Here is a 72,089-nt window from a genome sequence, read left to right on the forward strand (position 1 = left end):
CAACCTGGCACCCGCCTTACCAACAATTAACTTTATATGATCATTCCACTTCAAATCGTTCCGCACGCATACTCCGAGATATTTTACAGAAGTAACTGCTACCACTGTTTGTTCCGCTGTCATATAATCCTACAATAAAGGATCCTTCTTTCTATGTATTCGCAATACATTACATTTGTCTGTGTTAAGGGTCAGTTGCCACTCCCAGCACCAAGTGCCTATCCGCTGCAGATCTTCCTGCATTTCGCTACAATTTTCTAATGCTACAACTTCTCTGTATACTACAGCATCATCCGCGAAAAGCCGCATGGAACTTCCTACACTATCTACTAGGTCATTTATATATATTGTGAAAAGCAATGGTCCCATAACACTCCCCTGTGGCACGCCAGAGGTTACTTGAACGTCTGTAGACGTCTCTCCATTGATAACAACATGCTGTGTTCTGTTTGCTAAAAACTCTTCAATCCAGCGACACAGCTGGTCTGATTTTCCGTAGGCTCTTACTTCGTTTATCAGGCGACAGTGCGGAACTGTATCGAACGCCTTCCGGAAGTCAAGGAAAACAGCATCTACCTGGGAGCCTGTATCTAATATTTTCTGGATCTCACGAACAAATAAAGCGAGTTGGGTCTAACACGATCGCTGTTTCCGGAATCCATGTTGATTCCTACAGATTACATTCTGGGTTTCCAAAAACGACATGACACGCGAGCAAAAAACATGTTCTAAAATTCTACAACAGATCGACGTCAGAGATATAGGTCTACAGTTTTGCGCATCTGCTCGACGACCCTTCGTGAAAACAGGGACTACCTGTGCTCTTTTCCAATCATTTGGAACCTTCCGTTCCTCTAGAGACTTGCGGTACACGGCTGTCAGGGGGGGCAAGTTCTTTCGTGTACTGTGTGTAGAAACGAACTGGTATCCCGTCAGGTCCAGTGGACTTTCCTCTGTTGAGTGATTCCAGTTGCTTTTCTATTCCTTGGACACTTATTTCGATGCCAGCCATTTTTTCGTTTGTGCGAGGATTTAGAGAACGAACTGCAATGCGGTCTTCCTCTGTGAAACAGCTTTGGAAAAAGGTGTTTAGTATTTCAGCTTTACGCGTGTCATCCTCTGTTTCAATGCCATCATCACCCCGGAGTGTCTGGATATGCTGTTTCGAGCCACTTACTGATTTAACGTAAGACCAGAACTTCCTAGGATTTTCTGTCAAGTCGGTACATAGAATTTTACTTTCGAATTCACTGAACGCTTCACGCATAGCCCTCCTTACGCTGAGTTTGACATCGTTTAGGTTCTGTTTGTCTGAGAGGTTTTCGCTGCGTTTAACCTTGGAGTGAAGCTCTCTTTGTAGATGACCTCACAAATAACAGTGGGATTGATATACTTTGTCTGAACACCATGTAACTGTGGTGATGGATAGTGTCAGTATAAATTAGTATAATTTAGCCTCTTACACTTCCAGATATAGCATGGATAAAGGAGGGGTTGCCGTTTACAAAACAAAAAAAAAAAAGGATATAAGTACAAAACTGTAGAAGTACGCAAATTCTGCATTGATCAGCACTTTAAAGTTTGTGCATATAAACTACAGCTAGATAATGTAGTGTTGATGCTAGCAACAGTGACAGGTCCCCATTAGGAGATTGGGAGCTAGTAAAAATGTTTGACTACCTATTACGCTGTCTGTCAGCCAAAAACAGGAAGTTGTTAATCTGTGATGACTTCTAAGTAAACTTTCTAACCAGTTCAGATCGGAAAAGTGTAAGTGTTATTAATTGCATATAACATAGAATCAGCTATCAATTTCCCTACACGTATAGCTCAAGGCAGTAGCGCTCTAATAGATAATGTATTTGTACAGCAAGAGGGTGTAAAACTAACACATGCTTTCCCATTGATAAATGGATTATCAGCCCATGATGTACAATTGATTAAATTAGAAAACACAGCAAGGTGTACAGTTCAGAATCCATGAAATAAAACTGTAAGGTTGCTCAGCCCAGTGTTTATTGAGCACTTCAGAGAAAATTTAAGAAATGTGAGATGTGTATAACGAGCCAAATGCACTTGTGCCCGGGCATGGCCCGTGAGCTGATGTCTTGGCCACCCCATTTCTACACTCCTCGTTTCTTTTGTAATTCCAGCAAACACTAACACCTGTATTCGTACTGATAACTAATTTAAATACAACCTACTGGTGAATTTTGCTTAATAGGTATTCGGCCACTGTCCATGGCATATTTGTGTGCCTAAGACTTCGTCTCCTAAATGTGGAGGCACCACAAGAGTCAATAAACAATGACACAACACTTAACTTGTGGAGAGAGACCTATCCGAGATTTCAATTCTGATGTATTCTAGAGCTTCCAGCAGATAAGGACAACGCTACAATGCTCATGAAATAATGAACCTACTGCAGAAAAACTTGTGTTGTATTACAACCACGAAGGTACAGTGAGATTAAAAGCAATCTCTCAAGATCAGTACTTAGGCTAACGCATCAGCTAGTAAAAGCTTCTTCGATTTCTCTCACCAACTAGAAATGTCTTACTACATCAGAACTGGTCCCATCAAGATTGTGTGGTATACCAAAAATTCACAAACCTGTCATTCCATTAAGACCAGTTGTTAGCGCTATGGACTGCTCGACAAGCGTGACTGCCAAATACCTGGCCAGTCTTCAACAGACCTCTGTAGCAAAAAAAGACGTATAAAAGGTTCAGTTCATTAAACAAAAAATAGAATCCTTCATGTCCATCAGATATTAGCCCATTTAGACGTTCTATTACTGCTTACTATAGTAGCTCTTGATAAAACGATGTCACATATGGAATTTACACTCTTAGACAAAAAAAGGAACACTCCGTGAAGGAAATATCCGGAAGATACAGCAAGTAGTAGTTGTGCTGTACATGAGCAGACAAACAAGTGGATGACTTCTTCAAGAGGGAAGCTTAACAAGTTAAGTAAGTCAATAATGCGTCCTTATGTAAGCAATTTTTCATCTTGACATTGATTGACAGAGTTGTTGGATGTCTCCCTGAGGAACATCATGCCATATTTTGTCCAAATGCTGCGGTAGATCGTCAAAATCCCGAGCTGGTAGGACGTCCCTGCCTATATCGCTCCAATTATTCTCAATTGGGAAGAAGTCTGACAACCTTGCTGGCCAAGGTAGGGTTTGGCAAGTCTAAAAACAAATAGTAAAAACTCTCCCCATATGCAAGAGGGCATGCTGTGAAAAAAATGACACCCCACACCATCACTCGAGGTTGTCATACCATATGGCGGACGATAGTAAGATTGGTATACCACAACCATCTGGGGCATCTCCAGATGCGACTTCGGCCAGGAATCTCATTGACTGGAACAGTCTTCTACGATGAGCCTCGCTTCTAATTGAGCCCCAATGTCCAGCAAAGATGTGTCTGGAAACGCCTTGGAGACTTGGGGGGGGGGGGGGGGGTTCCAACTGTCGCCCGCCATGAAGCCCAACAACCGAGAGTGATGGTCTGGGGTGCCGTTCACTTTCATAGCAGGACCACTTTAGTAGTCACCCACACAGCAGAGCGGTACGTCGACGATATTCGATGTTCCACGTCCAGTTTTGTTGTCCTTCATGGCAAGCCATACTGACATTACATATCAGCAAGGTAATGCCCACCCACACACACAACGAGTGTTTCTATTGCTCGCCAGACATACCTTGACTAGGAAGGGCGCCAAACCTCTCCCCAGCTGACAACGTTTGGGACATACCGGGCAGGGCACTCGAACCATCTCGGGGTTTTCATGACTTAAGCTGCCAGCTGGACATGATTTCGGACGATGTCCCTCAGGAGGACATTCAACAGCTCTGCCAGTAAATGCGAAGCCGAATAACTGAGGCGGACCAAAGTGTTACTGACTTCGCTCAGTTTGTGAGGCTCTGGAATAAATCATCCAGTTTTCTGAAACTGTATCCATTACAGGAAACACACTCAGCACAGTTACAACGGAGTTCTATATGTAAAACTGGAAGGAACAGCTCATCAGCCCAGCAAGAAAAATTACTATCGTTGGTTTTGTTATATTGATGACACTCATACTTCGTTATATAGCCTCATGGACAAAAAGAACTCAGACTTTCTAAACTTTCCGAATGATATTAGTTATAATATAAAATCCAGTATAGAAAAAGAGAAAGAAGTTGAAATATTTTAAAATGTACGGCTACTTAGAAAATCCACAGATGTTAGGCACAGAAGGTCTGCAAAAAACTCACTCACACATGTGGATACATTCACAAAAATTCCAGTCATTGTCACAAACTGAAAAGAGCGGTAATGAGAACATTGGTGGGCTTGGCTTAAATAATGTGCACCAGAGGAGTTGGAGGAACGCTCCGACCATTTAAACACTACATTCAGAAGAAATGATTAATCTGAGAAAGAGTTTAATAGGGCAATAAGTCCATAAAGGTATGGAGCTTCTCATGAAGAAGAAACAAAGATTTACTCCCATTCGTAAAAGCAGTCATGGTTCACATGATCAGAGTACGAGGAATACATAGTATTGATGCAGTGTTTATACCAATTATGAAGGAGCGTGAATGTTTCGAACACTGTAAAGAATGTACGGCCAGCACTTGCCACAGGAGGAATATATAAATTGTCTTGCACACACAGTGAAGCACACATGTGTAGTACTCATTTCTTGCTTAAGGAACAGAAGAGCAGTTGTCATTTGCGAAATAGCAATAAATCGGCAGTTGCAGAACATCCACTGGGACCAGGGAAACTAAAAATTCGTCTCTGCAATACGGAACCAATATTACTGTGCTTGAATTTATAGAGAGGGCATTCAAATTCCAAAGCACGAAAGCAACTTTAACGGAAAGAAGAATGAGAGAAATTAGACTAGTTGCTGACCTCAGTGCTGAATACTGAAACCAGCGCCAAGTGTTCCCCGGCAGAAGCTCGACAACACACGCACTCGTGACTCTGCACTCTTACGCAGCCGTCTGATGACATCATAGGGATCCGAACAAACAGTTCAGCTTGTACAGTTTATAGAAGTTTCAAACTGCTGCCTGAGCCTTTTTAGCCTCTGAAGATGTCTCCAGCATTTGGAGACGAAACGGTAGAGACCTTTCCATGTGTTTCTTTTTTTTTTTTTGAGTCATCTGTCTTCTCATTCGTTTGATGTGGTCCACTACAAATTCCTCTCCTATGCCAACCTCTTCACCTCAGAGCAGCACTTGCGACCTACGTCCTCAATTATTTGCTGGATGTATTCTCCAATTTCGTACCATGGAAGTCATTCCCTGATGTCTTAGCAGATGTCCTATCATCGTGTCCCTTCCACATATTCCTTTCCTCTTCCATTCTGCGCAGAACCTCCTCATTCCTTACTTTGTAAGTTGACCTAATTTTCAGCATTCGTCTGTAGTACATCATCTCAAATGCGTTGATTCTCTCCTTTTCCGGTTTTCCCACAATCCATGTTTCACTACCATTCTAGGTTCTGCTCCAAACGTACATTCTCAGAACATTCTTCCTAAAATTAAGGCCTATCTTTGATACTAATGGACTTCTCTTGGTCAGGAATGCCTTTTTTGCCGGTGCAAATCTGCTTTCGATGTCCTCCTTGCTCCATCTGTCATTGGTTATTTTGATGCCTAGGCAGTAGAATTCCTTAATTTGATATACTTCGTGACAATTAATCCTGATGTTATGTTTATCTCTGTTCTCATTTCTCCTACTTCCAATTCCTTTCGTCTTTCTTCGATTTATTCTCAACCCATATTTTGTACTCATTAGACTGTCCATTCCATTCAGCCCATCATGTAATTCTTCTTCACTTTCACTTTCAGGATAGCAATGTCATCAGCGAATCGCATCATTCATGCCCTTTCACCTTCAATTGTAATCCCACTCCTGAACCTTTCTTGTATTTCCATCATTGCTTCATCGATGTACATACTGAAAATACGGGCGAAACACTACATCCCTGCCCACATCCGTTTTAATCCGAGCACTTCATTCTTGGTCATCCACTCTTATTGTTTCCCTCTTGGCTTTTGTACATATTGTGTATTACCTGTCTCTTTCTACAGCTTACCCCTGTTTGTCTCAGAATTTCTAACACTTTGCGCCATTTTACATTGCTCAACATCTTGTCCAGGTCGACAAATCCTATAAACGGAACTTTATTGTTCTTTAGTCTTGCTTCTATCACGGACAGCAACGTCAGAATTGCCTCTCTGTTGCATCTACCTTTCCTAAGGCCAAATTGATAGTCATCTAACTCATCCTCAATTTTCTTTTCCATTCTCCAATATGTTATTCTTGTCAGCAATTTGGATGCATGAGATGTTAAGCAGACTGTTCGATAATTGTCGCACTTGTCAGTTCTTGCAGTCTTAGGAATTGTGTGGATGATATTTTTTCGAAAGCTAGATGGTATGTCGGCGGACTCATATATTTTACACACCAACATGAATAGTCGCTTTGTCGCCAGTTCCCCCCAATGGTTTTAGACATCCTGATGGAAAGTTATCTACCCCTTCTGCCTTATTTGATCTTAAGTCCTCCAAAGCTCTTTTAAATTCTATTACTGGATCTCCTATCTCTTCCAAATCGACTTTTCTTTCTTCTTCTATCACATCAGACAAATCTTCCCTCCTCATGGAGGCCTTCAATGTACTCATTCCATATATCCACTTCCTCCTCCTTTTTTGACGGTGAAATTCCCACTGCACTCTTAATACTACCACCCTTTGCTAACAATTTCACTCTAGGTTGCTTTGACTTTCTTATGCGTTGACTCAGTCCTTTCAACAATAATTTCTTTTTCGATTTCTTCACATTTTTCAGGCAGCTATTTCGTCTTAGCTTTCCTACACATCCTGTCTACTTCATCCCTCAGTGACTAGCATTTCTGTATTCCTGAATTTCCCTGAACATTTTTGAACTTCTTTCTTTCATCATGGGTAATAAAAGAAATACTTCAGTTATTTATTTTAATTCCCATGGTTTCTTTGCAGTTACTTTCTTTGTATCTATATTTTTCTTTCCAACTTCTATTATTGTCCGTTTCAGAGATATCCATTCCTCTTGAAGTGGACTGCCTACTGGATTATTCCTTGTTGCTGTATCCATGGCCTTGCAGATCTTCAAGAGTATCTCGTCATTCCTTAGTACTTCTGTATCTGACACATTAGCGTATCGATTCTTTCTGACTTATCTCTTAACCTTCAACGTACTGTTTATCATTACTACATTGTGATATGAGTCTATATCTGCTCCTGCGTATGCCTTACAATCCACTATATCATTTCAGAATCTCCTTCGGACCATGATGTAATCTAACTGTTGTTCCCCATATCACCCAGCCTTTTCCAATTGTACATCCTCCTCTTGTGATTAAGAGTATTCGCTATTACTTGCCGAAATTTATTACAGGACTGAGTTAGTCTTTCTTCTCTCTCATTCCCTATCCCAACCCCATATTCTCCAGTAACCATTTCTTCCACGTTTTCTCCTACAACTGCATTCCAGTCTCCCACGAGTAATGGAGTTTCATCTCCCTTTACGTACTGTATTACCCTTTCAATACCTTCATATACTTTTTCGGTCATCTTAAGCTTCAGACGTCGGCATGTACTATCTGAACTATCGTTGTGGGTATTGGTTTGCTGTCGATTGTGATAAGCTTAACTGTATCACTGAACTGCTCACTGTAACACACTCTCTGCTCTACCTTCCTAAAGAATCCGACTCCCGTTATACTGTTTCCTGCTACTGTTGATATAACCATAATGGCAACCCAAAATACGACAGTCCCGCCCCGCAGCAGAACCCATGGATAGAGACCTGCACCGGTGCCTGGTCACCTACACAGCCTTGTACGACGATCCCCAGTCGACGTTCGAAACCTGTACTCGCCGGTGAACACAAGCCCACTCCACTGATCCAGGTTCCGTTTCACGTGTCCCCTTAGGCAATTTCTTCGCACTCCAAGGTCCCTGGTAGTTTTTTATTGTTGTTCGTAGTGGTCGCCTAGTGACCACATTCATCTAGTGGAACTGGCTACTTACTGACTGTGTTGACGAGCCTCCGAGTTGACACCAAACAGATGGAGTACTTTTAAAAATAGAGACTCGAGCAAAACACAAGCGGAACTGATCCCACAGAGTTCTACCTCCATGATACAGAGGCACACAGGAAGTCATATGTGCCCCCGGATAGGACCAAAATTTCCTGCAGCTACTTCCTTAATTACCTTGGCGTCTCCCTCTTCCTGTCACTGTTATTTATGCAGCACTGCGCGGACCTGTGAAAGTCGTTTGGTTCTATTCTAATTCCTGCAAAAAAGCTGGGGAGCAAATGTAGACATACAAAACAACGCTGCAATTTCTGTTGGTTATTGAGCTGTCGCATATTGTGCTAAAGCGTGGGAGAATGGCACTCACACAGTTAAGACGTAAGGAGCCATGTTGACTATTATTGACATTGCTACAACAGCTCCCACTTAGGGGTTGCATGTTCTGTCCAATTTTGTCCCTGCTAATCTCACAATCAAGGATGCCAAGGTGCTAATTCCTAAGACAGAGTGCTATAATAATTCAGTCCAACTGAGTAAGGTAGCGCAGTATGGTCTTTCTTGTCACGAAAGACCAAGATTCAACCTCATCCAAATGGCACAAGAGATACATGGCAACGTCTTGAAAACGTGGTATTATAGTGGAAGTGCTGCTCGTGATTATGGCGCCAAGGAGCAGACGGTGAGCCATGTTGTGGGGGAGCGCCCACTCCATGCCTTTGAAGGCGGTCTGCCGTGCTTGTCCAATCATAGTTCTAGCTGCATGTTTGTATGCGAATTCTTGTATTTCATCAGAAATGATCAGTTCGCCAGAATATGTTAGCAGACTCGCATACCAGCCGTAATTTACGCCAGAATTCCTGTCTGACACCTCGATTCGTCTCTAAGGGGCTGGCGACCTCTATCAATGGGAAACGTAAAACCTGGAGAAGGGCAAGTTCAGTTTAGTTTTCACTATTCTAGTCTACAAAATACAGTCAAGTTTCAGAGTATCATCTGTCACATAAGCTGACTCCATTTTATTTTGAAAGGTTGAACAACATGGAATGGAACGTGACAGCGCTGCAAGCGGCTGATCTCAGGCATCATATCCTGTCCCAGTCAGTGCGTGCTGTTCGGCGCATCACAAGAGCCACGGTCAGCAGGATGAATTGTGAGGGGCGGCGTCGTGTTCAGTTAGTGTGGTTGGATAAACCTGGTGAGTATATTATTTGGAAGTTCGTTATTGTTAAATAAAGCGTAATGTGCTCATTTAGGTTTTCTATAAAAACTCTCGTCGGAGTTAATCAACGCATGGTGATGGAGCTGCACCACATTTGAAAATTCTGTCCTAATTAAAGTGCACAGAAATAAAAACATCAGAACTAAATAATAATCACACTGAAGAAAAGAAACAGTTATCTAATCACAACCGATTGCATCTAACAAGAGAAGATCACCAACCTGGTCTGATATACAAAACGGACACTTGCCAGGTGTGAGCCCCAGCTGTCTATGTCGCGCGGAGATTTGCGCCACGATTATGACTGTACGCAGTTAAAACCTTCTGAACACATAGCTTTTCAACGCTCGTGTACCACTTGTTTCTGGCACGCTCCACTGCGTTCGCCCATTGTCGGAGCTCGAACTGCTGTACGGTACGGTGAGTAAGAGGTTCGCGTTTATAGTGCCGGTGAACCGACAAGCGACAGTGTGGCAGCTCCAGGAGCAGTATACAGTGACGGTCAAATTGCCACGTTTAAACGTCAAAGCTCGCGACAGTTGTGACCGGTAAGCGTCTTTATATGTGGCTATTCGACTAACTCTTACACGAGGCAAAAGAAACTCTATGAGCGTTTCTTCGTGCTACTATTTGTACCTTGCGATTTAGTTGCGGCAGTCATACAGAAGACCCGTTAAATGGAGAGAATAGTTGATTGACGTTAGACTATTCTTTATGAGAGGATGGTGGTGACAATGATGACGATACCCTTTCACCACGATCATTTTCGTCAAACAACTTCATTGGCACAACGCGACGGAGACGTAAAATCCCCAACTGACTGTTTAGGAAGCTTGCTTTGAAGAAGTAAGCCCACATCCCGTGGTCGTGCGGTAGCGTTCTCGCTTCCCACGCCCGGGTTCCCGGGTTCGATTCCCGGCGGGGTCAGGGATTTTCTCTGCCTCGTGATGGCTGGGTGTTGTGTGCTGTCCTTAGGTTAGTTAGGTTTAAGTAGTTCTAAGTTCTAGGGGACTGATGACCATAGATGTTAAGTCCCATAGTGCTCAGAGCCATTTGAACCATTTTTTTTTGAAGAAGTAATATTGTCAGATTTCACCTTGCCTTTGTAACAGAGATCTGTGTGTGTGTGTGTGTGTGTGTGTGTGTGTGTGTGTGTGTGTGTGTGTGTGTGCTCGTGTGTTTTATAAAAAACTGCTGCAGAATATGTCCTAAAATATTGCTAAACAGTGTTGACCATATATGCGCATGGCATTGAAATACTATCTGCTCATATTGCTTACCCGTTTTTCAAGTTAAATAACATGTGTTCTAGTTGAAGAACAAAGTTTCGAAGCACATGGGGCAGACGTAACCGGCTCCACGCACGTCTTCCCACACTTGCGACATGAAGCGGGTCTGAGGGCTCTGGACGTCACCCCGCTGCACAGTAGGCCTACTCTGCTCAGATAGGGTTGATAGAAGAGACAGAGAAGATCCAACGGAGGGCAGCGCGCTTCGTTACAGGATCATTTGGTAATCGCGAAAGGGTTACGGAGATGATAGATAAACTCCAGTGGAAGACTCTGCAGGAGAGACGCTCAGTAGCTCGGTACGGGCTTTTGTCGAAGTTTCGAGAACATACCTTCACTGAAGAGTCGAGCAGTATATTGCTCCCTCCTATGTATATCTCGCGAAGAGATCGTGAGGATAAAATCAGAGAGATTACAGCCCACACAGACGCATACCGACAATCCTTCTTTCCACGAACAATACGAGACTGGAATAGAAGGGAGAACCGATAGAGGTACTCACGGTACCCTCCGCCACACACCGTCAGGTGGATTGCGGAGTATGAATGTAGATGTAGATGTAGATCAGGCAGCTGCAGTGGGGCGGAGCCAGTGGCAGGCAACCTGCACCTACAGAACTTTAAAAACTCTGCATTGAAAACGTCTAAAATTATCATCATAAGCATGGCCATTTATTTTAAGACAGGGCGGGTGTTTGGTATGTAAGGTTGAGATCTCGCAAGTGTACGTTTTTCTCCTTACGAAAGAAGGTCGAGTTAGTTATGTTTATGTGGAAGGTTACAAGTAATAAACATGAAGGCTGAGGACAGATTTCATTCGATGTCAGATAAAGAGAGATCATGCTGACACAGTAGTAGAGCACACCGCCTCTAGCCTCGACAAGGGCCTGAGTTGGCCGACAAAGAGAGTCCACGAGTCTCTCCAGTTGTGTCGTGTTCAGCTGACGTCAGTCAACAGGTCCCGTAGAGCCGCCAGATCGCAGCGATGTTGAGACCGCCGCCGCCCACACGCTGGTGCCAGACATTTGCTGTGAGGCTGAGACCGGATGGCTTAGCGGGCATGTCGGGATGCGGCAGGACGGCTGAGTGTTCGGCCGTCCAGCCAGGAGCGTGTCCACGCAGTCTGTGAACACAGCTGCTGTCTTGGGAGCGTCCCCTGGGCACTCAGCATGAAGGTAGCGCACAGGTCCGGATTAAAAAATCACTATGCGATGTGATGCGATATAGACTGCTCGCTCACTAAACTTAAGCACAGATCTCTGACACGTGACGTTTTAAGACTCTCGTTCATTGTCGTTGCGATAAAAGTGACAATGCAGGAAGGTACAGTAACTTTTCCGAAATTTTTAGACCTTTAATGCCATACGCTACAGAGCGTACGGGGATCCACTACACGATGCCAACCCCAGCAGAACAGACACTAAGAGTCGCAAGAAACGACAAAGCCCGTGTCCTTAGAAATAATGTAATGTGCGTTATAAGAAGTAGCGGAATTTGGCACATTGTGTACATTTATTTACTTCTTAATGCGTCTATTCCACCTGATAAAATTAAGGCATTAGTGCACTCTCTTATATATAACCTGACATCTCAATGGGTCAACATTACGACATGCGAAGTACACGAGCAGCTTACGGTAGTGATAATTATACTACTTCTGCTAATAACAACAACAACAACAACAATGGAGACACATAAGAACACACGTTTCTCTTGATGGGACATGCACAACTGTTGATACACATCCCAGTGATAAAATCAACTGCTGATGTACAATTTTGCAACTGTAGCATGTTATGCTTTATATCAGAATACACATACTACAAAAATTGTAGCTCTACATCTTTAAGTTGACTTAGATGTAAAACAGTGTAACTGTTTCAAAATGTGGATGCATTACTTTTACATGTTTGTTCGCCTTTCTTTTAACAAATTACATAATGATAAAAATATCAAAACTTCACGTACTGCAATTACACAACATTATGGCTTCAGTACAAACAGTCATGATTGCACACGAGGTTTGGCCTTGGAGCGGAGTGGAAGAGAGGGGAGTCGCTTTCTCTCTCCCTCTGTCGCTCTTTGTTTTAACTCGCAACCGTCGGTAGCTACAGAAAACTCTCGCTTCCCCACGGGAGGTATGCTTCGAAAAGGATGGAGGAACAGGAAAGTTCCATCTGAGGTTACGTCCTGGCGAGACTCTTCTTAATACTCGTACATCTGTATTTATGGGAAGAATTGTCCGATTATTTATGTCTAGAAGTCGAAATCTATCGTTTTCTAAATCCTGCTCTTCGATTGTGTGGCACACCTAGGGCCAGACATAAGCTCAGATGTCAGTTGAATTGCGATGAAGAGTGGATTGAAGTTTAAGAGAATGGTCTGGAAGAACAAAATGCGGAAAGGAGTGGAACACTAAAGTGCAAAGCAATCACGAAATTCATTTGAATTTCTCTTGGGCTGTAGATATTACGTTGATGAATACCACACCGGCAGTTCATTTGAACAGAAATGGACACCTGTGAAAAGGGCATCGTAGAAATTGGACAAACAAAGATAGATATAAGGAGCTAACGGAAAAGAAACCTTGGGAAACAGAAAAAAACACAGCAATTGATCAGCAAATCATTGGCGAAAGTGTCAACCAAGAATTATTGAAGTTGGCGTCTAGAATATACGAGAATGGCGCTATAGCATTAGATACAACCCTGAAGATATAAGCAGATACTTGCGAGGCCTACCGCACAATGAGCGTAACACCTCATGTATGGAATTTGTCGACAGGAATAATATATACAGAGGAATGGAAAAGATAATAGAGGATATGATAGATGACGATCATTTTGACTGTCAGAAGGCTAATAGCACAAGAGGGCGGCACGTCTGACATTGTAACTGATGCGGGAAGCAAAACTTGGAAAATAAAATGGACACATTCATAGGCCCTGAAAGGAAAAGCATCCGGAAATGTAAAATTCTGCAAAATGTTCGGAATATTGAGAAAAATAAGAGTAAGTTGCAAAGAAAGACGGGTAATACGTACAAGAACCAAGAGGAAACAATAAGGTTGCATGACCAAGAACAAAATACTGTCCCATCTTCCTACCAAAGCATTTGGTATGTTCCATTCTTCACCGATTCTGCTGAGAACCTCATCATTTTTTCTTTTATGAGTCCATCTAATTTTCGACATTCTTCTCTAGCACCACATCTCAAACGCTTCGATTCTCTTCCGTCCCGGTTTTCCCACTGTCCATGTTTCACTTTCACAGAATACTGTGCTCAAAACTTGAGGGGTAGATTTTGGGAAAGTCACCCAGAACTGTGGGTCAGGGGAAACTTACTGTACGAGATGAGAAGGGAAGACTAATTGTTGAGGACTGCATCGGACGAGATTTGAAAACCTAAGGGCTTAAGACAAGGTGATATGCACGACAGAGGTTACTGCTAAAACATTGATCACAAGTTATTAAGAGTGAGAAGGTAAACACATTGTACATAACAGAGGTGGGATGGGGCGGTGAAAATTAGATGGGAATGACATTGAAAGATGCAGGAAACTGAAACGGAGTGAAGCAAAGAGTAGTTACAGTGATAAAAACCTGGATGGCGAGAACCAAGGACACGTTGTAGAGTTAGTTCTCACCTACGGAGTCCTGAGATACTGGTGCCTGGGGGAGGAATCCAGGTGGTGAAACAGGCGCTGGTGTCACGAATGTCACGTCGTAGACCATGCTCTGCAACAGGATATTGTGAGTTACCAGTATACACCCTCAGCCTATGCCCATTCATCCTAATTGATAATGTGATGGTAGTCATGCCTATGTAGAAGGCTAAACAGTGTTTACGCAGTAGCTGGAATATGACTTGTATCTTTTCGCAGCTGGCTCTCCCTTTGATAGAATATGTTTTGCCAGTTACAGGGCTATTATAGGAGGACACACTCTTGTTAACTCGAGATCAATGTTTTAGCAGTAACCTCTGTCTTGTATATTAACCTATCTTCCACCTTTAAGCTCCCTGGATGCGGTCCCCAACATTCCTTCTCATCTTGTACGGTAAGTCTCCTCATACCCGCGGTTCTGGGTGACTTTCCCAAAATCTACCCCTTTTCCCCCTTTTCCTAGACCTGGCCAGTCCTTTTCCTTAACCCTTCTTCCTTCCGTTTCAACCCTTTTACCTGCAGAAGGAGCCACTGGCTCCGAAAGCTTGCCAATCACAACAGTTTCTATGTGTGTTCTGCCGCTGCTTCGTGAGTCGATTCTTTTATCTATCCTATTAAATAATTTTATCAATGATTGATTGATTTCGTTGTGACAAAACTGACAGTTGATGTTAGTTGACTTCGTTTGGCCGTGAACATCCTCTTTGAATGTTCTTCTCTACTCTTCATGTTCTCTTTCATTTTTCCATTATGAGTTGGTTTGTCCTTGGTTAAAATGGCTCTGAGCACTATGGGACTCAACTTCTGAGGTCATTAGTCCCCTAGAAATTAGAACTAGTTAAACCTAGTTAAACCTAGTTAAACCTAGGACATCACACACATCCATGCCCAAGGCAGGATTCGAACCTGCGGCCGTAGCAGTCTCGCGGTTCCAGACTGCACTGCCTAGAACCGCACGGCCACTTCAGCTGGCTACTTTGTCCTCAAGGTAGCAGAATTCTTTCAGTTCGTCTTGATCCTCGTCTACAATTCTGACAAGTTGAACACTGATCTAATTTCTGCTAGACTTCATTAATTTAATCTTTTTTTGGTTTAGTCTTAATTCATAGAGTCTATCCATTAGATTGTTCATTCTACTGAACATCTCCTACTGTTACCTCTGACTTCGATTGAGAACAGCAATGACATCAGCTATTCCTGTCACTGATAACCTTTCAACATGAATTTTAATTCCATTTCTGAACCCCATTTTTAATTCCGTCATTGCTTCTTCGATGTACAGATTGAATCGTAGGGGCGATTAGATGTATGTCTTTTACCTTTCCTAACCTAATCTGTTTGTTATTGGTCTTCCTACTTTATCCTCTTGTTTGATGTACAAATTGCACGTAACCCTTCTTTCCCTAGAGGTTACACCCATTTTCCTTAGAGTTTCGGAAATCCTGCAACATTTTAAATTATCGTACGATTTTTATCTAACTACAAATCCTACGGACATGCCTAGATTTTCCTTAAGCCTCGCTTTAATCATCAATCGCCAACTGAGAAGTCCTTCGCTGATGCCTTTATCTTTCCTAAAACCAAATTGATCGTCATCTAGCACTTTCTCAATCTACTTTTTCCTCTTATATACATATTCTTGTGAGCAACTTGAGTGTGAGAGCTCTTTAGGTAATTGTGCGGATGTCCTAGCACCTATGTGTCCTTGAACATAAAGAACTATGTGAATGATATTTTCAAGAGATACTGATTGTTTATCTGGAGAACCAGTTTGAATAATAATTTGGCTTCCAAATTTCTGAACAATTTTCGAAATTCCTAAGAGCTCTTCCACATGCCTTCCACATGATTTGATGGCGAGCCTTCCTAACCCCCGTTTGTTTCTGTGGGCTGGGGAGGTAGGCCCCTCGACGACCGCTGCTTCCCGTGACGTCTCACGAGGCCACCTGAGGACAGAGCAGCGTCGACCTGACCGCCACAGGCAAAAGCGACTCCCGCCGCTGAACACCACAGAACGCCCTACACTATGCTGCTTGTGGTGTGGTATCAGTGGTAGCCACAGATCTCAACCCAGGTTACATCGGTCTGTCTGTGATGGCTGGTGAACTTCTCCCAACCCGTGGCTACACATTCTGCAGTCGTTGCCCTACAGCCAGATGCCAGTGTAATGTGTCGGTACGATGCTCTCAAGTCCCTCATGCCGATGATTAGTTTTTTTTTTACAAAGTCGTAAAGATGCACGTTCCTTGGACTTTCTCTTTTGCGATTTGCCGCTTAGTAATTCCAATAGCATTAGGAACGCAATAAACATCGTGTACACACATCATTCTCCATCTTTAGCAATGTCTTTTCTGTACTGAAAATAGGCTCGCATAAGAACTAAATGCCAAAAATCTGGCACGGGCATAAAAATAACGCAGTATTTTTCTTAAAGACGTTGTGTTTGCCATTAACTGTAACATTATTTGTTTTCACGACTACATTTTCGATCCTGTGCCCTTTATACAGGTATACAGCAATAACCGAAAGGTGAAGAGCAGATGGCATGTATAGAACGCCACTATCATCCCATACATGAGGCAGTTATATTACAACAAATGCTAAAAACAGCACATCACTTGCATCGGGCCACTGGAGGTGTCAAAATTTACAAATCTTCTGACGTGTGTATATCTCACTGTTGTCTCTGAATGTCGAGTCTCCTACCTCCGAGTGTACATCAACTTTAGATGAGCGTAAGGATCATAGCAATGGCAAAGGTAAATTTATTGTTACTGATGTTAACATCACTAACATGAATCTCCTCAAATCACTGTTCATGATGTTTATACGACAACTGAGGCGGTTGGTGGGGAACATATTCACAAGTCGTTTCTTCTATGCCCTTAGCAGTGATTGTACATGCCACAGTAAACGTTTTATACCAGAGTATCTTAATATCGTGTGTACATTCGTTAACGGAATTTGCCATTCTGTTTGCGATACAATCATTTGATGTAAAGAAATAAGATAAGACATTTCTTTATCATGATAGGGCGTAATAGTACGTATGGTATCCATCGTCAAAGGCTTACAGTAGCTTGGCTGCTCATGAAACCATGCCAGTAATAATCATATATATATATATATCATTTTACATATGTATTCTTTGTACCATATTAACATCACAATGGCATAAATCGCATTCAGAACAACTTTCGTACATGAATTGATCCGGTGGACAAATAAAAAGAAAAAGGAGTACAAAAAAATAGATAAAAACATGTGATGGGATACATGTCACACATTACAGAACATTATGTGTATCATCATGTAATTGTAAAATGTACTGTTAATATGTAACGTACTGTACCAGTACAAATGTAGTCATACATTTCCATGCTCCTTAGAAAGTTTAGGCCGAGAATGGCTTTTTCAGCTACACTTGCAAAACACCTTATTCAATTTTTTACTGAATTACTAAAATATATTACTTATATTAAAATAAATACATCCTAAATATAAAAACGTTTATGAGTGGACATAATTCTTCCTCATTTCCATACATATCATACAACTCACGGGAAACATAGTAAAGACTACTCATATTATAAAACCAGCATAGACACGATTCTGTGCAAATCGTTACGTCCTATGCTTGTCAGTAAGTCAAAGTCAAATAGCCAAACTAAGTATTCTCATTTATGTTACTTTCTATTATTAGCACGTAAAACTGACTGGAATTTATCTCGAGGTCTCTTATTTCTTAAATCTGTCTTATTGTTGGGCAAGCTGTGTGGGTGATTTTTGAAATAGTTGTATATTTCCACTTCTTTAGGTATTTTGATACTTCTACCCTTAGGTTAATTTTTATTACTGGATCTACGTTAGGTGATGGTACTCCTCTCTCTTTGCTTGAAGTGCTCTTTAAATTTGTCGCTGGAATATGAGCTTTGTAACGTCCGGTCAAGGTGTCCATGCTGTAACTCATACGATTACTGACATTGTATATTGATCCAGTTTCAAATGGTAAATGCTACCTGCATAGACTTTGTGTGGGAGAAAGTGAAAGCTGTGCTTCTACAGAAGTCTGATCCACTGGCTTGTTCACCAGTCCGTCGTCTCCCGTCTTGTGCAGAGCTGCAGGCCCAGGCGGCTGTTTTCCGGGAACGACTCTCCAGCTACTGGCGGGACTTGGCGCAGCTGCTCTCACTCGGTGCGACGCACACCTCGCAGCTGTTGGTTCCCCTCGCATTTGAACGAATGGTAAGTGGGGTTTTTTCCTCCTCTTATAAACTACGTACAGGGGGTGAGAAAATGACACACACCATCTGGCCAGTTCTTGGAGACTGTTTCCCAGATTACCTTCTTCACACTGTAGCTATCTTTGGCTCTACAGTTCTAATACTAACCTTCTGGAAAAATTCTGAACCAACCTCTACTTCTGTGAGCCTTTTGGGGCTATGATACAGGGAGGCTAAGCTCGGAATGGTTAGAGATAGAAGAAAATCGTCTGTATCTTTCTTTTCTCGTATGCGCTAGCTACTTCTTTAACAGATCCAGATAACTTTGCACCCAATCCTGCTTTACAAGCTGAAGCATGTTAGCTTCATATTTAGTGGAGAGTGGTCTAGAGTCTCAGTGTGGCATTTCAAGTCTCCATCGGCGTCTTCTCTTCCTAAGAATTTCTACTCCATATGGAAGGCCTATAAAATTACTTATGCTCAACATGGAGGTTCGTCAACTTCAAATCTCGTAATGAACCTGTATACATACCACATAATTCATACATTTCGACACAACTGTTCAACGTCTTCCACCTTAACATTCACGTGACCATTTCCTACGACTCCATGGCCAGACGATAGCGCAGCTGACACTTGTGGCTCGACGCCATTGGTGGCCCCCTGTGCTCACCACTGCCAGCCAGCACTGTCCGTGTGACACGGCAATGCCCCAGCCGCCGCAGCCACAGAGGACGCGCAACTATAATGAAGGTCCACCAGTTAGCGCGTGTTGCGTCTGCGAGTGGCTTTGTTAAAGGCACTGTGCTACTACAGTCACAAGCGGAATATCTAGTGAATGCGTCAAGGCCAATGAAAATCTCTGTCAGACTAACCTGAAACCGGATGCTGCTTTCTGAGAGCATTCATCTTAGTCGTTAGCCTTTCTGCAAGTGTCTCGTGGCCTAACTCGAACCATTATCGAGTCTGAATTCTCTGTCTATGATTTATGAACACTACCACCAGTGATTTTCCCACTACCGAGAATAAAAGCTATGTGGTCTTAACACATACACTGGACTCGCATTTCGTGAGGACGACGGTTCAATCCCGTGTCCGGCCATTCTGATTTAGGGCACGGCCGACTTCTTTCCCCATCTTTCCCTAATCCGATGAGGCCGATGACCTCGCTGTCTGGTCTCCTTCCCCAAACAACCCAACCTTAACACATAGAATGGCCACTGCACACTATGACTGTTTGGATTCTGAAAGTAGTATACATGGAAAGCAAAAGGACGCAGTACGATCTGTGTCTTTGTGTAACTGTTTGTGGCGTATGTAGCAACGTGCCAGTCCCTAAAGTATCGTGTGAGTCTCAATTTCGATCGTTTGAGAAGAGAATTAGGCGATACCTGTTTTAGTCAACTGAAAAGGTTCTGAGTAGATTAAATCCTTTTCCTATAAATATTACGGATGTTTGCTGGATGGTAATTTCAAAGATTGATAGTTGCGGGTTCCGTATTTAAGAATGGTTTCTGCCGACATCGTGTCATGTCCTGTCATTGCATCTTGTTTTCGTTACCATCATCTATGCATTTCACTGCAGGAAAGGCAATTTACCTGATACGTATCCAATATTTTGTAGAGTTAGTACCTCACAGCTTGCGAGAATGTTTAAAGGACTTCTTCTTTATTACATTTGCGGTGCAGCTACGCTTCGTTGATCATACACTGCACCTGCTTAGGAAAAGTGTAATTGCGAAAAGTTATTCCGTGAAACCAATGTTGTACAGATAGTTTCAATTTAAAGACACACTTTGCTTTCTGAATGAAACTTGAGTCTTCAGACAGCTGCAGCAGTCTTGAGGTATTCGTATTCGAGATAATTCCTCTCGTGGTTCTTCACTACAGCCCTGCAGAGTAGTACGGCAGGGTGTGCTGTGGCCCAGGTAACGACGCAGCTCACGATTTTGACCCTGTGCCCCCGGTAACTGGGCTCTCACATAATACTGTGCACAAATATGTATCTATGTATGGTCAGAATAGTTCAAATGTCTCTGAGCACTATGGGACTTAACTTCTGAGGTCATCAGTCCCCTAGAACTTAGAACTACTTAAACCTAACTAACCTAAGGACATGACACACATCCATGCCAGAGGCAGGATTCGAACCTGCGACCGTAGCAGTCGCGCGGTTCCAGACTGAAGCGTTTAGAACCGCTCGGCCACACTGGCCGGCATAGATTAGGTCTAGATGGCAGAAAGCGCAGTGGCGCTATAGCAAGGACGACGGATTCAACGTTTTGGAAGGTGCCGATACAAAAGTGTGCAGCACCTTCCAGTTCACTGCTCCTACACAACGAGGGAAATTCTGAATTTTATTTTTCGTTTTCTATACTGCTTATCGACGTACGGGTAAGAGTCGACTGCAGCCACGTGTCACCACTACAGTGATTTTGGGCCGGTCCGTACGCCGGGCCCCCTACTGTGTGGACTCGGCCCGTGTCGCTCGCTGGCCTCCCTCGCCCTGTGTTGTTGTGACGCCCACAGCCGGGCTGTCGGAAGCTCGAAGCGGCTCAGACCGCAAACGGGATGTTAGCTGCCCGCTGATCGATACCCGCACGCTGTCACAGCGAGGACGTGACGCACGTCCCACACACACACACACACACACGTAAACGCGTGCAGTATTCCTGGCGCACATCCGCAAAGCTCTATTTACGCAAATACGAATTGGAGGCGATAAATCGCGATCCCGTCTAGAACCGGTCGGCCATGTATGTATGTGTGTAAATTTAAAAAATATTGTATTCGAAAAGGATTTATTTTTCTCTGGCTCCTGCCATCAATATAAAACTGATAAAGGAGGTATTTCATTCAAAAAATATGAAAAAGAAGAACAACTGTATTGTGAAAACAACTGAAAGCTTTTTAATTTCCATTTTTTCTCGTATTTGTTATATACGTAACAGTTTTGTTATTTCGTAATTGATTCATTACAACATACACATTCTTTTGTGAATAAGGTAATTTTTTAATTTCCAATGTCTATTAAACACTTATTAGTAACTCATAGAGAGAGAGAGAGAGAGAGAGAGAGAGAGAGAGAGAGAGAAGTTTTCAGTGTGTACATACAGGGTGTTTCAAAAATGACCGGTATATTTGAAACGGCAATAAAAACTAAACGAGCAGCGATAGAAATACACCGTTTGTTGCAATATGCTTGGGACAACAGTACATTTTCAGGCGGACAAACTTTCGAAATTACAGTGGTTACAATTTTCAACAACAGATGGCGCTGCAAGTGATGTGAAAGATATAGAAGACAACGCAGTCTGTGGGTGCGCCATTCTGTACGTCGTCTTTCTGCTGTAAGCGTGTGCTGTTCACAACGTGCAAGTGTGCTGTAGACAACATGGTTTATTCCTTAGAACAGAGGATTTTTCTGGTGTTGGAATTCCACCACCTAGAACACAGTGTTGTTGCAACAAGACGAAGTTTCCAACGGAGGTTTAATGTAACCAAAGGACCGAAAAGCGATACAATAAAGGATGTTTGAAAAATTTCAACGGACTGGGAACGTGACGGATGAACGTGCTGGAAAGGTAGGGCGACCGCGTACGGCAACCACAGAGGGCAACGCGCAGCTAGTGCAGCAGGTGATCCGACAGCGGCCTCGGGTTTCCGTTCGCCGTGTTGCAGCTGCAGTCCAAATGACGCCAACGTCCACGTATCGTCTCATGCGCCAGAGTTTACACCTCTATCCCTACAAAATTCAAACGCGGCAACCCCTCAGCGCCGCTACCATTGCTGCACGAGAGACATTCGCTAACGGTATAGTGCACAGGATTGATGACGGCGATATGCATGTGGGCAGCATTTGGTTTACTGACGAAGCTTATTTTTACCTGGACGGCTTCGTCAATAAACAGATCTGGCGCATATGGGGAACCGAAAAGCCCCATGCTGCAGTCCCATCGTCCCTGCATCCTCAAAAAGTACTGGTCTGGGCCGCCATTTCTTCCAAAGGAATCATTGGCCCATTTTTCAGATCTGAAACGAGTACTGCATCACGCTGTCTGGACATTCTTCGTGAATTTGTGGCGGTACAAACTGCCTTAGACGACACTGCGAACACCTCGTGGTTTATGCAAGATGGTGCCCGGCCACATCGCACGGCCGACGTCTTTAATTTCCTGAATGAATATTTCGATGATCGTGTGATTGCTTTGGGCTATCCAAAACATACAGGAGGCGGCGTGGATTGGCCTCCCTATTCGCCAGACATGAACCCCTGTGACTTCTTTCTGTGGGGACACTTGAAAGACCAGGTGTACCGCCAGAATCCAGAAACAATTGAACAGCTGAAGAGGTACATCTCATCTGCATGTGAAGCCATTCCACCAGACACGTTGTCAAAGGTTTCGGGTAATTTCATTCAGAGACTACGCCATATTATTGCTACGCACGGTGGATATGTGGAAAATATCGTACTATAGAGTTTCCCAGACCGCAGCGCCATCTGTTGTTGAAAATTGTAACTACTGTAATTTCGAAAGTTTGTCTGCCTGAAAATGTACTGTTGTCCCAAGCATATTGCAACAAACGGTGTATTTCTATCGCTGCTCGTTTAGTTTTTATTGCCGTTTCAAATATACCGGTCATTTTTGAAACACCCTGTACTTAGAACAGCAACAGCAACAGCAATGGCAGCTCAAAAACAATACACACACACACACACACACACACACACACACACACACACACACACACACACACACACGCATGCACGCACCATAAACATATTGTACATGTTCCACACGAAATATATACTCTGTCTCTGTCTCTCTCTCTCTCTCTCTCTCTCTCACACACACACACACACACACACACACACACACACACGGACGCACGCAATGTGCAATGAAACATTCATAATCTCAAACATACACTCAGAACTGTGAGAAACAGCTCTTCAAAGTATTCCACACACACCCAGTCAAATGGAACACCTTTTTACCTTTTTACTAACAAATAAACCCACCCAGACACATCAGTAAATAGTCTGGGTGCAGCAGATTTCCACACCTATGCCCCCCGATGAACCACTTGTGATCGTGATAGGACACCCCTGCTTCCAGCTGGGATTGCAGTATATACCTCAGTATATAACCTCAATCGAAATGTCTCCTGATAAGCATTTGTGGTGCAGCGCCAATGTCCTAGAGGAGGCACCTGTTGAAGTCCCTGAACGTGAAAGTCTTTCAGGCTGTGCAAATCACCGTGTCTGTCATGCAGACTTGTGGGATAGTCCAGCTCTACCTCTAGGACATATCCCTCACCAGCACCAGCAGCCACATATTTGATCTCTTTCCTCAGTCTGGTGATTTCCGCTTTGGACATCCATGAGAGCCCTTGAAAAGGGAGACTTTGTTGCATGGTTTGCTTTGAGAAACAGTTTACATCCAGGTAAAGGATGAAACTGAAATCGTCAGACAACCTGTACTCCCCCTCGATTATTTGCAAGCTATTTGCCTTGGCATACCTGCGCACACATTGGCAAAGTCACTTGTGGACCGCATGTTCCAGGAAGACATGCATCTCAAAGTTGGTCAAGAACTCGCTGCTGGCTTGTGTCTTTCTTAACATGGCATCCCACGAAATCTCAGCCATATGCTACAGAACTTCTCGAAGATGCTGCCGGTCAGATGTACATTCGTGTTCATCATTTTACATGTTCTGATAAATCAGAGATGCCGAAGTCCTGCCGTTCCTTCACCAACTGCCCGTTCTTTGCATTCATTATGGAAATGCCTCTTAGTTTACTAGAGAATCCAGATATTCGTTTGGAAAGACCCCTTCTCCGTCACAAGTTGAAACTCTTCAAACTCTACATCATCGAGATATGTGGCTCCCTTTGCTAAGAATATCTCCAGGACGCGTTGGTTCGGCAAATTTCTAAAGAGACGTGAGCATGAAGCGTTGTGAATCCAGGAAGTGGTGTGATCCTCTTTGAAGCGGCATGTATTTGTCGTCGGTACTCCCTGCTGCCAGCACTCCTATATAAAATCTGTCTCTTCGATAATGTCTAATTATAACAGTACTTATGATCTACGAATATAAACCCTATATGTATGTATTTTTCCAGGTGTACCTTTGTAATTGTTTATTTCACTTTTTGTACTAGATGTAGTTTAACATACCTACTAAAACATATGAATGTAAATTAAGTAGAATGCCTGGTTAGAAGTAAAAGAGGGCCTCATGGCCCTAATCTTGCCAGGTTAAATAAATCAATAAATAAATAAAATATTCTGCTAACTGTCATTGTATCTCGACCAACGCGAGCAGCAATGTCGCGATACCATAAACCGCAATCGCGATAGGCTACAATCGGACCTTTATCAAAGTCGGAAACGTGATGGTGTGCATTTCTCCTCCTTACACGAGGCATCATAACAACGTTTCACCAGGCACCGCCAGTCAACTGCTGTTTGGGTTTTAGAAATGGGTTGGAAACTTTCCTCATGTCAGCACGTTGTAGGTGTCGCCACTGGCGCCTGTTTACAAAACCGTTCAGCCACGCAGCGTGCGCTGATCAGCAATTCAAGTGGCAATTCATCACGCTTCTTCTCTCCCCACTAACATTACTTACACATAGCGCATTGCGACAGTGCCCAGCGTGTTGGGACACATTTGAACACGCCCCTCTCAACTTGCTACTACTCTCATTACTTACCAAGCGGGGACGCAAGGCAGCACAAACGGGTTTATTTCTCGTAAGAACAACAACTTCCACATAAACGAGTGGGTTTGTGCTGTGACAGAAACGCACGAAATGGAATATGCTGGCTGCATGTAGCTGCTGATCGGCTACGTTTTCAGCGACACATTGCAGAAACTTGGGAAATCATCTCGACAGTTCTCCAAAAAGAGTGTAGATGTCGCCTGGTAAATAAACATAGCTGACAAAAGAACTGTAAAAAATGAGCTCGGGAGTATTTAAATAAGTACAAAACTTTTATTAAGAATATATTTGCACATATCTGCAACACAAATAAATCCGTTTTTCTCTCCACCACCGTACGCTTGCCTAAGGTGTCTGACTGACATACAATTGAATGATTCCAAATTCAGGATGGCAGAGTGCTTGAAAATATCCCACATTCACACCACCACCACCACCTCACGACCTTTGACGTGCATGACGCTCTCTCTGTGATCACAGTTTCGGAGTGACGTCAGCATATCCTCACAGGTCATTCCTGTATCGTGGCGGCTACTGCGATAGTGGAATCGAGTCAATCACGCTACTGTCTTCCAAGACATGTCACACTTTATTGTTCTGAGCAGCTGGGCGGAAGTGACAACTGTGTAGAAACTTGTCGAGACACAGACTGAGTCGATGTGTGTGACAACAGCTACACCTTTAATCATCTTTAAACATGAAGCGGCCGCACTCGTCGTGGAGGCCTCGCCCGTGAGCAACAATGTTGTACCAGGAGGCGGGCAGCTTGGACCCTGGCAAGCAGGTCTTCAGCTGTATGTACAGGTGTTTCGTACATAACCTCAGAGAATGAAGTCTAGCGTTGTAAGATACAGCGATCGCAATGGCCATCAGAGAGGACCCCCCTTTCGAGTCCTACAATGAGAGTGAGTATTCTTCAGGTGCTTGAAAACATTGACATCAAAGTGGAATGATCTTGGATAATGCCCTAAAATACCTTGACTGAGAATCTTTGCTGTTGGCCTCCGATATGGGTGGCGTGGGTGTTGTCCTCATTGTAGATCTGCCTGTTTGGTTTTTGAAAACAACATCACGGATGAATGAGGGCTCATCGACAAACAATACAAACTGTATGAAGTTGGAAAGTACAGCGCTGTGAACGATACTGGATTGACACAAGCAGACATAGAGCTCAATGCTCCACTGCGATGCTTGAGTGCTACGAGCCCAGTTGTGCACAGTAGGTCCGTTTGGTGGTCAGTTGTGTACAGTGTTTATCAGCTGCTACTGTTCGAGTGCACAACGGACACCCGAGATCTTTGCAAGGGTGTGAAGAACTGCAGGCATCATTGCAATACATGCATTCATTCAGACTGACAGTCGTTGCTTTGAAGAATTGCTGTGAGCTACATTGTTGTTGGGTGGTGTATGCTGTGTATGCCCTTAACACAATAAATATGCACTTTCGAGTATTGGTTCCCTATCTCAATATAATCTATTGCTGTGTATCTCCTTAACACAATAAATATGCACTTTCGAGTATTGGTTCCCTACCTCAATATAATCTATTGTGGAACCACTGTCACCTGTTTCAGTGTGACCCAAAAGGATTGGGCACCCCACGTACAGAGAACAAGAGCAGTTCTGTCCCACTTCCCTCAGACTCTCCCGACGGCACCCATGTCTGTGGTGAGCACTCACCTTCCACAACAACATACTGGGTGATGCTAGGGTAGACAGAAGAAAGGAAAACAGAATGGGAAAGTGCGAGAGGGACTCACGCACTAAGGGTTCTGTACAAACTCCCCGTCCTGGGAATCGAGATTCCCAATGATTTTTGCCTGTTATCGAGACTCTGTAACTTTACTGGCAAGACACTGCTCCCAGCAATACCAAGATCGGTCCAGAAATTCTTCGTTATTTCCTCAGCCCAGCCCAAACAAACAAGAACAAGCAAGCAGAGGACTTTAATTTATGTATGTAGGGAGAGAAGATTTAATAACATATTTCCGTTTACGTACTAAATCATGAATACAATATACATTTTATGTTTGGATGCAGTAATGTTCGTATGTTATACTTTCAACAGGTGATGAATACAATGTATGTCAAAATCGAAAACGACATTTTTATGTGATATAATTACAAGTTGACAAGTTTCCGATTTTTTGCTTTACTTGTACCGGAAAACTTAGTTGTTGCCAAATCTCACGATTCCAAGTCAATGGAGAGCACCCTATAGGTTTCGATGACTGAGTTTTCGATTATCAAAACACGAGACATAAACGGCCGTATCTGTTGACTGGAGTCAGTTATAAGCTTACAGTTTTTACGCCGCCAAGGGTCCGTATACCTTTGTATGTGACATAATTTGAACATGATACCCAGAACGTATCCAGAGAAAAAGATTCCTAACAGATGGACAGACAAATAGGCAGACTGATAAAAAATAATACGAAAAGTATTTTCTAGAGTTATATAGTTACCAATTATGGATTTTAAGATTTTTTTCATTTATTTGCACTGTGAAATCTGGCTTCTTTCAAAATGTCATGATTCTAAATCAACAGGGAGCACCATATTGATTTTATGAGTGATGTTTCGAGTATCAAAATATATAATTTAAATGGCCGTATCTTTATTGCATTGACTTAGAAGCTTACGAATTTTACAACGCCAAAGTAACATAGACCTTAATATGTGACACAAATGTGAACTTCGTACCCGAAAATGGTCCAGAAAAAACGATCTTAACGCTCGGACAGTCAATACATTCCTTCAAATCTGCAATATTCGAGACGTGTTCAGATACAGACGACATCGTGTTAGATGACGAGCAACAAACGCAAATTTTCGGCAAAAGCGATCAGCCAGGCAACAGACAAACGCTACAAAATTTTGAGTCAAACTGACATTTCGTGTGTGCAGACAATGTTTCAGATATGGAGCGGCTGATGTCTATCGTTGCGTTTGTAGAAGGTCATAACATGTGTTCAGGTCTCTCACAGCAATGGTAACGAGTAGGTTTTTTACGGATTTGTCAACAGTCTGGCCATTCTATTTTCGAAAATCGTTCAAAAGTTTGAATAGAATCTCGTCAGAGTTCCAGCCACGCCATGTGGCTTTACACGTAGGAACTCGACGGTGCTGGCAGCTCCAGAACATTTCAGTTGGATACATCGTCACGGGAGTATACATTCATACATTCAGACGTCTGTAATGTCAACTACCAAGAAATATCTGCACCTCTCTAATCTGATGTCACAGTTTGAGAAATGTATTTATTTAATAAAGCCCCACTAGGCATCTGCTGTGCATTAATGTTTTTATGCCTGTACAAAACTGAATGTACTACACTCATGCGCTGGCAGTAATTTCAGTGTCATGTAATAGTGCTACATGTAACTGTATATTAAGACAGGCTGCTGCTTGTGGATGTTATGAAAGTAATTTGAACTATTTTCTGTGTGTCTCAGGGTAACAACGCAAGTGATCAGCAACTCCACGGTTGGATTAAGGACATGGAACGTGTGAAAGAGATGCTGCGCACGAAATTAACCGGATGGTTACAGGACTTGCAATTCGCCAGCAAACAGGTGGAGCACTACGCGGTGGAAGAAGACAAGGACGGGCCAGGGAACTTGACAATCAGGTATAAACCAGTGTACACTCAAATGTCTGTCGTACTCACTATGGTTTTTTGGAGTTTATCTCACTTTTATCCATGGAAGTATTCATTAAAGTTATAGAAAACACAGGGATCATATAATTCAAAATGGAGTAAAGAACTAGCACTAATAGACAGTAGTGAAGGACATGGTTAAAGATACTCGTGATTTACAAAGGTTTTTGACTTCCTTTAGCCCTCGATTTTTTGATTCGCATTGTGTCTTAAAATGTGCCACGTATTACGTAACAGACCAGCGGAGAAAACTGACACAATAAACGGTGTTACTGCATTTACTAGAGAAAGTATTGATGGTTACAGACACTTCCGAAGTTTTCATAATTTGTGCAAACAATGATGTGGAACCTAACACGAAAAGTGAGCGTGTCCTCGTCTTATTCGGGACAAAAAAAAAAAAAAAACACTTCGGGAGAAATTACGGTAATACCATGTAGTAGCGACTCTAGTCCAGATACTGGCATCCAGTCGGTGAGGAAAAGAGGCCACAAGTCATGTTCATCTCAATAGATGGAGGAAAAATTTAAGCAGCGATGAGGGAAGGAAGCGGATAGCCATCGTTCTTTTATTTTGTCCTGTGGTTGGTGTGTTTAAATCAGTCCGTAGTACAGAGCGTAAATAGTGGAGGTTGTGAGCGGGAGGAAAGCGGAATAGTCTCTCGAGTGGTTGACATATGGGGTCGTGGAATGGAGTAGTGTACGAGATACGTTGGCACTATGGAGGGTGACCAGGTGGCTTCCTGTGTGGGAATGGGCAAGCTCCCAGCAGGCACCACAGGTCTTGTGTCGGTGTTGTTGGAGTCTTTTAGGTGGCTTATTGTGGGGTAACTATGGAGGTGGAGAACATGGATTAGGATGGACAATTAGACTCAGTCGTGATTGCTATCAATTAGATGAAAGACTTTTGCAGTTATATCTGAAGATGTCGGTAGGGGAGCTACTTTGGGATGAGTGTGTCTGGGAAATGGACTAGGTCTTTTGAAACGAAGGTGATCATCCGACATCTACAGTTAAGTTCATCATGGGAACTGATCTGGGTAAATAGCTGTGGAGAGGCAGTGGTTAGTGTGAGGAACGAAATTATGTGCTATAGGATTTCTCGGACAGCGACAGGCAGTAGGACAGATCACGGCCAGGGTGGTAAAATACACAATCAGGATAAAGTATTATGCAGGATGATTGAACATGACTTGTAGCCAACTGGAGCTGTTTTCGAGGAACGGTATTGTTACTCCACGATGTTTATTGAGTGGGGATTTTTGGTTTGCTACTCCACATCTGTCATCAGAACTGTGAGTGGGTTACCGGTTCACTGTGTACGGACACATGCAGATAGTGTGACGGGATGAAACTATCGACATTCGGTCAGGCACTGGGAATGAAGGTAACAGTGGTTGGGAAGGTGAACTGAAAATCGGAGATGGGTAGATTTGAGGACAGGGGTGCACTACACAAAGGAAGCAGCTGATCGGATAGCAGAGTACTTGTGGAGTGCACATGGGGGGTTTCAGGCTAGCCAGTAGTTTGAGGTACTCTCATGAACACTCGCCAGTTGGTACACATTTAGGGAAATCAGATAGCTTTCAGAGTAAAGTTAGTTCGACTCTGAAACTTTTATCAGTCAACTGTCGAAGTATTTGTAACATAGTTCCCAAATTTGCTCTCCTTCATGAACGTTCTCAGCCTCAAATTATTCTTGAATTGAGAGCTGGCTAAGACCCAAAGTAAAAAAAACTCTGAGATATTTAGCGAGTCTTGGAATGTTTATCGGAAAGACATATTCGACGCCGTAGGAGGGGAAGTGTTTATTGGAGTTGACAAAAAATATTCTCTTTACTGAGGTTGAATTTGAGTGCAATAGTGAAGTTACGTGGTCGCACATAACAGGACTAGGTGAAACCATATCAGTTGTTGGATGTTTTTACCACCCACCCGACTCCGCTGGGACAGATGTGGAGCCATTCAAAGAATCAGCATTGCATAAATATCCAGATCACACGACACTAGCTGGCGGTGACCTTAACCTACCGAGTATAGACTGGGACGTCTATGGATTCACTGCAGGTCGTGCAGAAAGACAGTCTTGTGAAGGACTTTGAACACGTTTTCCGAAAACTGTGTTGAGCAGCTAGTTCGTCAGCCAGCACAAACAGGCACGACCTTATCGATGGCGTCAGCATAGATATGGGGATTAGTGATCGTGATGTCATCATAGCGACTATGGTTACGAAAGTCAGTAAATCAGTCAAGAACGCTAGGAGAGTTGATATGCAGTTGTCAGCGTCTCACTTAGACAATAAAATACAATCATTTAATTCCAGAATTATGGTCATAGAGGAATTATGGCTAAAGTTTAAAGAGATTGTAAATCGTGATCCGGAAAAGTATGCGCCTACTAAGTGGATGAAGGGCGGAAAAGACTCATCGTGCTTTAATAACAAAATTCGGAAAATGCTGAGGAACGAAAGGCTGTTACATTATACTGTTCAAAAGAGAACGCGCAAATGAGGACAGCAAGATTTGTAGATATTCGTGCGTCTGTGAAAAGATCTGTGCGCGAATCATACAACAGCTACCACCGGAGAACCGGAAAAAGTTTTCGTCCTCTGCAAAATCGTTAAGCGGATCTAACGCTTCTATTCAGTCACACGTTGACCAGTCTGCTTTGGCGCTAGAATATTCCAAAAGGCCGAAGTTAAAAATTCCTCGTTTAAGGAATCGTTCACGCAGGAGAATGGTACAAACGTGCTGTCGCTTGACCGTCGCACAGAGTCCCGTTTGGAAATCATAGTAATGAGTACCCCTGGCGTAGAGAAACAGCTGAAAATAAATAAGTGGCAATGCCTAGGTGGAATGCCAGTTTGGTTTTACAAAGAGTAGTGTGCGGCACTGGCACCTTACTTAGCTTGCATTTACCGCGAATCTTGCGATCAGCGCTAAGAACCAAGCGAATGGAAAAAAGTGCAAGTGACTCTAGTGTATAAGAAAGGTAAAAGAACGGACCCACAAAATTACAGACCAATATCCCTAACACTTGTTTGCTGCAGAATGCTTGAGCATATTCTCAGTTCGAACATAATCAACTTTCTTCAGACTAAGGAGCTTATGTGCACAAATCAACACGGTTTTGGTAAGCATCGCTTCTGTGAAACTCACCTTTTCCTTTTCTCACATGATGCACTGAAAGCTATGGATGAAGGGCAACAGGCAGATCCCATATTTCTAGATTTCTCGAAAGCATTTGTCACGGTGTCCCATTGCGGGGTGAAAAGTAACTTGAAGAAGAAGAACGAGCATATGGAATAAGTTGAGTGACTGAAGGTTGACACAAGATGACAAAATTTCTAGTTGGTGTGATGAATGGCAGGTGGCTCTTGCTGTAGACGAAAGCGGATGAGTAGCAAAAACGAACCCGCAATATCCGGATACGGCACTCCAAGTGTCCTGCTTACCACAGTCACTTCGTTGAAATATCTGGACGTAATGTTGCGAAGCGAGATGAAATTGAATAAACGTGTGAGGATTCTGGTAGGAAAGGCGAACGGTCGACTTGGGTTTATTGTGAGAGTTTTGTGAAAGTGTGGTTCGTATGTAAGGGAGACCCCGTGTAGGACGCCAGAGCGACTTCTTGTTCAGCATTGCTCGAGTGCTTGGGATCTGCACCAGGTCGTATTGAAAGAAGGCATCGAAACAATTCAGGCGGAGCAGGTAGATTTCTTACCGGAGTTTCGATCAGCATGCAAGTGTTACGTATATGCTTCGGGAGCTCAGCAGGGAATTGTTGGAGGGAAGAAGACTCTCATTTCGAAGAAAACAACTGAGGAAGTGCAGAGAACCGGCACTTGAAGCTGGCTGCAGAACGATCCTAATGACGCCAGCATACATTTCTGGTAGGGACCACGAAGACAAGATACGAGGAATTACGGCTCCTAAGGAGGCATATAGACAGGCGTCTGTCCCTCGCTCTGTCAGCGAGCGGAACAGGAAAGGAAACGACTAGTTGTGGAACAGGGTACCCTCCGCCACGCACCGCACGGTGGCTTGCGGATTATGTATGTAGATGTAGATACAAAGGACGATAGTTGAGAGGAATTATTGGTTTCATGTCCGTAAATTTAGTGAAATCATTTTTGGCTTGGTTTCATTTGAAATCGTGAGGTTTTATCTATTCTATTTCATCTGTTTGGTCTTGTGACTGCATGCATGAGGGTTGTGGGTTAATAGGTGGCCCCAGTTGTGTGTAGATAAGGACATTGACAGGAGTTTATGACGGCGGTGACGAATGTGGATGTGGTTGGAACTTCTGGCTCCGGCAGTGGTGCGGGCGTTGGGGTGGGCCGCGGTTTGGGGCTGGCGACGGTGTTGGCGACAGAGCCAGCGGCAGAGGCTGCTGGAGAGGGAGTCGACGGTGGCGCAGGTGGCGGCGACGGTGGTGGAGCATTTGACGGAGGCAGTGGCGAAGGGGCTGCCAGACTACGGCTCTCTGTGAGAGGTGAAGCAATGAAGACGACGGCGAAGGGTGGGAGATGATCGGCGAAGAACCACTGGGAGAGTCCAGGTGAGAGCTGAGGTGCTGGCGAAGTATAGTGGGGCGTGTCAGTAAAACGGAGGATATACTTCGTACTGGAAATTTTGGGAGGACATTTTGAGGTTTACATGAGTAAAGCGAGTCAGAGAATATATTCCAGCCGAGAATGTGCTCATCGCGAGTAAAAGGGTGAGGGATGTTGCTCAAAACAAAGAACGTTCTCCGATTTCGTGTTAACAAAACTAGAGGAGCTTCTCACAACCGGAAAATATTGAAGCGAGATCTGTAGCACTCTTCGGGCTGAGTAAGTTCTGTTAAGTTTTACCTACATTTTGGCAATGATGGCAGAATTCATATTGCTTGGGAGGCAAAAAAAGAAATATATAGCCCAACGAAGTGCTGAATTGAGGAGCTGTAGAAGTTTATATCGCTTTGACAATAAGAACATCATCTGCGGACGACCTCTTAAAAGAAGTGAAGATTGAAACATTTTTATTGCTATTTAGTAGACCCAAGTTTTCAGACTGACGTACGAGAGCATTTAGCTGTAGGCCTACACCAAACAACCGTGTCGCTGACTTTTCCAGACGTTCACCATCATGTCTTCTCACAGCATAAGTCTTATATAGTGTGATGTTAGAAATAAGTAGGGTTACCAGAAAAATTAATAACTGGTTTATCGCAAACCTAGCGACCTGTTACTCGTAACGAACGCATGGTGGGGCGCTTACGTGCTTGCCACGCGAGCAGACAGTTGTGGGCCGTATTTAACCAAAATTATCTCGTGTTAGAGAACTCTGACAGAGTTCCGGCTTGGAGTAGATAAAAAGTCATGCAATCTTAAGATTTCGTTCGCATAATGTTCGCCTAACTTCTATAACTGAAAAGTTTTCCGCATGTTGTAAATTCGGTAACCTCAAGAAAATGCATTTTCATAAGCTGTACGTAATTGTCTTACTAATTGGTTGCCGCACATAAAATAAACAAAATGAAACGTAGTGCAACTCTGCCTGAACACAGTGGTGCCGGTTCCAGACATGTCGCCCGTTTGAGCGAGCTGAATGACACGTGACACTGCACGTGCTTTCTGTGCCGGACACGGCAGACCACACACACACCGAGAACTCAGCAGGGAGCAGAGGTAGTGAGAAAAAGGAATCCTCTCGTCACAGATTATGGCTTCGAATGTTTTGCTCGTAAGAACTTTCCCTGAGAATGTTCTTTGGATGGAGAATCTTCTCCAGAGAACGTCGTCTTGTTTATTCATACGACCCAGCGTGTTTAACTTCTGTTGGATGTCAGTACAAAGGCGAGAACCAAAGACGCATGAGGGGCCACAGCGGCAGTGGTGCAGCTTAGGTACCACCCCCCTAGTCCAGGCAGCACGCCATTTCGTGTCTCTTCTGTAGTTCACGTATCGCCATTTACAGTCGGTCATTTCTAAATTCCGCCAATCCACTTCATTACTGGACTCGCATGACACCTTCAGTAATGGCTCCAGCACTACAGGCCAAAGCCGCCTATAGCACACAGACCCCTGCCTCTGCACGCAAATTCTCGACGATTGACTTCCGTCGCAGCGGTCTGCCCCGCTTGTCGACACTCCAGCTCCATGTGGCGAGTATTTATTTCGTCCTCTGTGGCCACGCACTTGCTCCTAAACTGAATATGGCAGTCAGTGTTGTATCATTATAGCTGTGTAGTGCATTCCCAACTGTCCAGAAGTTTCGAGATTTTCTTTAGAGCTTGTTTCACTGGATATTGTTTGTTCACTTCCTCGCTTCATTTAAATCCGTTCTTTCGTTGCCTTATGGAATGAACGGCTCCATTATGTTAAAAACAGCCCTTTCCCGAAATTCTTCCACAACCAAATCTCCGTATAATGTTTATTCAGATCATTGTCAGTATGCACGTACATCCTGCATCTGGGGCGTAGAAACGATGATTTTCATCACGGCACGGGTTCTGAGTCCCAGCTTGTCAGTGGAGTAGGTGTGGTACTGTAGCTCCAAGCAAAACAGCGTGCTGGTGTACGTGGCGTGGAAATGGTTTGCGAGCCTTAGCACCATGGCACCACATGTCTTATGGGAGGGACAGCTTTCCGGTCAAACTGGGGATCCAGACACCACACGGAACTCATTATGATGCAGCTTCATGCTTTAATTGGCAATGACGTTGTCAATTAAAAGTGATAACCAAGGACCATACTACAAGGAGTACAGAGAGTACTGATTGTTCTGCATTGTATCTGGCAGTATGGAAACTTTCCATCGTTGATGGGCTATAGGGAATGTAGTCGTAGATTAATCAGGAAAAAATTGTCTCATACCCGATTCTGAAGGCTCCATTCTCATCATAATATGTACCTGACACATATGCATCGAATCTATGTACGGAACACTGACCTTAGGCCAACAATTTCTGTATGATAATTTTCACTGCCAAACTAGACACCCGCACCAACCAATCACGAAGCGAGACGGAGCGAATGCTTCAGAGTCAAGTAAACAAACATTTTTATGCAATAGTGAAGCGTCATTTTGTCAAGTTTTACGTCAGCAGACATGTACTTCTGCACGTCAAGCATAGCAGTGTGAGATGGTGGGATGCACACTGCCGGATGTAAGTGGAAACATTATAAAAATGCCACAACTGATAAGGGTATAATGAGTAAAACGAAAGACCTATTGTGAAATAAAAACACATGTTTGGTATTTGCAAAAACGGTTGTGAAATAGCTTAAGTCATCGTATCGCGCTGTCCTTGGCCGTTGGATTGGCTGAAAGGGACTGAATAACTGGACCTGCTTGACGGTACATTCACGATTGTCCGTTGAACTCATCTTCCTGTGGGAGTTCTGCTTTCAGCTGTCATACAGTCTTTACGGAAAATTATCGCAGATGTCACATCACCTAATGCAGATAGGAAACTCCCTGGCAGGTCAGAGCCGTGTGTCGGATCCCCGACGTTTCAAGTGACTGCACTCTCCACTGCAGAGTGAGGATTCGCCCAGGAAGCAACTCCCGAGGCCTCTGGTCACTGCAGTGCCCATCCTTCCGGGAGCGCTGGTCCCGCCAGCCGTGCAGGGGAGCTTCTGTGACGGCTGGAAGGCAGCGGCTGAGCTACTGGCGGAAGTAAAGCTGCGACGGCGGCTCTCGGTTCCTGCCTGCCCAGCTCGATGTCTATCTTTTTGAGGGCGTCATATTCGCCATTGACTTTAAAAATTATTTGTTTTACTATTGCAGTTTCGGCCTTTTGAGCCATTTTCAAGTGGTAATGTGTGCTTCAGCTCATGACAGACATGTGTACATGTCAGCGTCTAAAATCATCTATAACAAATTTGAACAATTCGTTCATATACTTAACATAAATATCACATGTTCACTCTCTTGCAATGAATACGAAATTCTTCTTTAAAGAAAAGAGGTATTCTGCGGCAAGCGCTGCAGTTCTGCTGTTTGATGTGTCTGAAACCAGTTAAAACGGTATAGTAGCACAGAACCGAGTGGATGATCTGCAAGAAATAGTTACAATCGGTATTTCACTCAAGTGCTCTGAAATCTAAAGATGAAATCTCGATGTGCTAAAATGCACCAATGGGTTTGCGTTTGTTTGCTGTTTTTCTATGCATCCTTTAAAGAATGAAAATGCTGAAAAGACCAATGCGTTTGCGTTTGTTTGCTGTGTTTCTATGCATCCTTTCAAGAATGAAAAAGTTCCAGGTTTGTGTCCCAGTCTGGCACACAGTACTCATCTACCAGGAAGTATCTTATGCACTGCTGAGTGGAAATCCGTTGTGGATACTTTTAGCCGCACGGGATTAGCCGAGCGGTGTGAGGCACTGCAGTCAGGCTGTGCGGCTGGTCCCGGCGGAGGTTCGAGTCCTCCCTCGGCCATGGGTGTGTGTGTTTGTTCTTAGGATAATTTAGGTTAAGTAGTGTGCAAGCTTAGGGACTGATGGCCTTGGCAGTTAAGTCCCATAAAATTTCACACACATTTTTGGATACTTGTACGTTCTTGCATAAACTATACATGCTAGGTTTTAACTTTTAACCTCGCACTTTGTGTGCTACAGGCGGCCGCTGTTGAATGTACGCCTGCTGCGCTATCAGCCGTGGAACCTCTCCTTTGACGACGACTTCAGTGCGCTGTGCAAGGAGCGGCAGCCAGAGGCCTCGCAAATGTTCAGCCTCGCTGACGAACTGTACGCCTTCCATCGTTTCTACTGGTACACTACAGTTGAGTCCATCGATTCATTCTACAAAGATGATGTCAAGATTGTAGGTAAGTTTAATACTGAGACCCGGCCACTTCACTTCATGGTTATGCGCTGACAAGTGTTCAGTTGTTCGAGGAATGAAATTCAAATATCCTTCTGAATATGTAGTTTTAGCTCTTGCGTGATTTTGCATGCCACGCAAGGTAATCTCTGGTGCTCTTTCCAAAGTCAGTGTTTAGATTCCTCGGCAACTCTCTGTCTGGATCTATGACAAGTTTATGTGACACAAAGGTCAAAGGTGTACCCCCACCTGCTCGTGGCCCGTGAAGGTTTCGATGCCAGCGATGTACAGAGGCTGTGTGATGTTTTCGAGACGTTACTCAAGTGCCAGCTGGCTGCTAATGATAGTGCAACACACTCGAAACAAGTGGGTGTCTCACAAATAATGTTTGCAGCCTCAGCCTAACAGGCAACCACCTCACCTGGGGTGTCTGCCAGTGTCTGTACACTGAACAACTCTCTCCCTCCCGTAGGAGGCACGCAACACCTCTAAAACAGTGCCCATCCCACAGCACTTTGAACACCGTCTCTGAACGCCAGTGCAGATAAGACCTTCATATATGTGCGACACGTGCCTCATATAAAAAAGTGTTCCTTCTTATCTTCTATAAACGCTCTAAACTTCTGTACACGTAGTTTTTTTTCAGACCTAGTCTAAGGCTTGTTTTAAAAATGGCGAATGGTTTCTGCAACTTAACGGCTTCAGACAAGCTAATGTTTAGTCAATACTGTAGCGTGTAGTGTTCTACATTTCTCATCTATGATCCTGGCATGATACTGTTCGTATTTACTAATTTTCATTTCCGAAGATGTCAAAAACGTGCAATGAACATTTACAGTGCATGGAGATAACTCATCGAATGAACAAAACCTTGGAACGGTTTTTCGTTCACTGATTAACAGATGTTGCTGACCCAAACTACTGCAGCATACTGGAAGTTCGTAAAACCACCCATGTTAACTATGCCAAATGTACAACCCTTGCACAATTGCATCATCTACACAGCCTCAACTCGAATGATCTAATAAATATAAAGTAAACGCATTATTCACGACACTAAACTTACATTTCGCACCCCAACAACTACATGCACTGCACCCTCACCATCAAAGATATTGAGTTCAGATCCACAGTTTTCTACACTGTCAGTCGAGCTCACCGTCATCATCTCAACAGTTTTTTGTGTCGCATCCCTAACATGAAAGACATCCAGTTTAGAACCACTGTTTTCCACAACATTCACTCTCTTTTAACGCCCACATATCGTCCAACAGATGACGATAACAGCCACAGTCACTTTCCACTTTTAACATCCAAGTCACCTGTTCCAAAAAGCAATCCAACTTTATCTTCAGCCACACCAAAACATCAGCTTAAAACCTATACCTAACCTTGTTTCGCCACATAAAACATCAAGACAAAGCAGCAGCATAGCATTCCATCCATGTGTCTGTTCCCTCAGCTCCAACGAGATCTTCATCACTCACATGTTATCTCAATGCTACAACTATACTTTAATGAAAATTGTTACAGTCACGTAACACAGTCCCAGTCACTCTACACTCTACAAGGCACAGATAATTGCTACAACATAGAATCAGATGGTATTTCCAATGAGTGCTTGTGAGATATCCTGATACCAGCACCTCATTCTGCACATCAAAAACCCTGGGATTGGTGATACACATGAACAAAAACACTGCCACATTTTACATAAACTGAACAATCTATTGAAAAAGGATTCATTCTCCACTCATCCATAACAACCACACGTTACCAAACAACCTCAACAAGCCAGACTCAGTGTTCATATCTTAAAGAAATACTCACTGTATCTAATGACTGCTCGACAATTCGGTACATACAATTTCACACAAATACGACCACCATATCTCTTGGGCCCAGTTTAAAATACCTGTATATAACACCACAAAACGAATTAAATATAGTATTTACAACACAAGACTATAAAGCCACACATTTTGTGAGCGTTTGGGTTGGTGCTATTCTGTCATTCTGCGCAACAGATTAATCTGAGATGTACCCTTTACCCTTTGGCCCCTGCAAGATGCAATTTCCACCCCCACACTACTACAGGAGTCAGACGGACACTCCTAACGTTCTAAAGAGAAATGCCTGAAAAACTTTCAGCAATAAATACCTTCTGGAGTCGTCCACTGTAAGGATATGACACAAAAAGTCACAAAATTTATTACGTAACTAGTGGGTTACTTGGGTACTGGAGTAGTGCTAGTTAGTGTAAGATAAACATGGAAGTAACGAAAATTATTATTTATTTTGCAAAAATTCTGAGAAATCACAATAGCACTTTTAGTTATGAATTGAACAAGTTATTTGCGGGTTCTTTTCAGAATGTGAAGTTACCTCTTAAGGATAGGATTCGCTAATGAAATTTCTATACAAAGTTTAAGATTGTTACTGACTTGGCAGAATGGCTGAGAGCTGCACCTACTAGACTTGAATAATTATCGGTTAGAATGTTGCTAGGTACAGTGGAGGCTGTCACGTGTGATATGCAGTGAAGGGTACTGTTGTGGAGGAAATGTGGGGGTTGCAAGAGCTGTAGCTGTGATGACTGCTGTCTGCGCTGCTCGCTGCCGACAAATAAGATAACTCTCGTTCTATCTGGATTGACCTTCGCCAATCAAACTCTCCCTACACCTTGATGAAGTCAAGGACTCCTATTCGCCCCTAGTCTATTGGCGTGCGACAGAGGTGCTCTCCCAGTGAAGTACTGAGGAGAGACTTGTTCCTTGCTCTTTGAGTACACGTACGAATGCACACGCTCTCGTTACGTGTTCTCGCTCCAAGAGCGACAACGGAACGGCCCCTCTGCACGCCAGACGTGAAGGGGTATATCTTTCGACCTCTTCCATTACTCCTTCAGCTCAAGGCGTCAGAAATATCGTCTGCCAATCAGCATTGCTCTTCTAAAACGGGAGAATGACGTTTTGTTTAAGGTGACCAATCCGGAAATCTGTAGTATCGGTGTTTGGCGTTTGCTGTCTCCCTGTGAAAATCTCTGAAACTGCATTCTACGTGTAAAGAATGCGTAGGCTGGCCGCTCCCACACAATGTAGCGGAATTTGCTTTTAAGCCGAACACGGGGTCGTCCTTTCACTCGGGCTAACGCTGTCTGCTCTACAGGCGGTCACTGGCCGACGTAGATAGCTTGGGACCGGCCTCCTGGGGTGCAGTTGCCTCTCTCGAGCTAAAAGCTCCTGTGACCGTCGTGTCTGGAATGTATGTGTGTACGCCAGCCTCGAGTATTTCAGCCACGGTGCGCACTTGCGATTTATTAGTTATCTGCATATCGTTTACATGAATTCATACAATACTGACTTCATCTTATCGAGTTTGGGCTCGAATGAAGCGTCTTGATGTGCAGAATATGATTGTGAGGGCGGAATATGTAAGCAATGAAGGAGACCACGACGTCTTACAATTTCAGGAAATTCTTATGAGAGGCTGCTCATGACTCCATTACTTTAGACCTCAATAAAAAAAAAAAAAAAATAAAATAAAAAACATCTTATTTCATACTAGCTCTAGTCAAGTTGTGTGATATCATACTGTATGCAAGTTTATATCCCACGGCTCACTTATGACTTAAGGGTAGTGTCTTTGTATACTAATCAAAACGTCATGGGACCCAGGATCAAACCTCGCTACTGCTTAAATTTAGAATAAAAATCATCAGTAATGATGGATGGGCGGATAGAGCTTCAAGGCACTTTCTTCCCCTGCTCCTAAAACCCTGAAGAGTCAGCAGTGCTCAAAGGCATGAGAATGCAGAAGGTAATCGGAACCACTGGTGTCTGTCCACAGGACATGTGGCCTATAATTGAAAAGTGGTATGATGACTGCTCCATTGGCGAAATATTCCGCAATAGTCACACATTCGGATCTCCGGGAGGAAGCTGGCAAGTGCCAGGTGTCCCAATGAATTATGTTTCCTGTATAGCTCCTTGTCTGGCACACCATGCTTCTTTTGTCACTGTAAATCTTACTCAACAGCATATCTCCATCTGCCTCGATAACTTCACCTCTTGGTGTAGCCTCTGTTACATCAAAATCACTTATGTTAAAAACCCAAGGAATTATTACAATAAACACCACCAATCATTTCTCTCACCCTAACTTCCACCATGGCACACATAAACATGACTGTGTGGTGGTACTCTCTTCAAAGGTAAACTGATTCGAATCCAGGTGATGGAAGAAATTTGCATTGCTGGTATTTCCCCAGTAATGGGAGGGGGAATTGAAGCATAAAGTTGCTCATCACCAGACCTCGAGTCAGTGTTCTACATTACATTGCCTCTCCTCAGTGTATCATGAGACACTGATGCCTGTGACACTGTTGAAGGTGACACAAGTGGTGTCGACGATAATCGCCTGCAGCAAATCGACAATCGACCGCCAGAGAGATGCTGTACACCTAAGCAGCATCGCCACCGCCTATGAGAAAGAAGTAGTAATCCACTCCTCCTGTAGCTTCGAGGCGCCACACACGACAAGTATTTCCAGCTCTGCCAGTGCCTGGTACGAGTTCTGCCAGAGTCCAGCCTGAGTTCTGTTCTGTCTACGAGGGTATCAACAGTTCCCTGACGACTGCAGAGAAGCGATGAATTTCTGCCTTCAGAGTGCAGTGTCGGCGTAACGTCACTCAGTCAAGCCTAGGCCAAGCATGCACGTACAGAGAGTCGAGGGCCAACAACAGACACATATTTGGCACAGTTGTAGTAAACGTTCAGTGCTCATCATCTGCAGACTTGCACTGTAATGCCGCTCAGTGTTTTCAGCAGCTCCTGTGTAGTTGGACCCCAATTAATACCACACGTGCTCACACAGCCACAGCCACGAGGAGCCAAAGATAAGTGTATTTCGTTCCAAACAATATGGCGTTCTGATCATTGACTGTTTCATTTATCTACTTGTAAATTTATTAAAAGCATGACACAACAACATGTGTGTCAGATGTAGATGTTAAGCTCTTAACACATCCATTACAGTCACGTACACTCAACAGATAACTCCGAGTCACAGTTCTCTCACAATGCAAGGACAGTGCCCAATTACGTGGAGGAAGATAAGCGCTTGCAGTAAGGCGGTGGACTTGCTGCTCCATTCCTCTCTGCTGACATGGGCAGAGGACTCTCACTTTCTCATATCTTGGAATAATCACGCGTCCCCAGCTTACAACAACTCAAATTAAGAAGACAGGAAACTCGACAATGTGGGGATTCCATCATTCAGCCATCCTCTGTACTTGGGTAAAACCCACTGAACGAGGCGATGCTGTGGTAAGCTGTTGGCTCCAAACTTGATTTTCGACCATATTTAGTTTCTCTGCGATGTCCCTACACAGCTTAAGGTGAATGACACGACGGTTCCTATTGATGGACGCAGCTGTCCTGCTTCCCCATTCTTCCCAATTCTGGGTTATGCTCTAATAGCTGTTTCACCAACAGGACTTTAACCCCTGATCTTGTTTCTTCCTTCGTCTTTCCAAAAGCCTTAGTGCCCCTAGCGTTACTTTTGCCAATATAGCTTGGATCTCAGCACTCTCAAAAATTTACCATTCCTTACAGTCTTAGAACACCTTGCACTCTGTATCATATTTGCCGTCTCAGACGCAACCTCTACCAGCTGATTACATTGCCCTCTCTTCTGAAGTTCCTCAGACTTTGTCACAAATTGCAAACGTTCCATAAACGTGGCGAACAAAAGCAATTTTTCTCGCCTAATCTCTGGATACCTAGGCTTCTGGTGCGCCCTAAACTTGCCACCCTTCTGTATCCTATTCGAGCAGAACTTCAGCTGGCTGGTTCTTCCTGTTCCGGAATAGTATGTAGACACTTACTCCTCCAACCAGCTATAATCCTAGCGTCTACGCCTCTTCAGTATGTAGATGATCCCGCTTCCAGCCTCCTGACCACTGTCATCCCTCCCTCACACCTCTCTCTACCCACATCAACTTGTCAATCATACTTCCCAGCCCACTCCAACACCTTGAATACATACACCCTTTCTGGCCGGCACCTGCATCATGCTGTATTACCCTCGTAGTAGTTATTGGGAACTGACTGCCAGTGACTTGCCAGAAGCAAGAGCCTTATCTTCACCATAGCACCATCATCAGCTTCAATGTACATGTGTTTATGTAGAGACGCTATGGCTTTTATTTTTTTGAAACCTATCATTTTATTCATTCTCCCCAAAAAGCAGCAAAGTGTCCGAACCTTGCGCACCACACGATAATGTGGTGGGAGTGGAATGAATAACAAAGAAAATGGAGTGTTTACGACAAAGTCGTGCATTCGGATTTTCACAGACTGTGCCTGTGTATAAGAATCTTTCAGAACTTATTCGTCTTACTGGGTATACATTTGCGCTCAACACGCCAATGAGGTATACATTGGATGACGTGTAGCATATCAGTATCACTCTCCTTTGATTTGTACTCTGAACAGGAATAGTGCTCGAGGACAACGACCATCAGGACTTCTCAGAATGCAGTAGGTAAAGCCGTCATCAAGCTGAAGCCTGGTTTGGTCACCACAATGCTTCGCGAGCCACTGTCCTACTGCAGGTTGTCGTCACTCGCCGTCTTCCTACTTCTGAACTAACTTACCCAGTTAATAATTGTGGGACACAGTTAATTATTGGGTCTCCGAACAATTCTACAGTTCCAACATTTTCGATTTCCATAAATCAATGTCAGAGGTGAAAGAAGGAATCTCGGGAGCAATGCCTGAATCCCAAATCTCTGGAGTTGTAATCCCACATTCATCCACTCAGCAGCTGAGGCATATATGTCCCAATTGCATTTATTGCTACATTATTATCATTACACTAGGTACGAGTGAGACGAAGTAATTACATTTTTCTGCGTGTTTTTGCATGTATGCAAACAGAGTATTAACAGTAAATCGTTCATTGTGGCAAAGGAACTCCCAAAATCATCAGTTAATGTATTTTGTTGTGCTTTTTCTCGACAATCTCGTGCTAACGAAACAAACTGGTGACAAATATGCTCCATCACTTTTTTTTACGCTGCGTGATGGGGTCACTAAGTTCACGGAGGAAAGTGAAATATCACAAAGACGAGAATTCAGCCTGCATCCTATTTCTTTGTACAGGACGCCTATGGAGTTATGTCAAAAGAGTATATTCTATATGGAGGTAGTTAGATATATATGAAAAAAATACGTATCCAACGGATCAGTGTATGGACGATCACACCTTCCTCAGATATCTATGTGTCTCGCTGTCCCCCTTGCTTTATTGCGGATCGTTCTAGTAATTCTGCTTAGAAAGACTTCTTCAACACTTGTGTCAATTTTCCATTAATCTTTCAACGTTGAGCCACATGAGGCTTTATTATTCTTCATATTCAGTTATTTGCGTGGTAAGATCAAAAGTTTGTCATGACGATTTCAAAAGGTTGTTGAGGTGGTAATGTTGGGATTTCGTGGTAACCACTTTAATGTGGCTTTAAATGCTGCAGAACCAAATAATCCGAGAATAAGTTGTTCATTAAGAAACCCACACATCTGAACAACAAAATGAGACTCAAGCTCCTTCCTTCTACAACCACACAAGATCCGTGATTGCCTTGTCATGGAGCTGAGATACTGAAAACTTCTGTTGTACAGAGAATTGGAAGTTCCCATTCATGTAAGCGTCAAAAGAATGTGGTCCTAACAGGTATTCTGATCACACAATGGCCCACATAAGGTGAGGTAGGTTCCTTTCCAACTCTTGGTAATATGGGTACTTTCCTTAGACAAGAAAACAATTTTATCCTGATCAAACAGTGGTATATGGCACATTTATACGCAAACAACACTCTTGAGCGAGACATGGCAGAAGTCACCACAACAAAGTACGGTAGGTTACAAATCGTTGCTCCACACCATTGTCAGATAATTCAGTAACAAACATGGGCCTAAATCCTTTCGTATTCATATTTTTTCAGTGTGGTCGTGCATTGTTGAAGAAGATGCTTGAAGTCCAACTACTCTTTTGCAAATGATTTTCATTGGAGACTGCTCATCTGATTAAGTGTGGGTGACACACGTTTCCTGTCACTTTTTATTGCTTCCAATACGTGGCCTGTCTTTGAGACAGCCTGAAAATACAGGACATTTATCTCAATCAGGCATGGCTACTTTACGAGGGGGTCTGAGGCAAATGGTCTCATCATGCGTTACATAGTTTTTCCTATCTGCGGACGTTCATGAACCCACGAATCCTCCACTAATCCCTCCTTTACAAGATGGATTCGGAACTCAAAGACTGCAGCGCTGAAACAAAAATATAATTCTGATAACATTGTTTTTTTCCATGCAGGACTATCAATAAAACCTATTTACTTCCTTATTTTTACTATGTCAAGAGCGATGCAGGGACTTCTTGGACATGATGAAATAGACGTGAATATTAACAATGATACCTGTCTTTGTTAATACTCTTACTTTGTGTTGACATGCCGCCTTACATACTTCTGGGTAACTGAACCTGTATGATGCGGGTAAACGACGCCCAGGCTCGTCATCCAGAGAAGACTTTGGATTCAGCTGCCTGCAGTGTACGGCCACCACCTACTTGCTGTCGTTTTCTTGCAGACGAGGAGTGGCAGCTGGAGGACAGAAGCCACGATACGCTCTCCGTGAACACTGACTGCGTGCAGCTGTTGGTGAACGCCCTGGACCACCCCACGTGTCCGCTGGAAGACCTGCCACTGGAAGCCGTGAAGCAGCGCGAGCAGTGCCGCGAGCAGCTGTGGGACGACGTGGTGCAGAGGTCACCCCACATACCCGTCACCAGCTACCTGGCCTACACGCAGAGGATAAACGTCAACCTCTGTCTGCTGGCCTGGATGGCGGTCAACTCGTACGGCATTTGTCAGGACGTCCCGTTTAGTATGATACAATCCGTGCACGATGCTCGCTGCTATTTCGATAGTCCTGACGATCAATCATGTCTGCAGTCGAACGCTACAGACGCCATCTGCTCTGTTTCCAGAGCTATTCTGTTGCTAAAGTGTCGCGACTTTTCCGTCGTTTGGACTTCCCATAATTGTACGTTCACTAGTATCGGATTTGGAATATTCCATAGTACTAACAGGATGCTCTATCAAAAGCTAACAGAAGAAACACTGAACTACAAAAACAGTTTAAACAACGCCACCTTGAAATACAAGGATTTCAAAATTGACAGCTTGAAGCCTTTAGAAATCTCATTTATACTGATAAATATCATTTTCCGTTTTTCGACTGCTGGAGTATACATGTACCTTCCCCAGTTACGCAACTTGCCTGGAAAGATACTCTTGTCCTTTCAGATCACGTGCATAGTCCAGATCCTGTGTTCTGAGGTCGTGTATCGTATGGCAGGCGTCCCTGACTTACCTACAGCAGTGCTGATAGACAGCGCCCTCACACTTCTCAGCTGTATCTGGCTGAACTCATTCTGCTACCAGATGTATTCTTGTGTTCGCCATCTCAGGCTTCCTAACCAGCTACTACCTGCTGAAGTAAGCCAGTTATTCTGTCGTGAGGTGCTGTGTGTGCTTATACCGTGGAGTATAGTATGTGTGGCAGCTGTTGCTTTGGAAAAGACGAGTAAATATTACCTGATCCACAGTCGCATAGTAGTCCTTGCAGGGATTTCAGTGTCTGTGACATTCAATTTGGTTTGTCTCGGACTGCTTGGATACATGTACCTACGTACTCGGTGCTCCATGCGGCAACTCGAAATTGTTGATAACAAGAAATTTGCCTCGAAGAAGCAATGTCTTTTTATGTCAGTTAAGGCCGTTATATTAAGTGGAATAGGAATTATTATTAGAATTGGGTTCCACCAGGCTCAGGGAATAGCGCAGTTAGTGTACTATATGCATCTAGTTACGATGGTGCAAGGACCAGTGCTCTTCGTCTGTTTCGTTTGCAATGGAACGACGCTCCCCATACTCAAGAACAGGATACTTCTTTGGTGGGACCCAACCACCATCCCTGCAGGTCTAGAGCTGTGTTCGGCAGCCGAGAGGAATCTGGCCAGGAGAAACAATGAACAGTCTCCCTTTTCAGAATCCTCGCTGTAGCCTCCTTCAGTATTTTTCGCAAATAACTGTCTCCACACTACACTGCATTAAACCCAGCAATAAAATGGACTCTACCTGGTATGACAATATTAAATGTCATTAAATCTGATATCGTACAGCCAGTACTTCTCTTTCCTAACGTCTCCTTCATTTATAACTGTGTGCTTATTTGTGAGTGGTAGCCTCTGTCTATCTATTCTAATGCACTGAGACTACTTACTAAAATTGTTGGGAAATGCTTCGTGTATACAATAGGCTGCGTTAATCACACGGCCTGTTATATACAAGGAAAACGCAGCACGTTGTCGGAGGAATTCCCGTTCGTCAGGGTCATCTACCGTGGCGATGGTGAATTTCTGGACACATGTTCGTAGGACGTTTTTTCTCCGTTTTCCGTCGAGGATCTCTCTTTGCAGTTTGTCGATTTTATTAATGTATAATGTATGATATTAGTATATATCATATTATGTCTGAAAGAAAGAAATTTTCCATGCGTGTGTGTGAAAGATGTACTTTTACATGATTTGTAATTCAAGTACCATGACAAGAGACATTCAGATACTTATAAAATCAAAAGAGAGGGGTGAATGACTGAAGTGGTGTGTGCATGAAAGTGTAAATGGGTTTGTTGAGCTTATTAGTGGTTCGATTACATAGAGTGGCTCAAATAGGTATAGTAAGAAAGTAACACATGACTTGTTGTGCGAAATGTGGCTTGAAGTGAACGCAAAATGTCGAATGGCAGAGTTATATGAGATTAGCATTATTGGGTTTGTGAGACAAGACGGTGATTTGTTAAGCTAGAGGTTTGTAAGGGTACTATGGCAGATGTTAAAAGTTAATGTTCCATGTGCCACTCTTGGGCAAGGAAGAACATTACTTAAAGGCGTATTCACAGAAACAGTACTGTGGAAGGATAAACTTGTGCCAGTACTGTGAGTCCTGGAAAACATGTGCCATAGTAGCTTCACTAGAAGCACACAGTACGCCGAAATTGTTGTGATTCGTAATCAATAGACGATCTCCCATTTGTTCAAATAAAACCTGAGTGAGCAAAGTAAAGGAGTGTCTCTGTGAATTTAGTTTCAAGCCCAACTGAAAGTCCTGTGATAAATAGTACTACGTGGAGTGATTTTCGTGAATTGTGAAAGTATAGCCATCATCGCGCACTTAGCAGGCACCCGCAGAGTTAACCGCGGTTTGCGTCTGGACGCAGTGGAACCAGAGGCCGCAGCGCCACGAGGGAGGCAGGTGCCGGGTGTAGCCCGCCTGGCCGCAGGGGGGCGCCGGCAGCTCAACACATTCTGTAAACCCGTTTGACGAAGATTTGCAGGCCGTGCGCCTCGATTCTGTCAGCGCAGCGCCAAGCCAACCCTGGCCCGCTTTGCGTGACGTCACGAGAGCGCGCCGCGGCCTTCTCTTTAGGTGGAGGAGGCCAGAGCCGACACGGGGCGCACTGGGGGTGCTTAGCGGCCCACCCAGACAAGCGTCCTGCACCACCGGTACACGCGTAAAGTCGGTCCGACACAGTGGTCGCCAGCCGAGCCTCGACCCGCTGGAAAGTATCGAACCTCATCGCTCGAAAGCCAGTAGTTAACGGCCCTCGTGCCACCTACTTACCCCCAGGCAGGATCCCGAGTTCCGACCGCAGTTCTGGGAACATTCACAGCCAGGTCCAGGAAATTACTTTCGACATGCTGTACGAAATACACAGTTCAAACTCAACAGGAAGACGGTCACTCAAAAAACATTACTCCCAGATTTGGATAACAAACTGAGATTATCGCTATCCAATTACCCCCAGCCAAGTCAGTCATTTGAGTCGGAGCACCACTGCCACTTAGCTAACATCACCGAGTTTTCCCTGAGCTACAATTCGCCGTAAACGCCCACACTAATTACTATTTCAACATTCGCAGATAACGACAGGAAAGTTCTTAAGCGGTGATGGATGCGCGCAAACGAGAACGCGTTTGGAAACTCGAGAACACTGTGCGTCGCGACACGAAACTCCGCGCCAGAGCGCCAGCGACCCGCCACGTCGGCCACACGGGCGCCGACAGCCAGCTCTCGATTCCCCGAGCTCCGAGCCTCTCCACGAAATCATTCTACACGTGGGCCTTTCAGCCAATCAGGAGCAGCAGAGGACTGGAAGCCCCACCACTGGCCACTCCCTGCTGCTGCTTACAGCCGCTGCTGTCACGTTCTGGTCTTCAAAAAGGCGAACCAGCGAGCAGATATGGGTGGTCAGGGAATCACCTGTTACAACCCTTTCACTCGTGGGGTATCAAGCATTAACTTCTGCAACCGATATACCTATTAAGAGCTTTCCTCTGATATATCTGGAGACAAGCATTCTCGCAGCTGAAACTGCTTGAACTGTTGTTACATGTACGTAGTTGTTCGACAGCACACGTGTTACTCAGACGATGTCCCCTGCAAAGTGCATCATGCGTAACTCGCGCCACTGTCGTCAAATGCAGCATTGTCAGAGCGATTCAGACTTGGGATCCGCAGTCTGCACAACTGCCACACTTTGAGACAAGGACGACCAACTCGCATCTGCCGAGGCTAAAGGCACAGGAATCAACGCTGACTGGGAGCGTTCTCAAGCAGGGCGTGGGGACTATGGATCGTCGTGTTTCCGATATGCAACAACAGTTTTCAGCGCACCAGACTGAAGCAGGGAACTCTGTCGGCACCAGATCTCCAGAAACGCAACGCTACGCGAACTAGCCGAAAACCCGGACAAGAAACCCGAAGTAAACAGGCAAAGCCGCCACAAACACGGTACTCCAATTACAAAAAGTTTACACTCATGCAAATACATCTCACGAAGAACCAGGTTTACAACTGGTTGGATGCAGATGGAATTAAAGCACATCTAACACAACTTATGGCACATTAGCAAACCCTACAATAAACTATAAACTAAGAAGGTGGCAAAGAAACCGCCAAATCGTTGTAACCTGCACTAAAACAGTTGCCTGGGCCACCAAAACGTTCACAAAAAAAATCCGAAAAAATTTGCCGACATCACAACACACCCATCAGATATCGAAACCCGAGAGAACAGTTTGAGTTACTTACCGATCTGAAGCAACTAAAACAGTTGCCTGGGCCACCAAAACGTTCAGAAAAAAAATCCGAAAAAGTTTGCCAACATCACAACACACCCATCAGATATCGAAACCCAAGAGAACAGTTTGAGTTACTTACCGATCTGAAGCAACAGTGACAGAAATCACACCGCACGCCAAACACTAAGCAAAAGAGAACCCACGCAGACTCACGCTCGCCTTTGTGATAACCAATTTTGACCGTGATACAACAAACGAAAAAACTGAAGGGGACCTAAAGGTACCGGGAAACTAAATCAAAATTCCCCGCTATTCCTTCCAGTCATCTATAGTTACAAAGAACCAACTAACAAGCTACTTGTTCACCATATCAGAATGCACTGTGTACCTCACAAGGTTGGACTATTTAAACACTACCTCCTCAATAACAGCTACGTCCATATTGCAACACTTTCCAATAAGACACGAAAAGCTGCGATATAAAGAGAAATGTGAAGAACGGAGTCGAGCACATCGAATTTTTAATTGCAAAATAGACCCGAAACAAGAAGCACCAAAATGCAGGAGCTGCAACACTCATAACATTAATAGTAATGAGAGTTGCAAAGAAAGACCAAAACAGCCTATCTCAGCAAACAAAACTGAAAACATTAAGCACATTGATGAAACTATCATGGTCTTCGTCCAAGAATGTCACGAAAACAATCAAATGGGAAACATACTCTGAGTCTTCACTACAGCCCTTCCCAACATGATATTTGAAAGAAGGGAAACAATAACAGCAGTTTCTAAAAACCTCCTACTACGTTCTTTGGCGAACACGGATCCACGTCTATATCGCCATATTGATAGAGAAGGAGGCCAATGCCCAACCTGGCCTGAGACACCAGGAACCAAGAATTAACCTTCACATTCAAGCCTAAGAAAGATATTGCCACTATCTGCATTGTCAACACACTGGGTTTCTGCTCTAAAAACAAACTCCCTAAAGGCATAGTAAGAGAAAAAGAAGTTGGTATTATAGTCGCAGCACGTACCTCATCAGCAGGTAGAGAAATCAATCTAGATAACTGTATCTGTCACGCAAACCAGACCGTAGTAGAAGCTGAGATAGATGCTTCATAGTCTTTCATATAAAACACCACAACGATGTATCCTGCCGAGGAACCGCCAACTGTTCTCGTTAATTATATACCCTCATTGTACCCAGCTAAAGGAACAGGAGACTCAGTGTTAGATCTGCGATATTTGCTGAAAAATTGAACAAGAAAGATATTAAACTTGTTGTAGCCATTTTGAATCACGCAAGACTCAGAAATGACTCGCCGCCTTTTATCAATCACTATGGCACTTCTATCTTAGAACATATACTACATACAACATAGCTACCCAGATTCTGAATGTTCGAATGTGTGTGAAATCTTATGGGACTTAACTGCTAAGGTCATCAGTCCCTAAGCTTACACACTACTTAACCTAAATTATCCTAAGGACAAACAAACACACCCATGCCCGAGGGAGGACTGGAACCTCCGCCGGGACCAGCCGCACAGTCTATGGCTGCAGCGCCTTAGGCCGCTCGGCTAATTCCGCGCCGCCCAGATTCTGAAGCTACACTGAATTTGGCGACTGCATAGCTAACGAATACCTATCATTTATTATGCTGTGAATCACAAAAACTAGGAAAAAACTTAAAACGATCATAAACTCACGTACTCGGATAGTCGAAAAAATCAGATTGATACGTTTTAACACAAAACCTAACCAATCAACTATTCAAACCACTCCTTAAGACTCCTGACGTACATAAGAAACAAAATTAAGCAGTAGGGAAATTCTGTAGACCATACGGCACTAACCAAATGGATATCCTACGATTGGCTTGAACGTTTTCAATGACGTAATAAGAGAAACCCACCAAATGATGTGCGAGGTAATCACAAGAATTAGGTCCCACAATAGGAGTAGTTTTTCGAAAAAAGTTCCAACAGGTCATAGCACACCATTTGCGAACAGCCATCCTTAATAGCAGATGAGAATGTCATTGATTACTGACGACCTCAAAAAAGTTCCTCAAAGTGCTACAAAAACATTCACGGTCATCCGTGGTATCCAAAATACGATGAAACCAACGAGAAAATAATATTCGAAAATCCGAATGCAACCGCTTAACATCCACTACTTTATAAGATTGACGAATATGAAATGGAAAGAAAGCAGCTCAGAGACTGGAAGCACTGGAAGATAACAAAATAAATCACTCCTTGCACAAGACACCTGCCTCAAACACATCAGACGTTTCTTCATCGCGGCCAGGAAACTGAAAATAGTCTCTCTAAAATAGAAGCAAGCTAAAATCAAGATGATTTCCCAACCCGAAAGACCAAAAAACAACACCAAATCATAGGTTACCGTGCTCTCAGTGACAGGGAAAGCTTTCGAGACAGACCAAAGTTATTCAAGGAATAGAGCAACATAATGGCACAAGAACAAGCCGGGTTCAGCGGCAACCACAGCACAGGTGACCCGGTCCCAGGACTGAGCAGCAGAGCGACACAGGCTGAACGCAACACGGCAAGCGCGACGCCAGCACGCTTTCTAGTGGACGGCGAACGCGCCTTCCATTGGTTGTGGCATGCTGGGCTGCTCTTTGAAACGTTACTTTTGAACTTCGCATGCCAAAGTGTGCAGTTTCTAAAAACGTTGCTGGAAACAGGCAAGTACAAGCGCTGCTTGGTGATCACCATTCGACAAGCATTAAGCCAGCCGCAGCGACGCCACGTGGGACAGTCACGTCTCCACTGCTACACACCAACAACACGGCTGACATCGCTAAAGGTCGAGGATCGAAAGAAGAGCCCTGTACACAGATGACACTGCGTACTGTTGTCAGGGCCCGACATGGGGCAGAATTAACGAGCAGGTCAGCCCCTTCACAAACATGCAGGAATCATCGCTAAGCAAGTCGAGTAGGTTAAAATACAGTGGATCCACGAAATCTATTCTTCAGCACCAACCTGTGATCTTCAAATACCCCTACTTTAAGTAAATATGTATTCCTCACATCATCTTCAGAGGTACTCTGACAGTCAGTTATAAACAATGAAGAAATACGCCAACTGGAAAATAAGATGTTATAACACAGAGAGAGGTTGTTGCGCCCCTCAGTGTCAGGACTGGTTTTAAAAACAGCTCTCCATTCTACTGTATAGCTTGCAGGCCTCTTCATCTCCAAGTACATACTGCAGCCCACATCCATCCGACCTCTTACTGTATTCACCACCCGGTCTTTGTCTACGATTTTTAACCTCCACACTTCCCTTCAGGTTTAAATTGGTTACCCGTCGACGTCTCGGAACGTGTCCTACCAACCGCCCCTCCATTTGGTCAGGTTGCGCCTCGCATGTCCCCACGTTTCTCAGGAATCCAAACTTATCTTCCCTGAGGTCGGCGTCTACCAGTTTTTTCATTCTTCTGTAAAGAATTTGAGTTAGTATTTTACAACGACGAGTTATTAAACCGATAGTTCAGTAATTTTCACACCTACCAGCAACTGCTTTCTTTGGAATTGATAACATTACATTCTTCACCTGTCTCATACGCCTGGCACAACAGGTGGGAGAGCACCGCCGTGGCCGTCTCTCCCGAGGATGCCTGTAATGCTGCCAGAAGACTGTTTACTCCCTGGGCCTCGTTTCGACTTAGGTATTTCAGAACACTGTCAAATTTGATCTCGTACTGTTACATCTCCCACCTCATTTACATCCATGACCAATTCCCTATCTGTAATATTACCTTCAGTAAGATATATATCTGACATAACTACATTAGCAAAAGACAAAACCTATGTGATGTCATGACAGCAGAAATTCTAAATATGATGTAGCTGTGCTATTGACTATACAAAGACTTAGACCACTACACTATTCAGAATGACTCCAGTTTCTTCTATATAACATGGCACTTACCTCTGACTTACACGGTTATGTTACAAATCCCTTCGTATCATACTAGAGATTAGTTCCTAAGCATTAGTCTTAAAGACTACTAGTACAATGTAACAGGACACAAAATGCCATAACGATCGACAAACAATCGCAGGTGATGCTTTTTTAAAGGAAGGTTTTAACCCACTCATAAGGCGAATGCCAGGACTCAGCTGTAAGAATAACATCGTCCTCCAATCCACCAGGATTACACGCTGCGTCCAAACCAAATAAGAGCCTCAGATTAAAGATGAACACTGTCACCACATCATTAAGCACATTTCCGTTCAAAGAGTAACACGTTTGCTAGGGCACATTGCTGCTTGTACTAAACTTAAATATTTTCATTTTCACCTCTCCCCTGTCAACAGTGACTGTAATTTGGATCAGCAACTCAGAAACAGACATTCTTTAACAAAGTCAGTCTGAAGTAGTCGACGAATGATCTTGACATTAATCACATTTTATTAAGACCTGACTTATCAGGAGCTGCATTAAGTGATCTTATGTATTTCTAAAACATTAAAACTTAATTACGAAACCTTTTAATTTTCTTGATCGCAAAAACACATTGCTTTACCATTCATTACACGTTTTGGTTGCCAATCAACCATTGTTAGCTTGTAAAAGAAACAATAAACAGGGAATTGCCTTAGATTTAACCAAATTTAAGGAAGTTACGTAGAATTGCGTAATGATATGCCAATCATGGTAAATGCAATGTGGCTATGAATTCTGTAGGCTTGAACGCCATCATCTAATAGCATATCTTGGAACTGTGTAAGTAATTGGAAAGTACCTATTGGGTGAATGTGAATAGTAAACTGTTTTCAGATATTAAAGAATTAAGCAAATAGAAATAATGAAAACATACCATGCTGACTAATGAACCACATTTTCCATAGATTATTGGTTACACCAACGAAGATACAGAGTGCAACTCTCAACATATAGTAACAATCGAAACACACTCTTTCGTTAAGAATAAAGGCGCTAGCCCAGCTTAAGAAGCGAAAGTAATTTAAGGAAGAGACACTCTCTCTAGTTACTTATATCGGAAATGAGTATGAGCAGAAATTAGTAAGTGTAGCTGCCTTTTTGGCCCTATCAGCTGTTCTCGACACTGCTTGGTGAGAAGCACTTCTTTAGAAATTCACGATTGTGTCGTAAATTTAAGGACTTACTTAACAACATGCTAAACAATAGAGCATTTCATATCCATTCTCACAACGACAGATGCAGGGTAATTAAACCAAATGATAGTTTACTTCAAATGTCTATTCTGAGTCCACTACCACTTTGGTCTGTACATGCACAGCTTACCAAAAGTCTTCAAAAAAATTGATTTATACTGATGACATTTGCTTGGTGGCCCAGAGCCTCAACGTTTATGATGCTGAAACCTCTTTATCCACTGATATGGAAGTCTTAGATGTATACATCAAGAAATAGCGGCTCCACCTAAATCCACAGAAAATAATTGTATCTACATTACATCTATGCAGAAGACAGTCAGAGTGCACGCCAGAAGACAGATTCAAAGACCAGGTCTCATTGTACTGCATTACACCATAATACATAGAAACAGCGCTAGATAGAACTCGTGACTTACAAGTAGCACCTAAAGTCAAAACGAGAAAGAACAGTCTTCAAAAATTTGGTGGTATCTTATGGGGAGCTAATGCTCGTGTTATGAGATCCATAGCTCTAACCCTATCATAGGTGCTCTGTTGCTGAAGATTACTGATCGACCAGGATCAATAGTGCTCATACTAAGAAGATAGATGTCCAACTGAATCAGGTATTATGGGATGTATTCAGAGTACAATCGCTCTAAGAGTTCCTGATCTCAGCATCATCCCACCCCCAGCTCTAAGAAATCAGCTCTCCTAAAGGTCTGGAAGAACATTCTGAAGAATCCTCAGCTGGCCAGTCATCGAGATGCTCCACAGGCAGAACATCAACACTTGAAATCAAGGAAACCCTCATCATGCACAGCAGAAAACCTCGTTCTGTCCTCTTTGATTGTCAACCATTTACGGAAAATTCAGTGGAATCCGTCATCAATAGTCAACAAGCATCTAGTCAAGGACCCATTCATGCAGACAGGATTCGATCTCCGCAGACATCAGTAGAGGATCTTGAAATGGATTAGCAGTGGAGAAGGCTGATGTGCTTATCTCAAGCATGGGGTGAGTGTTCTATTTACAGACAATTCAATGTCGCTTTCTAAATATTCCAGTTTCAATGGCCTCAGTATTATCATAACAGAAACAGGGTCACATGTTGCAGCACGCTTGAGGCAGCTGCACGATCTGCCCGCTGCTGTGACGTCACATGATGATCAAATCTAATGCTAATTCCAGAGATCTCTTTATCCTCACACGTGCTGATTCGATTATGTGCATGCTTAATCATCAGGATATGTAATTACCCAGGGGCTGTCTTCTGGATCCTGAGGTGTATGTCATAATTTCATCAAATAATTACAAATGATTTATCAGTTATTCTTCTCCCATGGTCTTGGTCTCTGTATCCTGAAGTGAACTGGACTGTGGATACTGAAATAGTACTTACCGACGAGAATCGTGGCACAGTGTCATTTTCACTATGTCTTCACTGCTTAGAAAGTGTGTTAACTGCCCTGTCGTCGTGCTATATAATTTTTGCATGTTATTGCATTAAGTCTTGGGATTTCGAGGTCATCTATACAGCTCTATGATATTATCAGTTCATTTCTGAATGCTACTATTTACCAGTACATACATGTTAGCTTATGGTTCAAAACATGTATATGTAGGATTACCATGAGTTCGTGAGTGTGAAGTTATAGTAGAAACTGAGGATGTCCGTCGTAATGTAAAACACAATTTACAGATATGAGTTAGGGGGAGCACTGTTAGCCGATGAAGCACACTGAGAAGTTGATGACAACAGACTACGATCCTTTTCAACTTCCTCTTCACATGAACATCTGTAGCAATAAGGCAACCATCATCGACCTGTATAAAAGTGTCGTGAAGTTGTATTGGTTATGCAGTGCACTACGGATTGCAACAGACAAATACGGTGGCAAGTATATGTGAAAGCGTTACTAAACGATGTTGTATGTTATGTAAGTGAATGTTGCATACAAGATGATTTAGAACGATATGTAAACATACGTATGCTTGCAGTATCAAGGGCTGCTACTATAATCCTATAAATATTGAAACTGTAGGGCCTGGTTTACAGACAGAGAACGGAGATACGACGTCGCTCCTGTTGGATTGAACACAATGGAAGCAGAATTTATAGCATAAAAAAACCAATTATTTAAAGAATAATGTAGGGATATAAGATAGAATGAATAATAAAAAATGTGTCAACAATTGTTTTTTTTTAATTTGTGCATGTGTAAAACGTTAATAAACAAAGTTATTTAAAATGTGTATTTGTCTTTCATTGAAAGAGCACCAGTGAAAAACAAATATTATGCAAGATATTTACAGATATGATAAATACGTTATACTATTCTGCAAACCCTCAATCATACATACACTAAATATATTCACTCATTGAGTGAATAGAGCCAGTATGGTACAGTGTCAAAAAATTTTGACGATATAAACACACATTTAAAGCTTAAGAAGGGTTCAAGTTACTTGCACATACTTAAAACAGAGATATGAGCAACTGAAGACGGTATTGACTTTGTAAGTGGAGGTCCAATAGTACTACTTTCAGGCTTTCTGTTAGGACAATGCTTAGCATTTGATGCTAAAAGGTTTGCAAATCCTATCTGCCTGTAGATACACGCATCAAAATGTATTACATCACCTCGGTTCCGAGAGATCCAGAACCTGTACAGAAAACTGGAATAGAATCAAGATAAACATCATTTCCGCCTTTTTTATTGGTCATGAAAACCACACATTGCATATTGTTCCACCATACAGCGAGACCTTCAGAGGTGGTGGTCTAGATTGCTATGCACAAAGGTATCTCTAATACGCAGTAGCACATCCTCTTGCAATGATGCATGCCTGTATTCATCGTGGCATGCTATCCACAAGTTCATCAAGGCGCTGTTGGTCCAGATTGTCCCACTCCTCAACAGCGATTCGGCGTAGATCCCTCAGAGTGGTTGGTGTGTCACGTCGCACATTAACAGCCCTTTTCAATCTGTCCCAGCCATGTTCGATAGGGCTTATGTCTGGAGAACATGCTGGCCGTTAGATACAGGAGGATTCCAGTTACATTACATTATAGTCAGGCAGAGGTTCCGAAATCAGGTATTGGATTGTAAGGCATACCCAGGAGCAGTTATAGACTCAGCTCACAATTTAATAGTGGTGAAGAGTAGACTGAGTTTGAAACATTAGTCAGGAAGAAACGATATGGAAAAAAGTGGAATACGTAAGTACTAAGTAATGGAGAGGCAAGCTTAAATGTCTCCGAAGCTACTGATACTGCAATATAGCGCATTATCCAGTTCAGTAGAATAAGAAGGACACTTCTATAAAGGGCGATCAGAGAGAAACGGTCCAGTGAACGAAGTTCTAAAATGCATACCTTATGAGCTATGAGCACTTTTTCACGTTCGATACTGTGGAACGAGCACTAAGTAGTTTACCTCTCACTCTTTTTGACGTGTCAGTCCTTTTGTATTTCGTTCTTTGTACCTTACGAATATGTCTATAGTAGTGGAAAAGGCCAGTCACTTGTGTCCTGATAGCAAAGTTTAATCATCCTCCACTCGACCGTCATTTCAGCATCGTCAGAGTTCTGAGGTGCAGCGATCATGGTTCATTAAGTTACTTCCTCAGTTTGCACACATACCTGCAAATCCATCGCTATCCTCCGGTGGAAATGATGAAAGTAACTGTGACTGTTCACATGTATGAGCTACGCGTGGTCATTGTCGAGGCCATTCGAGCCATGGAACAGAGAATAATTTTAGGAACTGGAAAATATATTTTAGAAAATGCTGCTTGTTCCAGATATAGGCACAGAAGCTCAGGACGACTCACGAGAAATATGCACAGACAGTCCAGTTACGCTGGATTCCCTGAAAAATTACAGCAATCTTAGATAAATAAGGGCATAAATGAGAACTGCGCAAGGGGGAGAGGCACCTCATCTTGGAATGATCAGAAGTAAAAGTCTGCAGTCCTGCGAATGAATTAGGACACAAGCTGGCCAAAGAGCAAGAAAGTGCAACAGGAAACTAGAGCGGAAATTTTGTGTCAGTGAGGAAATGACAGATGCAGCGCGAAAGAGAAGTGAGAAAGAGTGGTGTGAAACCATGAAAGAGACTATGGCAAATAAAAATTTTTTTCAGCTGTTCAACATCGCCATTCTACCATTTACCACCGTCGCCTAGTGTTACAGCTGTGTCGGCTGTGCAGGGGAGATTAAAGGCTCTCTCCAGCTTGCTGAGACAGTTGAGTCTGGTGGGCCTGGCGGAGGGGCGCGAGCCCGGAAACCGAGGCGTCACTCGACGAACTCTCCTCGGGTCTTCAGCGAGTGGTGGCGTCGTCTCGTCCCAACACTCTCTTATACAATGGCTAGCAACTCGCGATCGCGTAAAAGCAGTGGAATTTGGGGTTTCTTCGCCGAATTAGGTGATGGGAAAGCAAAGTGCAGCTGTTGTTCTAAGTGTGTTTCATATAAAGGAGGAAATACATTTAATCTAGCGCGTCATGTTCGAGTGCTGCATCCGACAGTGTCATTGTCAGTCAGGCGCTTAGCGCCCCCTGCTCCTGCATCTTCCGATATTTCTTGGACAAATAACGCGGACAATCCGGAACCAACACCAGCAATTGTCAGAAGCGAACAGCAGTCGGTGCCAGAAAATAACAGTATCACTTCATTATCAGACAGCAGGCATCAATAACACAGGACATTACCTACGTATTTTTCGAAACCTCCTTCGAACAAAAGAAATCAAGAGATAGATTTCACACTTCTGGAGATTGTTGTAAAGGATTATTTACCCTTCAACATAGTGGAAAGCAAACATTTCCAAAGTTTTGTAGGCATACTAAATGGTGCTTACAGCTCGGAAGATCATTTCCGATACACTACTACAACAACAGTACACCATGATGAAAGAAATTGTAAGAGTCAAAATAAATTCTGCGGTAGCGGTTGTGCTGACAGTGGATGGGTGGACCTCAACCACAAATGAGAGTTATTTGTTGGTGACAGCACTCTACGTTAAAGACCCCCTCCTAGAGTGCTTTAAATACGACGAAAGGCACACGTCAGGAAAACTCTCCGAAGAACTGCGACATGTCACAAGGGAATGGGGCATTCCAGAAAAAGTCGTGTGTGTTGTTAGTTACAATGCTGCTAATATTGTGGCAGCTATAAGACTCACAGCCTGGAAACACATCCCCTGCTTTGCGCACACACTCAATTTAATAGTTCAGAATGGACTTCCGCACATTCAATCCATTCTGAATAAAGTAAAAAAAAATTGTTCAATTTTTTAAAAGAATTTCATAGGCCTGCACGAAACTGAAAATGATGCAGGAATTTTAAACATAAAACGTGTTATGCTATAGTTGCCCTCTTTTATGCTACCTTTTTGTATTTTATATCTGAAGAAGTCTGGCCAATAATCTGAAACTAGTAATCAGTAGAGGAGCTTTAGCGATCTTGAAATACGACTTTTATCCACACATTTTAACATAACAGATCGCCCATCATCCCTTTTGAAAATGGGAAATAATAACGAAAAAAAACTTTAACTTTTGTGCCCAAGGGCATATTTTGCACTGGGTTGACGCCACCTGCGACCGCAATTCTAATTCGGTCTAAATTTCTTTTGGCAACCCAGAATGCAAGTTTGATGGCGCATTGTTGAATGTCTAGTTGCTTAGTTTCATTTTCATGGTTGATTTATAGACTAACCATTATTATTAGCAGTTTGTCACAGTTGAGCAAACGTGTTTCTTTTGAGGAAGATTTTCTACAATGAGTCATAGAGACCTGAACGAGGCGGAAATTTTCGCTTAACATGTAATAGACGAACAAGTATCAGAGTTAAGGGATTTCGAGTCGAATTATATAGACATTGAACAAAAATAAAGAAGATGCGGGGAGGGGTGGAGGCAATGAAGAAACAATGCACACGACAACACTCCCAATGTGCTACAAGTTCTGGTAGAGTGTATCCAGAAGCAGCTCCAAGATTACGTAAAAGTGGTTCTGCGAACTTGGCCCATAAACCTCAGCGAAGAAGTCCAGCTGGGAAAGAAGTATCTGAATCAATCAAAAAAATTTTCGCTCCTGAAATGGTTAGGAAAGTAACTGACGATACAATTGTGTCATGTGAATGCAAAAAATGGATCTCTTGTTAGCGATTCTGAACTACACGCTGTACAGTAACACATACTACAATATACTGCCCTACTTAACGTAGTCTGTTATATTAGTTTGCTTTTAGCATCTAAGGTGTACGTACTCACTTTGCATTTGACGATGTATTCGTTGTGACGCCTGATTTGAAACCAACAATCTGCAGAAATCGAATGTTTGAAAATAAGAGTTACCTCCCCAAATAAGCGACAAAAAAAACTAACATTGGATCTTACAGCCGATACATTTGTCCGAAAATGGAACAAAAATACGTAGTTTTATTCGGTAAGTCGCAAAAAGAGACGTCCTAAGGGACTTTATAAATACAGCGTTCATGGAGGGGTTTAGATTGGACCATCAGATTCCTGTGTTATAGCCTAAATACAGCATTCATGTACGGTTTAGATAGAACCATTAGATTTCGATGTTATAGCCAATAAGTCGTTAAAAGTGATGTCGCTATGAACGGTCTCGACTGAATGTATCCACAGGACGTGTGGCCTGTAATTGAAAAAGTGGCGTGCCAACGCGTCTCCTCGAGGCTTTCAGGCTTGCAGCGAAATGACCACGACGAGAAAAGTTGAGGAATTGCAGCCAATATAAGAGGCCCTGCCGACGATCAGCCCAACCACGCGACATTCGCGAGCGGAACAGGAGTAGACGGGTGACAGTGTGAGGAGAAATGTTGCTGAGAATAGGTTCTGGGTTCGAACCCCAGTCCAACACAAAGCTTCACGTCACGGCATTTCAAATAAGTTACATGTGAAGAAGCAATATTTAACATCTCTCGTAGCTCGTTAACAAGGACGATAGATGCTGGGTAGGAATCCGCGTCCGTTAAAAATGTTTACGTTATGTAATTTATAGTTGATATTTGCTAACTGATACTGTCTAAAATCGAGGCATATCAATCTCTGTATGCCTAGTCAGGAATGACTGTAGGTTTCCGTCAGTCACGAAATCTTTGCTTAGTCTACATGACCTGGGTTTGAATCCATATGCAGAACGAGACGGTTCGTCGTGTCATTTGAAGTCCATAGATATTCTCAACTAGCTGCTCGTGAACAACTTAAATTTTTAATGGCATTTTGCGTTAAATAATAAGTACGATATGTTACTTTCAAGAAAAAAATCATGAATATGACGAACTTACTACGTGCATTACCTATCCGACGTAACAATGAGAGTGGTAACATTTGAGGTATGTCATTTATTGTAATAAATGTGAGCTTACAAGCGTTAAGGACAGTTTATATGTGATAAGGGGTTCCCTGATATTTGTAGTGTCGTGGTATTACTTTACATCTTGAGTTACTGCGATACAGAGCAGTGTTTCCTAGTGATGACTTGTTGGAACCATTTTAAATAGTCAAACGACTGTACTGAGGGGCGATTAGAGGACCTGCTAAACAGCTGCGTTATGCGGGTTGCATGCGAATTAGGCGAAATGCAATTCGATTCGTTCGGATACTTTTGAGCATGACTGTACGTACATAAGTTGTGTACCAGAAAGGAGTATTGTGGGTCCGATACAAGTAGGCTATTCTCACCATTTACGTACGTAATCGTTCATTGCTTACGGAAAGATTCCGGACAGTAACGTACACAGTGTAAGTACTGGCATCAGAGGCGGTACCTTCAGTGTCGGCGCTGTGTGGTCAGGAAGGGGCAAAGTGCCAGCACGTTCTGTGAAAGAAATATTAGGCGCTGCAGTCATTAATAGTAAGAGCACAAAAGTATTTTGTTTGTAAACATTTTCGGGGGTGTTCTTGGAGGCAGATTATCTGTGAAAATATTCCTACGTTATTCAAAGAATTCGTAAATGCAATATTGTCAACCGATCTGACTAAAAATTGAACTAATTTTTTGCATTACATAAAACCAGAGCGGATCGAAACCATGAGTTGAGTCGCTCAGTGACCGACAGAACGCGAAATACAGAGCTGCCATGAATCATTCACTCGTTTCCAGAATTCTAAATTTTCGGAAATACTGCTTGTACAAATATGATTGGAGCATGAATATAACAGCAAACTCAGCGAGTTTAAACTGTGCTGACCACCTCACATTAACAATGCAGCGCCTTGCCAAAATGCCGACAAAGCGAGACAACACTTTTCTCGTGTTGTAATATGCGGGATATTTGACCAAATGTGGCAGCTGCAATCGTGTAGGGGGGTGAACGAGATTTCTGTACGCGGTCCACAGAAGTCAACAGCAGGCGCAAGCCGCGAACTCTAAACACCGCAACAAAGTGTGTGGAACACCGTGCGTCGGCGGTCACACATCGCACCGCGCCGTCTGCATTTCTCACAACTATTAAAAGCAGAAGGTTGCGGCCGGCTCCTTCAGATTTGCGCCACAATGCACGGACCGGTTGATGGACATTTCGTCCCCATGCTCATACTTAGCAACGAAACAACTTTGCATTTATCTGAAAATGTTTGTCTCCGCAATGTGAGAGTGTGGCGTACTGAGGATCGTCATAGTTCCTTCACAGAATAAAAACGGCCCATTCAAGCTTTGTCTGTGACACTGGACAGAAAACATTAACCATCTGCGAATCTGGTTCGTGCGCCGCAATTTCATGAGGATTTTCAGTAGCCCACACTCATATTGCGGAGATTAAGTTTTTCAGATAAATTCTAGGTTGCTTCGTCGCTGAAGATCAGGATGGAGGTTCAGCTTGGAGGTTCACCCTCCAGTGCTCCCTCCGTTGTGGCGGGAATCTGAAGGCGCCGGCCGCAACCTTCCGGGCTGCAGACGGCACGGTTCGAAGTGTAACAGCCGACGCACGGTCTTCCACACACCTTGCTGCGGTATTCAGAGTTCGCGGCTTGTCGCTACTGTTGACTTCTTTGTAGAAAAATCTCGCTCACCCTCCTCCACGGCCGCAGCTGCAACATTTGGTCAAACATCCTGCACACTCCAACACACGAAAACTCTTCTCTCGCCTTGTCGGCATTTTCGCAAGGTCTTGCATTGTTAATATGAGGTGGTCGGCAAAGTCTAAACTCGCTGAGGCGAAAAATATATTCGGAAAATGTAGAATTCTGGAAATCAGTGAATGATTTATTGGTAGCCCTGTATTTCGCCTCCTGTGTCGTCTTGCGTTGCTGTGACGGTATGGTCACTGAGCGACTCAGCTCATGATTTCGATCCCATTGTTATTATCACGTGAGGCCAAAAGTGCTCTTAATTATTAGTCGGAAAGGTTGACAATGTTGTATTTACAAATTCTTTTAATAATATAGATAATATTTGCACACAAAACCTGCCTCCAAGGATTCTCCTGATAATGTTAGGAATCAAAGTACTTCTGTGCATTTCCAATTAATCACCGCAGCGACTAATATTTCATTCACAGAATGTACTAGCACTTCTGTACTAACTAATCACATACTGCCAAAACTATGTAGTGACTTCAATGCTACTACCTATACTGCGTACATTACCATCTGCCATCTTGCCATAAGCAATCAACGATGACGTACGTAAATGGTGAATATATGGCTACTTGCATCCGACTTTTATTACTCCTTTGCAGTACACTATTCAGTAAGTACGAACATGCAACCCAACGCAATTTCCCACCTGACTGACGTACTCACAGACCAAGACACAGGTATCGTTAATAGGTAGCGTGTGTTTGAATTCCGTAATTAAATCTAGAACTTCTTTCTGTGCAGCCTCAAGAATGAAAAATTAATACCCCAATGGCTTTATTCTTCCTGCAAAACAATGATGAGAAATTTATGTATCATAGTGTTTTCTAACAGGTATGGTGAGCTATCAGTGCTGCTATTCATTAACTTTTAATTCACGTCTTGCTGACAATTTACTTATAGAATCAGTCACGAGCGGCTCCTTTCCTTACCTGAAATACCGATAACAAGATACGAAGTGCCACAGTAACTGACCTAATGTTCTTTAAAGGGCAGATGGACCTGTACTGTATCACTGGCTTGTACCGATAACGGCGGTTAACGCAAGTACTGATCAGCTTTTGAATGCCACCTAACAACTTGTTTTTGAAAATCGGCAACCGGCAATGCTTTTGTGTAAATAAACTTTGCATATCATATTCGTGGTTGACTGCTCTAATTGTAATCTTTATAATTTTACTACAGCCTACTTTCTCATGCTGTTTTCGAGAATGCAGCGATAGATAGCAGGCACTATATAGTGTGTCTCAAACCAACATGAATATTATTCAAAGGGCCATTAGTAATTGATACGCGTTGCCACTGCATTGGAAAGCACGTTTCCTCATAACATTAGCAGTAAAAAGTTCAACTCGATCATCCATTATATCATTCAGAAGACACACTAGTTGATACCGATAAATCGCGTCATAAGTATGCACGATAATATTCTTCAGATCCATTTGTTCCTTTTTAGGCCACTCGGCCAATGGGTTAACAAAAATTTGAAAGTGCACGAAAGACTAGAACTTAATAGTGCGACGCAGCAAAACGGAGCAAACGAAACAAAACCGTGGACGGGACAGCACGGCCTGTATTCGCCTGGGACGTGTTGACTGCCCGCGCCCACGTGTCAACAGGCGTACGAGGCTGGCTGCACCGATGTCTCTTTGTGCGAAGGCTGCGTCCGTCTTGTGCACACGCAAGTTTACACAGGTGTAAAACGTACGTTTACGCTAGCTACGAACTGTGCCCAATGCTGAAAAATACTGAACCTGCCGTTCCAACTGTGCTTCGATCCATGACGACATCAAAACGGACGTAAAACACTCTAACGTGCACAAAATATCTGACACAGCAATAATTATCATTACTGTAACACTCCATTTCTTTGGCTCCGCTAACTGAACCGTACTGTAACCTGTCAACCCAGCCTAGACCTCGGACTATGCAACACGTCACTTTTCCACCACAACCTATATTAGAAAAAACACGTAATATAGCAGTCATGTAAACATCACCGCGTTCTGTTGTATCCGTAAGTATATATGACGTCACAGAGTACATCATTACGCCACGGGGCAATGTCGACGCCCTCTATTTGTAGCTGCGACCTGCTCCAGTTTAGACAGTCGCCTGTACTGGGAAGACGGGTATTTGCAGAACCTAACGAGTGTTGATGCTTCAAAAAAGTGAAACAAGACGGAAGTCAGACAACTGCAGACTTTTTTTAACTGGCTAACTACTAAATGATTCGCAAGACCGCTACGGTCGCAGGTTCGAATCCTGCCTCGGGCATAGATGTTTGTGATGTCCTTAGGTTAGTTAGGTTTAACTAGTTCTAAGTTCTAGGGGACTAATGACCTCAGAAGTTGAGTCCCATAGTGCTCAGAACCATTTGAACCATTTTTTTTTTTTTTTTACTAAATGGTTTATGATCAAATGGGCCACAAATGCGACAGCGAAATTTTGGCGAATCGCTTTTTTCTTCAGCAGAGGCATAGAAGTACCGGGTGGTCGTAAGTAAAATGCAGCCACTCATCGAGGTTCACTGTGGTCTGTAATTATCGTATGGCAACGAAACTTGGCAGGTATGCTAAGGGGTTAATGCGAAACCAGTTTGAGCCGGAGGAAATCAGTTCCGATTTTAGTTAGCAGGTGCGAATCTATCGCTGTACAACCTCTCGCCGAAGTCTTCGGTTCTCATACTGAACAAATTGTTCAACTAACAAGATCAACATTCTGCCTTTCTCACTTGTTTGAACCTTCCTGCCCACGTTCCGTTGCCAATCCATTACATATGGAAACATTTCTATACGTCTTTCTTCCGTTGATAGAGCCATTTGGTGGCCAAAATCGGAAATAATTTCTTTCCAGTGTACGTCGGTTCCGCAAGGAGGCTTTAGTATACCAAGTTTCGCTGCCATACAATAGTTGCAGTGCACACTGGACCCCTGTGAGTGGCTCAACTTCAGATTATGAGCACCCAGTGGTACAGTACCGTTACTGCCAGCCCAAGTATCGTGTGAGACACCACACTGTCAAAGATTCTGCTGGTGGACAGAACACGTGAAGAATTAAAAGCACCCAGAAACATTGTACACATTCGTAAGTCAACAGCGATCTTAATCCGTAATTATGGGCAATCGATGTGTGCTTCAGAGAGCGAATTCCACACATTATCGATTAAATGGCGGCCTTTTTCTGAAACTGTTTTGGCTCCGGCCACTCTTCATCCGTCAACGTCACATTTCCAGACAATTCAGCACTACTAATCTCGCTACACACGAGACGTTTTGTACAGGTCTTCAATTCGGTGCATCAATTGCGTTGCACATTTTGTGACAGCCTAGTAAAAGAACGGAAACCACCTCACACACTTCAGTGTCACGAAAGTGTGAACCAGTTGGAGCTCAGATTTCGGGTTACGCATTATTCATAAAATTCGTGGAACTTTTATTTAATCATCCTGTCCCTCATGTGTGAAGACAGTCACTCTTATGTGACATCACGCGTCCTGTGCTGCGACTGGATGCGGGGAGCAAACTGAACAGTCGCTGTGCTGATCTATGTGTTTGCGAAGTTAAAGTTGGCAATTTCATAGTTTTGGTACTCAAATTTGCGTTTGACAACGATATGCAGTCCAAATATACGACATTTCAGAAGTCTTCAAGATTTTGAGTACTTTATCATGCTAAAGTGTCGGTAAATCTGGCGTCAGTGGCTACCGATAATTCCCTAAAAGTGACTTACCATCAGTAACGGGTAAGGCTTCTGTAACAGTATCTACCTAAACGAAATAATATTTGCTATAGGTTTCAGCCAAATATAATTAGCAAATGCCTCCACAAATGTAATTCCGACGTGATTCAGTGCACTGACTGAAACTGAATCTACCTCGATTCTTGCAAATATTGCACTGGAAATGGCTGGCTCTGACCACTATGGGACTTAACATCTGTGGTCATCAGTCCCCTAGAACTTAGAACTACTTAAACCTAACTAACCTAAGGACATCACACACATCCATGCCCGAGGCAGGATTCGAACCTGCGACCATAGCGGTCGCGCGGTTCCAGACTGTAGCGCCTAGAAACGCTCGGCCACCCCAGCCGGCTTGCACTGGGAATGGCACAAATTAAATCTAGATTCTGCCGTCGTTATAGGTCGCACATAAAAATTTACACTGCACTTTAATCGTGTCATTTGAACGTCAGATATAGAAGTTGGCAAGTGACGGTCGATCACCATCATTCATTCTTTGGTCACGTAAGATACGACTAATGCGCAAGCACGATTGCGACAACTTTTCTGCACAACAAGCCACAGGGAACACGGCGCGTCTCAAAGACCTTGCGTAGCTTCGTCGACACACGAGTCTCTCTTACCCAACAAATAGTAACACGAGCGCTGCAGAGTTCTATAGAGCAAAAAAATTGTGGTGTGTGATCGCTTCTCTTTTATCAGCAAATCACAAACGAAACATGACGTCACAGAACGATAAAAGAGAATAAGAAAGTTCTATTTCATGAAACGCAAACATTACGATAAATTCTCAAGAATTCGCCAACAACCAAGCAAATCTTCGCCTCAGTCTAAGGTAGGTTGGGGAAAACAACAGATCCCTCGTCCATCACAACCTAAATTCCAGAAAATTGTAAAAATACTGAAATAAACGCAAGTGCTGCGTTTCATCGCCAGAAGCACGTCGGCATGACGCCACGAGTGGAGTGCAGGATTCAGAATGCCTATGCACTAAACAACTTCGGACGTCTGATTAGTTTACAGACGAGTTAACGTCTGTAATATTTGACGTTAAGCGTGTAAGCGAGAAAAAGTTTTGGAACTCTTTAAAATTATTCTCAACCTGTGTTCGAAGTCGCAAAGTGCTCAAATACTGGGTGAATAATGTTCGCGTATTTCAGCGCCGTACGTTCCGTTACCTCGCGACACGCCAAATTTACAACTGTGATACTTTTCTTATTGTGTAAAAGCCGTAACGGCAGGTTATACCTTAGAATGAGTACCTTACAACATTTTAGATGTTCAAATTCGGCCAAATTAAGCGAAATGTTGAAAAATAAACTTCTGTCAGCACTGCAAGGCGCAACAGAGGCAACCTGCTGTCACTCTCGGCTGGCGGTCCAGAACTACAGACAACCACGGCTGCTGGAGCCAGTGGCAGAAGACGCCGTGTCGCACTAAAACTCACTCAGTCCGAAGTGCTGTTTGGTGGTTTTCGCATACTTGCGTCTTCTACGAACATTGGTTATTTCGTTGCAGTGACGTAGCCAGGAACGCGTGGTTTTCGTTTCCAACAACTGTGGTACGAGAAATCTGCAGGAATCGACAATGGTACATCGAAACACTGCCCGACTGAATGTGGCGCTATTTTCCGTTCGTTGCACGCTATTCTCGCTCAAGGAATCAGCGATTAAACGACTCTAACAAGGCGATAAATAACGAGTAATAAATTATTAAACACTCGACGCGCTAATTTAACAAACTATTCGCCATCCCTCTGTTCGTATCGATCCTAATTTTTAAAGTAAGACAATGTATTAAACAAGAGCAGTTCCGTCGTGAGTTACGCGACAAGCCACACAAAAGCGAGCAGAACGACAGCCGCAGCTTCCAAGTATCCCAGTGGAGGCCGGCTGCCCGCCTCACCTGTCTCTGGTGTTCTCGCCGAGAGGCGGGACTGCGCCGCACGCCGCCACACGCCTGGCCGCTCCGCCACAGCTGGGCCGCACAGACAGCCGGGGCGCGCGGCTGCCCCATTTCTCCCTCCCCCCTCCCCGCCGACAAACAACACGATGACGTCATGAGGCTGAGTTGCTAGCTCGGCCCGCGGCATGCGAGGGAACGGCTGCAGCAGAGCGAGCGAGGCGTCTACGTCCGTGTCGGCACTGCCGGACCGACTGGGTCCATCCACGCCACAGTCCGTTCATCTCGTTCCGTGCTATACAGTTGGTAACAACCCCCCCCCCCCCCTTCCTACATGGGGCTCCCAAAACCGGATTTCGTAAACCGATTTCCCAATACCACTTCTGGTGAACGCAACAATGGAACCAAGACGCTGTATTTTCGTCACGGGACCAGGAGAGGTGTGAACAGAAGATTGTATTCGTGCTTACGCATTTGCTATTCATGGACATATGACACATTTGTAGTCGATGCAACCAACGTGGTGGTGTTGGGTCCCTATGGGACTAAACTGCTGACGTCATCCCTAGGATTGCACACTACTTAAGCCAAGTTAAACTAACTTACACTAAGGAGAACACACACTCCCATGCCCTAGGGAGGACTCGAACCTCCGAAGGGCTGAGCCGTGCAGATGCCACCGACTCGATGTCTTCGGACTGTTACTGACAACAGTGAGAGGCAGGCGGCAGATGCAACACAGATTTCGGCGAGCTCGCTTTAGCGCGCCCCACTGTCTGTTGGCTGCCGTGTGTAAAACTAACTCTCGTCCCTTAATACGAGGAGAAGAAAATGTGATTCCTCTAAAACGATGAAAGAAGAGTTCCCTTTCTTGAAGTACACCACGACTATACAACCATACGCTGTGTCGTTCGGTGTTTCTCATTGAACAATGGCGGACGTGTCGATAAAACACAACTCACAAAGAAAAACAAGCAGCTGTTGCCAGTTTTTGCAAGAATTTCTAGCAGCGTAACTTTCCTTTCAAGTACGAATAAACTACAAACAGAGGAAGACTTTGGCGTATCAGGATCACATGGAGAAACAAACAAGGTGGACTTGTAACAATGTGAGCGTGCTTGCTGCTGAGTGATTCAGTATTGATAAGGACCTACAATGCTGGAGCCGCACAATACTGTACCGGTACTGAAATCTGCAGCACGTCGTCGGTAGGCGGCGTCCTGGTGATGCAGGGGCCGACTTGTGCCGTGCAGCAGCTCAGTGT

General features: G+C 43.5%; 1 protein-coding gene across 1 annotated transcript; it reads left to right on the forward strand.

Moving 5' to 3' along the window:
• Window positions 1-8,689: 8,689 nt before the first annotated feature.
• Window positions 8,690-48,883, forward strand: LOC126442697 (uncharacterized). Its single transcript, XM_050090746.1, has 5 exons — window positions 8,690-8,776; window positions 18,268-18,513; window positions 28,674-28,849; window positions 37,485-37,693; window positions 46,344-48,883. The coding sequence occupies exons 1-5, from the start codon at window positions 8,690-8,692 to the stop codon at window positions 47,819-47,821; spliced, it is 2,196 nt and encodes a 731-aa protein (XP_049946703.1). The 3' UTR covers window positions 47,822-48,883.
• Window positions 48,884-72,089: the final 23,206 nt, after the last annotated feature.

The sequence above is a fragment of the Schistocerca serialis genome, unplaced genomic scaffold (assembly GCF_023864345.2).
Source record: "Schistocerca serialis cubense isolate TAMUIC-IGC-003099 unplaced genomic scaffold, iqSchSeri2.2 HiC_scaffold_1401, whole genome shotgun sequence".
NCBI classification, from domain to species: Eukaryota; Metazoa; Arthropoda; class Insecta; order Orthoptera; family Acrididae; genus Schistocerca; species Schistocerca serialis.

Coding starts and splice junctions, on each gene's coding strand:
- LOC126442697 (XM_050090746.1), top strand. CDS start 8,690: ATGGCACAAGAGATACATGGCAACGTCTTGAAAACGTGGTATTATAGT. Junction 8,777..18,267: donor ATGGCGCCAAGGAGCAGACG/GTGAGCCATGTT, acceptor ATATTGATCCAG/TTTCAAATGGTAAATGCTAC. Junction 18,514..28,673: donor CCCTCGCATTTGAACGAATG/GTAAGTGGGGTT, acceptor TGTGTGTCTCAG/GGTAACAACGCAAGTGATCA.